The sequence below is a fragment of the Mauremys mutica genome, chromosome 17 (genome assembly GCF_020497125.1).
Source record: "Mauremys mutica isolate MM-2020 ecotype Southern chromosome 17, ASM2049712v1, whole genome shotgun sequence".
Classification (NCBI taxonomy): Eukaryota; Metazoa; Chordata; order Testudines; family Geoemydidae; genus Mauremys; species Mauremys mutica.
The window spans coordinates 16,156,579-16,217,526 of NC_059088.1; the positions used below are offsets into that span (position 1 = coordinate 16,156,579).

Sequence of the window (60,948 nt, forward strand, 5' to 3'; positions counted from 1 at the left end):
TCCGCCCTCCGTTCCCTCCGAGTCTTCCTGGGCTTCCCCGGCGGGGAGAACAAATCCTGGCTAAACTCATGGAAGGCTGGGGAAGGGTCATCTATCTGGACCACGCCTTGGGTCCCAGGGTCATTATTTTCTTCTACCTCGTCCCCGGGGAGTAGGCCATCAAACCCCGGGAAATCTCGTCCGATAAGGACAGGGTACGGGAGTTTCGGAACTACTCCCACTGTCAACTTAGTGGGGTTTCCGAGAACTTCTATGCTTACGGGGATGGTTGGATAATAGTTGACATCCCCATGCACACAGGATATTCCCGAGCGTTTGGCCCGGGATAGTTGGTCCTGCCTGACCAGCTTCCCCGAGACTAATGTGACTGCACTTCCCGAGTCAATTAATGCCGTGGTCTCTATACCGTTCATCTTAACAGGCCTAGTGTATCTATGCGGGACCATCGCAACCCCAACCAGACTTATTAGATCACATAGTCCCCTTATATCTCCCAGTTCACACTGCATAGGCTCTCCTAGATTTGGGCATTGGGCAGCAATATGCCCCAATTCGCCACAGGCATAGCATCGGTACCCCGCTTGGGGCAGCCCCCTATTTTTCGGGCTGCTGGGATTTATCCCCCGAGTCTTTCTCCCCCAGTCCTCCAGCCTCTCCGGGACTGCCGGCTGCTCTCCCGCCTCCTTCCTCCTCTCCATTGTCCGGCCTGGCGTTAGGGCAAACCGGGGCCTCGGCGCAGAGACTGGTCTCCGATTCTGGCGCCTCCCTTCCTCGGTGGTCCGAGAAAGTTCTTGGGCTGCCAAGTGTCACTCTACGAGAGCAACTAGTTCATCACAAGAGGAGGGATCATTTTGGCAGACCCACCCTCGTATGTCTGGCGGCAACCCCCTCATGTACCTGTCCAATACCAGGATTTCCACTACCTTCTCTGGCCCATGGGTCTCAGGGCGGAGCCACTTCCGGGCGAGGTGTATCAGGTCAAATAGCTGGGACCTTGGTGCTTTGTCGTCCCGGTATTTCCACTCATGGAAGCGCTGGGCCCTCATGGCCAGCGTCACGCCTGTCCTCGCCAGGATTTCCGCCTTCAGCTGGGGGTAATCCATAGCTGCGTCTGCGGTCAAGTCAAAGTAGGCCTTCTGGGCCTCCCCACACAGGAATGGGGCCAGGAGGCCTGCCCACTGGTCTTGGGGCCAGGCCTCCCGCAGTGCCGTCCTCTCGAATGCGAGGAGATATGCCTCTATATCGTCATCTGTAGTCATCTTCTGTAAATAGTTGCTAGCCCGTAGCAGCCGGGTCCCCTGGGCCCCGTGTGTCAGCGTGGCCAGGGCTTTCAGCTGGTCCACTACTTCATTCAGGGTGGCTCGATCTTGGGCCGCCTGGTTCATCAGCAGCTGGTTGGTCTCCTGTTGGACACGTACTGCCTCTTGCTGGGCCGCCACCTGTACCCTGGTAGCCTCTTGCTGGGCTGCAGTGGCCTGTAACAGCGCCTTCACAACGTCCTCCTTTTTTTTTTTTTAATTTATTATTATTATTATTATTATTTTTTGTGATTTACCTTGCCCTGAGGTGACTTGCCACAGAGCCACACTCACTAACACATCCCACTTCTGACACCACGTGTGGCAAAGTACCTGCTTCTCCCCAGCTGGCTCAGTCCCTTTTTGCCTTGGGGACACAGGCTTGGGCAAAGTAAAAACCTTCCCAGTCACGCAGGGTCTGGCTGATCCTCCTCTCAGTCAGCCCCTTGCTGTTTTTCTCCCCTTCTGGGGACAGAGTGCAGTCTTCCTTGCTGGAAGAGGGCAAAGCCTTGCTGCACCTATTTGCTGGCAGCTTCTCTGCTTCTCTCACTCCCCCCCTGTTTCCCTGCCAGGGAGGGTTTAAAAAGGTCACCAGCTATTGGGGCCAGCTGAACCAAATTAGTTCCCTGGTAACCCTTGTTCCAGCTGAACCTAATGTCTCACAGCTGCCTCTCCTCAATGGATAGGGAGAAGCCTTTTAACCCCCCTGGGACTAATTCCTACCCCCCCCCCCCTTTGTAGCCATTTGGCCTGGGTTTGCCACACAGACTAATCTCCTTTTAGCCTAGGTCCAGCTATCACTCACAACCCCTGAACAGTGTCCTTTGTTCCAGTTTCTTTTCAGTATCGAGGGGGAGACTCTCTCTCTTGAGCCAGCTGAAGACAAAATGGAGGGGTCTCCCAGGGGTTTAAATAGACTTTGTCTTGTGGGTGGAGACCCCCCTCCTCACTCCTATGCAAAGTCCAGCTCCAAGGGAGTTCTGGAGTCACTTGGGCAAGTCACATGTCCATGCATGACTCTCAGTCTTTGCAGACAGAAGCCATTGTGCACATGGTATCTTGTATGTCTCCAGGAAGACTTCTTAAGTGGATAGGAAGATCATTCCAAGATGCATTGTTCCCCAAGTGCTTCCTGATCAGGTACTTAACCTTGCAAATTCCTTCCTAAAGAAGCTGACCAAATGCCTCACAAAGCTTACTTAGAAATCAAGCAAGTATACAGCCAATATTCTTAACCTCAAGTACAAAATGATATATGTGTACAACTAGGATGACTAGATATAGTAGACCATAACTTTTACAGAGATATGTTACATGGCACAGACAGCACAAAACATATTCCAACTATGTCATATTCCCATAAAGTATTATGGGGTACAGCATCACACTGTCACCCCCACATTTGCCTGTCCCCTGTGCAGTAATTAATCCTGTCCCCCATAGCCCCTTCTGTTCTGTCTGCGCCCATTCCCCACCCCATCAGTTCAGCCACCTCAGTAACCCCCCCATTGCCTACCCTCCATCGATACAGCCCCCCTGCCCCACCCCAACCCACATCCCCATCAGTCCAACACCCCCAGCCCACACCCCCATCAATCAATCCCCCCTCTGTTCAGTCCCAGCCCCTGCCCCCACCCCATCAGTTCAGGCCCAGCCTCGGCCCCCACCCCAGCAATCCCAGACTCCCACCTGCTCAACTCAGCCCCCCACAGCCTCTCCTCTGCGCCTCCTAAGATTCTTCAACCCCCCTCCAGTCCCAGAGAGGCCTGCAATGAATTGGGGGCATCTGCTGGGGCTCCTCACCCCCATTTGCCCCTTCCCAGGGTGGGTGCTGGGGGGGAGGGAGGCAGGAGCATAGGAGCTGTCCCGTCCCGTTGCTCATGGGACAGGGGAAGGGAGGGAGCAGAACCTCCCTGGGCAGCTGGGCTCTTTGCTCCCCCGAATCAGAGCGGTGAGCGGAGAGGAGCGACTTTGCTGGCTCCCAGCGGGGCTGGACTTCGCCAGGGGGCTGGAGCGTCTTGCGCCATCACCAGACGAGCCCCAGCCCCCGGCCAAACCCCGGCACTTGTGAAAAAACCACAAGACTGGCAATGCTGGGCCTGTGTCAGCTAGAGCCATTAGGGAGCGGCTCCTGAGCGGGAGGGGGCTGCGTTGGTTGGAGCCGTTAGAGAGCAGCTGCTGTGGGGGAGGGGGCTGCGTCAGTTGGAGCCCTTAGGGAGCAGCTCCTGTGGGGGAGGGGGCTGCGTTGGCTGGAGCCCTTAGGGAGCAGCCAGGGCCATCCTTAGGATTTATGGTGCCCTAGGCGAGATTATTAAACTGGTGCCCCTGAGCCTAATCTGCTCTTAGCAACACAAATATAAGCATACAGTATTGGAAAATTTGCCACATTCACGTTATTAAAACCAGTTTAACTTAATGAAGCACACTGTAATGCTGATGCACTAGCACTAAAGAAGTAGCCCTATAGAAAAAATTCTGATTTGACAGAATGATGCAAATAATATAATTTTTTTAATTTGTCAAAATTTTATTGGAAATTTATATGAAGAGGTATTGAAACAAAGATTTGTTTTTAATTAAAAGCAATCTTTCTGGCTTTTTTGGCTGCAAAATCAGTTTAATAAGCTGGGTTTCCAAACAGTGGGAAAATATAACCCTAGTTTTACTGCTAGGTAAAGCACAAAGTGACCAAAATGAAGTCAGCACAGAATCATCTCATCTAGATTAAGGTAGCACAGAAATGTTACAGAAGTCCTATTGTGCCTTATTTTTGTTTGGAAAGACATTGGCACTAGCAGCACATTCACATGATAAAATACATGATAAATCACTGTCTCTAAAGTTCCATCAAAAACTGACATTTTCACAGCTCTAGCATGATCTGCTGTACAGATTCTTCACAAGGAAGTGTCCCTGGCCTTTTTAACTCATTAACTATGTATTTACTTTATGAAAGTTGGAGAAAACATTGTGAAAATGTAAAACATTGGCTGCCCAACTTCTGGGCTGGCAAAAGCTATACTGACTCACAGGAAAAAAAAAAAAAAAGCAGGAGAATCTTAGTACAACATATGGTCAGTCTATACCAGGGGTCAGCAACCTTTCAGATGTGGTGTGCCAAGTTCACTGTAATTTAAGGTTTCTCGTGCCAGTAATACATTTTAATGTTTGTAGAAGGTCTCTCTCTATGTCTATATTATATAAATAAACTATTGTTATTATCTGAGGTCCTGCTCAGGCCACTACCAGCTGAGTAAATGAAACCCCAGACCGGCAGCGGGCTGAGCGGGACTGGTGACTGGAACCCTAGACAAGGATCCCAGGCCCTGCTCAGCCCGCTGCTGGTCTGGGGTTCTGACTACCAACTCCTGCCACCCAGGATCCCGGCCACCAACCCCCCTCAGCCTGCTACCAGCCTGGGATTCTGCTCACCCAGGCTGGCAGGAGGCAGAGTGGGGCCGGCGGCTGGGCTCCTGATTGGCATGGGGCCGGCAGCCAGAACCCCAGAGTAGCAGTAGGCTGAGTGCTGCCGGCACCCCAGACTGGCAGCAGACTGAGCCACTCAACCCCCCAGCCCGCTGCCGGTTGAATGAATGGAACCCCAGGCTGACAGCAGGTTGAGTGGTTCAGCTGGCCTGCTCAGCCCTCTGCCAGTCTGGGGTTCCTTGGGGGTCCCCAGGCCAGCAGCAGGTGCTCAGTGGGGCCGGCGGCTGGTATCCCAGCTGGCAATAGGGCAGCAGCCGGAACCCCAGAGCAGTGATGGGCTGAGCCGCTCAGCCTGCCGCTGCGTACCATCAAAAATCAGCTCACCTGCCACCTTTGGCACGTGTGCCGTAGGTTGCCGACCCCTGCTTTATACACTAGTAAGGAGATGAGCATATTACAGTTGTTGGAGGGCTCTTATCAGGAGTAACAGGCTATAGGAAAGTCAGTCAACATTTTTTGTTTCTCTGATGAAAACTGGCCCACTCCCTGCCTCAAACCAAACCTGTCACTAATAATTGTCAACAACTTAATTTTCTGTTTTTGGCTAAGATATTAATTTAAAAAAAAATATTGAAATTGGATTCAGGATTGTTAGCAAGAATTTTTGGCAAACAAAGTTGTTAAATGACAATCTAAATGGCACCACAGCACTGCTTTCATGCTTGGCTCACCCCCCAGCCTGCTGGTCCAACAGCTGCAGTAGACCCCAAAATCCACCTCTTGGGGTGCAGAGTGGCAACAGCAGCAGCAAACCCTCAGGTCCAATCACACGCCAATGGGCACCACCACCAGCCTTACGAACCATGGTGAAGTTAGCACAGCATCTGATCTCAGGGACAGGTCACCCATGGAGCCACAGAAGCTAATCCTGCCCAGTGCAGCTCCCCCCGGATGAGATGGATCGCTGGCAGCTGCCAGCCCAGGGGAGAGGCGCTCCCCAGCTAGGGTGACCAGATCCAGATGTCCTGATTTTATCGGGCCAGTCCCGATATTTGGTGCTTTGTCTTATATAGGCACCAATTACCCCCACCTAGAGTGACCAGACAGCAAGTGTGAAAAATCAGGACAGGGGGTGGGGGGTAAAAGGAGCCTATATAAGAAAAAGACCCCAAAATTGGGACTGGCCCTATAAAATAGGGATATCTGCTCACCCTACCCCAATCCCCTGTCCTGATTTTTCACACATCTGGCTAACCCCAGCCCAGCCCTGTGTGACATTCCAATCCTGGCCAAGGAAGTGAGTTACTTTCACTTTCATTCCTCAGCAGGCAGCCAGCCTCCCCCCCACCTACCCCCCAGCACCTCACCCAACCCAGCCCTGATGGAGGGGAGGGAGGAGAGAGAGAGGGAGGCTCCTGGGGAGGAGGGAGAAAGGAGGGGGTGCTCCATGGGGCAGAAGAATGGATGTTATGGGGGACAAGGATACTGGTTCCAGAGCCGCAGAGCCTGCCTCACCTCACTTCAGCCAGGGGGAAAGAGTCACACTCACAGGTGAGCTCCTTCCCCAACCCCTACCTCCTCCCCTTCCCAGAGACCCCAGCAGCCCATCCCCTCCCTCAGACTGTGCTGCATTTGGCTCTCTCTAGGACCCAGCAGCCTGCTCTTACATGCTCTCCCGGCAGAGTGGTGCCCCCAGACCTAGTGGTGCCCTAGGCGGCTGCCTATTCTGCCTATGCCTAAGGACGGCCCTGGGAGCAGCTCCTGTGGGGGAGGGGGCTGCGTCAGTTGGAGCCGTTAGGGAGCGGCTCCTGCGGAGGAGGGGGCTGCGTCAGTTGGAGCTGTTAGAGAGAGGCTCCTGTGGGGAGGGGGCTGCATCAGTTAGAGTCATCGGGGTGCAACTCCTGTGGGGGGGGGGCTGCATCAGTTGGAGCCGTTAGGGAGCAGCTCCTGTGGGGGAGGGGGCTGTGTCAGTTGGAGCCGTTAGGGAGCAGCTCCTGTGGGGGAGGGGGCTGCGTCAGTTGGAGCCGTTAGGGAGTGGCTCCTGTCAGGGAGGGGGCTGCGTCAGTTAGATCCATTGGGGAACAGCTCCTGTGGGGGAGGGAGAACGGACGGGGCTGCCTCCCACATTTATTGCAGCAGAAAGCACCATGGGATATGCCCCCAGAAGTCCCAGTGGCACGCACGGTGGAGCTCAGCACCAGGGGGGACAGAGTAAATTGGGTAGGGTTTTGCAGTGTGGCTGCTCACACCTGGTCTAGGCTACCCCAGAGAAAGAAAGATCTCCCAAGATAATTCTGCAGTAAAGACATACCTTTTGGGGCAGGGACTGTCTCTCACTATTCATATGTACAGCACCCAGTGCAATGGGACCCTGACCTTGGCAGGCTACTGTAATTTAAATAATCACAGGGAGCTCTGAGTTGATCCCATCTTGGGACTTTTCTCATAGAACAGAATCATAGACTATCAGGGTTGGAAGGGACCTCAGGAGGTATCTAGTTCAACCCCCTGCTCAAAGCAGGACCAATCCCCAACTAAATCATCCCAGCCAGGGCTTTGTCAAGCCTGACCTTAAAAACCTCTAAGGAAGAAGATTCCACCACCTCCCTAGGGAACCCATTCCAGTGCTTCACCACCCTCCTAGGGAAATACTGTTTCCTAATATCCAACCTAAACCTCCCCCACTGCAACTTGAGACCATTGCTTCTTGTTCTGTCATCTGCCACCACTGAGAACAGCCGAGCTCCATCCTCTTTGGAACCCCCCCTTCAGTTAGTTGAAGGCTGCTCTCAAATCCCCCCACACTCTTCTCTTCTGCAGACTAAATAACCCCCATTCCCTCAGCCTCTCCTTGTAAGTCATGTGCCCCAGCTCCCTAATCATTTTCGTTGCCCTCCGTTGGACTCTCTCCACTTTGTCCACATCTTTTCCGTATTGGGGGGACCGAAACTGGACATAGTACTCCAGATGTGGCCTCACCAGTGCCGAATAGAGGGGAATAATCACGTCCCTCGATCTGCTGGCAATGCTCCTACTAACACAGCCCAATATGCCATTGGCCTTCTTGGCAACAAGGGCACACTGCTGACTCATATCCAGCTTCTCGTCCACTGTAATCCTCAGGCCCTTTTCTGCAGAACTCATGCTGCTTTCCTGTAACAAAGTCATTTGGGAATTTCCCTGCAGTATCTCCAGTGCTTGCTCTGAGAAGTGCACCTGCCAGGCCTCAGGCGGGCTTGTCTGTGAGCCACACAGCAGCCCCAACAAAGAGATCTGTGCACTCCAGGATGGGGTGTGTGGCTGCGTGAAGGAAGGCTGGTGCACACTGCTCCCTGGAGTCAAGCTTACCTCCTTGAATGGCGCCTTTGGAGGAGTTCTCCACAGTGGAGCTTATGAGCTGGCTTCTCTCTGCAATGACAGCACCCCCTCCTGGTTCAGGGTGGTGGTGGATGTCAGGGCATGTGGTGACAGGGCAGCGATGGGTGGGACGACCGCCTACATTTTCTTCCAAGATGCTTTCATAGCTGTGAAAAGGAACAAGGAGACCTGGGTAAGAGGGGGGCACGTTATAACAGCCGGAGGCAAAGGGTCAGGAAGCTCATTCAGCTGCCACCGAAATGATGAAAAGGCTAGAAATTACAGTGATGTTGCTCCATAACTGAGGCTGATGTGAGCATCTCAAAGATCAATTCATTCAGCTTCATGAACCCACTGTGCTGACAGGACATGGTGTACAGCCTGTGGGGGATGACATGAGTTATAGATGAACAATTATTCAGTAGCAAAGACTGAATTAGAACCCAGGAGTCCTGACTTCCCCCTGTTCTAACCCACTAGAGCCCACTCCCCTCCCAGAGCTGGGGATCAATCCAGAGTCCTGACTCCCAGTCCCCCTCACCCCTGCTGTGTCCCACCTCTGATATTGGAGGAGAGGTAGTGTGACAGATTTATGTTACCAGCTTGTTTGGGGTGTCAGGTGATTAGGCTGATGCCACAGGATCATTAAGGGAGGAGATGACAAAACACATAAAATGTTTACATTTTAAAACTTTATTAATAAAATAACAGCAGAGAGTGCTGGGAACTCTCCCATGTTACATGCGGGAAGAAAGAAAGCATTAGCGCCCCAAGCTCTAACCCACTTTTGTACTTACACATGCACTACCCAAGACTGGCCAGGCCTGGGTGTAACGTCAGAAGAAGTGGGGCAGGGCGGGGAAGGATGGACGAGAATGCTGTTCTGGGCCCAGGCCGACCAGGTCTGCTGTTGCTCTTTGCCTTGCTTCCACTCTCAGGAGGGTTTTAAGTCCTGGCTCCGTGTGTGTTAGGGTGACCAGATGACAAAACTAAAATATCGGGACGTGGGGCGGGGGCGGCGGAGAAAAAAAAAGCTGGCAGCGGAGCAAAAAAAAAAAAAAAGCCGGTGGCAGAGCAAAAAAAAAAGCTGCCGGAGCAACCCCCACCCCGCACCAGCTCGCCTCATCTCCACCTCCCCCCGTAGGGGAAGGTGCCCAGCTGCTGCAATCCAGCGGGTGGCCCTGGAGTGGGGGCAGCAGGCCTCAGCCCCCTCATCCCTCTTGGGTCCCGCAGGGGAACGAAAGGGGCTGCCTCTGCCCCGGGGCGGGGTTTCCCTACAGCCCACCCTGCGGGGCAGCACGCACGTGGCGGGAGGTGAAGCCCCGACGGAGTCCCCGCGCGGGCAGCTGCTGCCCCGCCCACCCATGGGCACGTACAGGGAGCCGGTTCTCGGGGCTGCCCCTGCAGGTACCGCCCCGCCCTCCTGCCTGCCCTCTGGGCCAAGCCGGACTCACTCACCCCGCCCTCCCCTGCATCCCCCGGGCCTCCCTCCAGCGCTTGCGCCGCCATACAACTGATCGGCGCAAGCCTGGGAGGGAGGAGGAATGCAGCGTGCTTGGGGAAGAGGTGGGGATTTGGGGAGGGATCCAATGGGGGAAGGAGGGGGCGGAGTCGGGGGGGGGCGTGAGCCCCTCCGGGCTCTGCCTGTGCACGGGAGTGGAGGGCAGAATTCCTTGTTTGTCCCGCGTCCCGACCGAACATTGGTCGGGACGCGGGACAAACAAGCAAAATCAGGACAGTCCCGATAAAATCGGGACATCTGGTCACCCTAGTGTGTGTCTCTGTGTGTGTGTGTGCGCATATGTGTGTGTGCGCTTCGTTCGGGGACCTTTGCTTCTGGTGCCCTTTGTGTCAGTCCATACTGGCTTTCTGTGATTTTTTTTTAGCTTTTTTAAAACACCCCGGCTCCCAGGATGCAAAACTCAGCCCCTTCGCTTGTTGTTTTGTCTGTGTTTTTAATTTCCGCAACTTTTTTTTTTTTTTGCTGGCCTTGCTGTCTTGCAGGTCTGTATAGTTGGATTTTTTTTTTTTTTTGGCTACGGCTGCTCGGGCACATTTAAGCCCCCGTCTTTTTTGGCTCTCTGCCAAATTTTGGCTGTGAGCAGTGTTCTTGGGTGGCTGAGACCAATGTCTTATCTTCCGACTGCGCTGAAATGTTGAGTTAACCCGTTTTGTGCTTTCTCTCTGCCCCCCCCCGCTGCCCCCGCCTCTTGTACGTGCAAAGGAAACTTCCACTCCCCACTCACACACCTTTGATCCTCCCCAAAATACTTTGTGAGGCTTGCAACAGCGTTAGCAATATACAATGCAATGCTGACCTGCCTTCCCAGGGGACTCCCCGAGAGGGGGAGTCCTTGGGCCTGTGACAGCAGGGAACTGTTTTAGGAAGGGTCTCTGTGACCCAGTAGGGTCGCTGGGAGAGATTCCTCCTTTCACCTCATCCACCTTGTCTTTCTCTTAATTGGCTGCGATCATTTATTCAAATACGCGAATTCACCAAATATTCAAATGAGGGAATTACATCATTTGCATAAAGTCTCCAGAGTTTTTGTCTTTTCCCACTAAGAGAGATGATTGCTCACAGGTAAATAACACTGAAGGCAGGAGGGATATTTGCCAATCAAGTTGCCTATGCAAATTACTGCATCTTCATTGGGTATTGAGAGAAATGGAACAATTTGCTCTCCAGAGCACTGTTTATTGATTGGCTCCTCCATCAGTCATAGTGTTTTCTGCACCTCTCAGTCTTAGTCTATTGCCTTATAATGTGGCTCAAAGACTCTAGTCCCCATTGCCAGTTACTGTGGCCCCGAGACTCTAGATCTTGTTGCCATGTGATGGGGCCTGTGGACTGTAGCTCAGTCCCTGCCATTCATCCCCACATTTCCCAGTTCTCCTCTGATCTAAGTCTGTGTGTTCCAGGTGAACGGGCGCCCAGTGCCGCTCCCGGTGAAGATCTCTGATGCTGTGTCTGTGCGTGAGTCTCAGGGCGGCGTGGCCGTGGTCCAGGCCTTGGGGATGCAGGTTCTGTTCAGCCCCAGTAGGGAGGTGACAGTGAGGGTCAGCGAGAGCCTGGCTAACAAGCTGTGCTCATCCTGCAGGAACTTCAATGGTGACGTCTCCGACGACCTGCGGCTGCCCAGCGGGGGGGGTCACAGGGAACATCACTGAGGTTATCGATGCCTGGAAGGCCAGAGACTTCTCCAGGTGGTGTGTGGCTCTGCAGATGCTGCCCTTTCCTCTGATCTTTCTATGATGGCCTATAGGTACCTCCATGGGGAGGAGATTTCGGATAGCAGAGGTAGATTTTCCATCATTTGCTAGTCTTTTTATCTCAACAGACTAGCCATTTAAAAGATACACTGCAGTCCAGCCACAAGCTACTGATCATGAAAGCATCCCCTTACATTGCAGGCTAGTGTAGTTCTTTCCACACTGCAGGAAATTCCCTGGCCTGTACTGACTTGATGACCTAATGGTCCCTTCTGGCCTTAAAATCTTTGAATTAATTGCAAAGGAATCTTACTGGGACATCTTCCCAGTCCTGAAGGAGGCTGACTAATTCCTCTCCTGTTTTTGTCTTCTAGTGATGTCTAAACAAAATCCTGGCTGCTGAAGCATCTTCCCACCCTGGAGTGAACCCAACTGCCGTCTTAGCTAGGAATTGCTCATAGGGCCATAACTGTAGCCCTCATGACTTTCTGTGTCCTCTAGGGTATTTAATGAGAAAAAGACTTTGTTCTGTTTGTCAATAAAAACAAATAAACCTGCAGATATGATTGTGAAGCAATGAACTCATTTTTGCAAACTTCATCCAGTGATTTTATTATCACCCCGTTTCTTTCTATTTTAATGTAATGTCCTGACTCAGTGGAAGAGAACAAGACAGACTTTTTATTCCATGTCTGTACAGTGCCTAGCACAATGGAGTTGCAGTCCATGATAGGGACTCCCAGATGCAACCACAACACAAAGAGGTAATAATAAATAATAATAATAATTAATAATGCATTCTGCTAGTGACACTCATGAGTACTGATGAAGTTCAGCCCAAGAGGTAGAAAAGTCTGTTTCTCAAATGGAATGTCTTCATTTGTATTCCCCATGGTAGCTGTTATGTCTGTGTAAATCAATAAACTTGGGTGTTCCATTGGCCTTGGAAGGGAAAAAGATAACAGGTGGGCGGGAGTTAACACGCCGGCTACATCGTCAGGGGCAGAGTTGGAGAGGCTTCAGCAAAGAGCTACAAGGATGCCTGAAGAACAGAGCCAATAGAGCAAGACTTAAGGAGCTCAATCTTCATCAAAGAGAAGGTTAAGAGATTGTTTTACCTCTTTATTTGGCACTGATGGAACCACAGCTGGAATCCTGTCTCTGGTTCTGGTGTCTACAGTTCAGGAAAGATGTGGATAAATTGGAGAGACATTCAGAAGAGACATTCAAGAATGAAAGGAATAGAAAACACGCTTTTATAATGGGAGACTCCAGCAGCTGTCTATTTAGTAGAATAAAGAGAAGATTAAAGGGTGACTTGATCCCAGTCTGTAAGTACCTACATGGGGAACAAATGTTAAATAATGGGCTCTTCGATCTAGCAGAGAAAGGTCCAACACAATCCAATACCAGGAAGTTGAAGCTAGACAATTTTATACTGGAAATAGGGTGTAAAGTTTTAACAGTCAGAGTAATTAGCCATTTGAACAATTTATCAAGGGTTACAGTGAATTTTCCATCACTGGCAATTTTAAAATCAAGATTGGATGTTTTTCTAACAGATCTGCTCCAGGAATTATTTTGGGGAAGATCTCTGGGCTGTGTTGTAGAAGAGGTCAGACTACATGGTCACAATGATGTCTTCTGTCCTTGGAAGCTATGAATCTAAAAGGTATCTGGACTAGTGCCTGTAAACTAGAGCAGAGTGAATAATGAATGTTTCAGTTTGCTGCAATTCGGAGAAATAAATCATTTTGATTTTGAGCATTTCTTTCCATTTCTGATTTTTTTAAAATATCTGTGTTTGAAGAATGTTTTGAAACAAAAAGTCATTTTAACCTCAAAAATAAAAACTGTTTCATTTAGAAATTGTCATGGACTCACAGGTCGTGCCCACTCTTGGCCCCGTGCGGTCCCTCGGGGGAACCCCCTTCAGTGAGACATCCCTTCTCGGGGGGCCACACTCTCTCAGGGGTTAAGCCCCTCCATCTCCTGGAACCGCACTTCTCTGAGCCATAGCACACCTGTTTCTTGCCTTGGGCCCCCTCAGGGAGTCCACTCGCTCTGGACCCCTGGAGCCTCCACTTTCAGAGGGAATAATGCCACCCTGTTCTCTAGACCAGAGCGATTCTCAGCCAGTGTAATCCAGAAGGGTAAATTGAGCATCTGAACACAGCATAGGAAACTCTCAGGGCCTCAGGCCTGGCTTCCCTCAGCACAACATATCCAAGTCTGCCCTACATCTAGGTGGGCTCTGCCTGCACACTCTTCAGTCCTGAGCCACTCTGCATGCAAACCATTCGAAAAAAAAAAATATCAAGGAAAAACCAATACCCCCCCCCCCCACACACAGAAATTGTCAGCACAAAATGTTGAGACTTGTTCTGAATGTTGTTGGGTTTTCCCCCCAACACAAACAATTCAGTGAAACCACACAAATTTGCAAAACATTGCAATGTTGCCAAAACTGAATTTTTCACTGAAAAAAGCTTTGTCTGAAAAGTTTCACGCAGCTCTATTGTAAGCAGCGCTACAGGGTGTTACGCCTGGTGGAATTCTACGCTACTGCCTGCATAATTACATTTCATTTTTTTGCCAAAATGTTGCTGCAGTTCTACCTTTTGCCCCCCAGAGGGTGCTGTGGTGATGGCACACAGCAGCTCCCAGCGGCCAGCCAGGGAGGTGGAAGAAGCTGCCTTCACAGTGCCTGTTAGGCCAGGCCAGAAGACAGGGGCAATGGGGAGACAGACAGACAGCATGGGGTGCTGGGGCGGGGGGTCAGACAGGGCTCACAAGGGCTAGTCAGGGAGGACAGACTGGGGCAGGAGCTCAACGGGAGTGGAGGCACAGGGCCTCGGGGGAGGGAGGTGCAGGGCCACATGGTGATGGGGGAGAGGGTTCAGAGCTACATAGGGACGGGAGTGGCTGGGTGGGGGCACAGAGACACATGGGGACAGGGGGAGGGGTGCAGAGCCACATGGGGTTGGGGGAAGTGGGTGGGGTGGAGGGACACGTGGATAGAGGGTGCAAAGACACAGAGGGGTGCAGGGACACATGGAGACAGGGGCAGCTGTGCCTGACTGAATGGGAGAGGCTCGAGGGTCAGCCAGCGTCTGCATGGGGGAATCTTCCTAACAATCCCTCCCCATCCCACCAAAAACCTGTTCCATATTTTTCCCACCCATCCCCAACAATCTTCCAAGTTCACACGCAGGCTCCTGCCCAGCAATTTATTTCCTTCTCCCTCAGCTCTGTTACCCCTGACTCCCCCAAGCTTTTTCACTGCTTCTGAGGGGTACAGGAAATACAGTTCTGTATTGAAGTTTAAATGAATTATTACTCAGAGTATTAATTAATTAATGTATTATTATGCCTAGTAAGGAATCTATTTTGTCAAAAAATGTTTTCCTGGATCTTTTTTGTTGTCTGTATTGTTACAGACATACTTGCTGATAGGTATTTTGAAATAAATGACACAAAATAATTGAAACTAGTGTGATTATATTGTATTATTTTGACAAATAAAATTTGCAGAGTTTTGCAGAATTTTAAAATATTTTGTGCAGAATATTTAATTTTTTGGTGCAGAATTCTCCCAGGAATAGGGTGTGGAGAATAGAGGGCTTTCGGATCTAGCAGAATAAGTCAGAAGGGTCTCTAATGGCTGGAATTTAAAAGCCACAAAGCTTAAATTAACTAGTACTGGCTGCTTTTTGGAGCATCTAGGCTTGGAACCCACAAGGCAATTCTTGATTTAGTCCTGGCGCACAGGATCTGGTCCAACTGGTGAATATAGCTGAACTGCTCAATAATAGCAACCATAATATATCAGAGGGGTAGCCGTGTTAGTCTGATGAAGTGGGTATTCACCCACAAAAGCTTATCTGTTAGTCTATACGGTGCCACAGGACTCTTTGTAACCATAATAAAATTAAATTTAACATCCTTGTGGGGAAAAATACCAAAGAATCCCACCACAGTAGCATTTAACTTAAAAAAGGGGAACTACCCAAAAATGAGGAAGCTAGATAAACAGAAATTAAAAGGAGGAGTTACAAGAGTGAAATGCCAGCAAGCTGCATGGAAACTTTTTTAAAACACCATAACGGAGGCTCAAAGTAAATGTATACCCCAAATAATAATAAAAAAAAAAACAATAAGAAAACCAAAAAAATGCCACCATGGCTAAACAACAGAGTGCTAGAGGCAAAAAGACACCCTACTGAGGAAAATAGAAAGGCGAATAATCTCTGGCAAGTCAAGTGTAAAAGTATATTTAGCCAGACCAAAAAAGAATTTGAAGAACAACTAGCAAAAGACACATAAACTAACAGCAAACAAATGTTTAAGTACATCAGATGCAGGAGGCCTGACTAATAATCTGGATGATCGAGGTGCTAAAGAAGCACTAAATGAAGACAAGCCTATTGTGAAGAAGCAAAATGAATTCTCTGCATCTATCTTAATTGCAGAGCATATGAGGGAGATTTCCACACCTGAGCCATTCTTTTTAGGTGAGAAATCTGAGGAAAGGTCCCACATTGAGGTATCACTAGAGGAAGTTTTGGAACAAATTGATAAATTAAACAGTGATCTGTCACACACACCACATGGTATCACCCAAGAGTTGTGAAGGAACTCAAATAAGAAATTGCAGAACTAATAATGTGGTATGTAACCTATTGCTCAAATCAGCCTCTGCACCAGATGGCTGGAGGTTAGCTAATGTAATGCTGATTTTTAAAAAAGGCTCCAGAGGCAATCCTGGCAATTACAAGATGGTAAGCCTAATTTCAGTAGCAGGCAAATTGGTTGAGACTATAGTAAAGAACAGAATTATCAGACACATAGATTAATACAGTATGTTGGGAAAGAGTCAACATGGTTCTTGTAAAGGGAAATCATGCCTCACCAATCTATTAGAATTATTTGAGGGGGTAAAAAAACACGTGGACAAGGGTGATGATTGGCTATAGTGTACTTGGACTTTCAGAAAGCCTTTGTCAAGATCCTTCACCAAAGGCTATTAAGCAAAGTAACCAGTCCTGGGATAAGAGGGGAGATCCTCTCATGGATCAGCAGCTGGCTAAAAGACAGGAAACAAAGGGTAGGAATTAAAGGTCAGTTTTCAGGATGGTGAGAGGTATATAGCAGGGTCCCCCAAGGATCTGTACTGGGACCAGTGCTGTTCAACATATTCATAAATGAGCTGGAAAAAGGGGTAAACTGTGTAGATGATACAACATTACTCAAGATAATTAAGATCCACAAGCTACTAGGGCTTGATTATACCACCTCTCTTGTATGAAAGACTAATTCCCTGTCCTGGAGGAATTCCTGAGCAAGATTCTCTGAAGCACAACCATGTCGTTTAAAATCTGTGCAAATGCATCTGTTGCAGGGTGCTGGTGCCAAAGCACCTAATTAGCCCCTGCCCAGTCAGCTCCAATCAGGGGAAACAGATTAGGGCTGCTGGAAAAGGCCTGATGCCGGCCTGAGGATTGGTAACACCTACTGGACTGACAAGCCAAGAGCTATAAAGGCTGGGAGGGAGCCAGAAGGCCGGGGGCAGCCAGGGAGAAGTGAGTGAGTGAGCGAGCAAATGAACTGGAGGCCTCCTAGCTGAAGGCTGCCTCTGCCTGTAAAGGTGACTAATCCTGCAAGACTTGTCTATAGATAGACTCTGGGTGTGGGAGAACCTTATATAAATAAAAGACATGGATGTTTCACAACCCTGAACCCTCTCTGAGCTTATTGGGGGCAGCAAGCGGGCCCCAGGGAGAGGGGCAGGACGTGAACCCTGTTACAGTGTCCTTCCACACTCCTGCGTGTGTTGGCGCAATTCGGCTCTGCCTCCTTCCAAGAAGCAGTCAGAGCGGCTGATGCACTGTGCTTCCCCTATCCCTCCAGGATAGGAGCAGAGAGGGCAGACGGCACAAATCAGTAGCTGTAGTTGCCTGATGTGGGCAGAGCTCACAAGGTGTTCTGGTTCTCTAGCCAGGGGAAGCAGAGCTCAGGGCCCAGCAGCAGTTCCAGTCCCAACAGCAGAGTAAGAGTAGCTGCAGGCACTACTGCGGGTGCTGAGGAATTCCCAGCAACCGTCTACATTAGCCTGGCATCTCTGGTAAGGCCTCCCTGTGCTAGCTGCTGAAATCACTGTAGCAGGACAGGTGGTGGAGCCCCAGAGCAGAAACAGGGACCCTGATTCTCCTGGAGCCCCAAACGGTGAGTGTGGAAGTTGGGGACCCACAAACTGAAAGTGGGAGGCAGAACAAACTGCATCAGCCATTCCATTTGCTCATGCCTGTGACTTAGGCACCCAGAGGAAAATGGTGGTGGAACATGTTAAATTGTAAATATTGGTCCAACTTCAGCCTGGTCTTTCCCTTTTCTCCACTCCCTCCCTGCAGTAAAGTTCATTTGTTTAAACCTCTGTGCTTGGTGCGTGGGTAGAGGTTTGCCTAGCAAAGGCACCCAGCGTACTTATAAATTCCCAGATTACTGGGTGGAGTCTTGTGACAAAATTGAGGAGAATCCCCTACAAAAAGGACCCAGCCCTTGTTACTCCCGGTGCATTGGCAGACGGGTGACATGTGTTGTGACAAAGTGAGAATTTGCTGAAATACTTTTATGAAGCCTACGTGTACCTCAGTTTCCCCTATAATTTGTGTGGCTACCCAGTGCTGGGGAAAAGGTTGAAGTTTGGGTTCAGAGCAGGCTACCTGCCTAGCTGTCTGAGGGCTTGTCTACACTTGCAATTCTACAGCTGTTCTGCTGTAGCACGTCAGTGTAGACACTACCTATGCCAACGGGAGGAGGTCTCCCATCTGCATAGGTAATCCATGTCCTCCAGAGGGGGTAGTGAGGTCAACGGAAGAATTCTTTTGTTGACCTACCCAGGGGCACCGGAACCTTTGTAAAAGTGTGTGAGGGAAGCCCAAGTAGCGGAGGAATTAAAATAATACTTAAATATCCTGCAGAGAACAACTGTAACATAAATAACCAGAATATAAAATATAGCCACATGATATTTCAGGTATTGTTACTCGGGGTTCTTTCAACCCAAAGCTCTGGGTAACTTTTACTCTGTGCGAGGAGGTGTCAGGAAATAAATCAGGGGAGACACGGCTGTCCGACCGATAGATGGCTGGCACAAACAGGACAACACAAGAATGCTTTCACTTAAAGCTAAACGTTACTAGTCTCGAGCACTTACACACGTCTGCAACACATTAGTAACACACCCTCAACCCTCGATAATTACCAAAGCTGAGTGTGGCTCTCGAGTGGCAAAGTGGCAGCCCATCTGCCGGTGGGGAACACAAGATGCATCCAAAGAGAGAGACCAGTCCCGAAACAAGTCCCCCCCATCTCAAGCTTTTCCCCCTTATTTATACATTAGTAATAGAATGACATGTCCCTTAAAGAAACCTTGTTAATAAGCAGTTTCAATCATCAAGCAAGAGGTTCCTTCTGATTATTGATTAACCAGGTGTGGGTTTTTCCAGAGTTTGCAGCCTTGAGACCCCAATAGACATTCCTGGGGTATAGCCTACTCTTTTAAAATGCATGTATCAGCAATTTCAACACAATTCTTATCAGGAAGGACATGGGGTCAAGCTGCCCTTTCTGTGGCAGCCAAAACTCCCTCTCCTCCTGCCTTGGTCAAGCTGCGATTGCTGAATGGCCAATTTACAGCTTGCTGACTAGGCCACCTTTAACAATAAGCCATAGTGGTTTCAAGCACTTTACTGGTTTGCCAAAGTCTCCCCGTACAGTTTCCCCTCCTTAAAGGCCACCTGTTACACAAGGGGGCCTTTACATGATTGCTGTCACACCTTTTCTGGATGCACCTGCGTTGAGATCCAATGAAAGCTCAAGGCTCTCAGCAGAGATGGAACAAATGATCTCCCTGTTGGCATCCCATACATAGCACACCAGCACAGCAATTGACAAGCGATCACCTTAGCCTCCTTTCCCATTTGAGGGAGGGGTGACAAGTTCGATATGTTCCTTTTCCAGGGGTCTGAGTGCCGGTGGCAGTAACCATTGACTCATCTGTCAGGGGACTTGCCATTGCTGGATTTTGGGCCAGGTCCAGCATGTCATTAGGCTGGTAACAAAAACCACTACTAATGGCACCCAAAGATTACTATGATGGGGTGTAGGGCCAAACTCAGGATGCCTGTACCAGTGGGGGACCATCCCAATAACACTTCCCACCAGTGGTCTGACAGGTCTTGGCCAATTCTTGTAAATACCCATTTAATTTCATTGGCATTATGATGCACGGTAACCATGACTCTGCGCCCTTCCTGTTTTGCAGTATCTAGCTGGTTCTGTAAATCAGGGTGTACAAGCAATGTTTGTAAAGCAGTTAAATGCATTCCAAGGGGAACAGGTGTTACAATAGAATACAAAGTATAAGACACTTTTAACTGACTATATTTTAATTTGGGGACATGAAATTCAAAGTCAAATTGCTATGACAGAAACATTTATAACATAACTTCATTTGTGTAGCATAGACGCGATAAAGTCGATCCCCGATCGCTCTGCTGTTGACTCCGGAACTCCACTGCACACGTAGTGGCGTATTATCGCCTAGGCCAACAAGGCCTAGGGCTAGGGCGGCAAATTTGCTCATGCCTCCTCCCCAATTCCTCCCCTTCCCCAAATCCCCGGCCTGCCTCCTCCCCCAGGCGCACCATGCTTCCCTCCTTCCACCTCCCTCCCAGGCTTACCACGCGAAAGTGCTGGGAGGGAGGGAGAAGCGAGTAGCAGCGCTCAGAGGAGGCGGAGCAGAGATGAGCTGGGGCCCGTGGGTGTGGGGAGTAACCCGGGGGGGCAGGGGCCGGGAACCGCTCCCCGCCCCAGCTCAGCTCCGCTCCACTGCTGCCATCCCCTGAGCGTGCCGCAACTCCCCTTCTCCCCGCTCCCTCCCAGGCTTGCCGCGGGGGAGCGGAGGTGAGTTGGCACGGGGGGGGGGCAATTTTTTGAGGGCCTAGGGGTGTCTCATGCATATTTTGCTTTTAAATGTGCCTTTACCACCTAAGGATGTTTCCCTGTTAATAGGCTGGCATTTCTTGACCTTCGCCCTTCTGCAACATTGTTTTTTGTAAATACAGTTAAAATGCTTGCTCATCCTTTTCTGCCTAATGCAGTATTTTCTTGTTTTGTAACACAATACACAGCAATGCTAACAACAAGACAAAACATAAAACACAAAACACAATCTTTGTTGTGACAGTAGATCCATGGTATTCTGGGTTGCTCTTCAGCTAGTACCAGCTTTTCCTGATTTTCTGAAAGACAAAAAGAACATGTTTCTACCCCTTTCGGGGTGACAGATTATTGGTTAAAATGTCCATTTTTAAAAAACAAATATCCCTGCTGATTACAGGCAAAACAGAGGAATTACCCCCCCAGCCTTTCCTATATTTTTGTTTTATAGGCAGGCCAGGTTTCAATGGCTCCTACCTTTTAAGGGTTATGGGGAAATTATCCCACTGTTCAGTTATGAAACTTATGAGGTGGTGTACCTCAGTTTTCCTTCTTATACAACAGACCAAGTTTGTAATGTTTTTCCTGCTGTGCTAAGCTTTAAGTTTATTCACAGGTTATAGCTGAGAAACATCATTACCATATGACCTTAAAGGCTTTTCCGAAAATCATGCACACTATACATTGTTACAGGGGTACTTATTAATATTAAATTTATCCCAGTGTTTAATATTAACATCAAATCTATTAAAAGCTTCAGATGTTAGCACTGCATACACACACGAAAAGAATATTTTTCCTACTTAGGGTTAATCTGTCCCTCTCTTATTTTTAGGTTTGACTCCTTTTTCCACCTTCCTCTATCAGTAAGGTAATTTGTATTTTCACAGATGCTTTCTGGCTTGCTTTTGGATCCAAAGCCATCAGCAGCTCAGAGACACTGTTAAAAGGGACACAATCAACTTTCACCCGAGTTTTGCTTTCTCCTGCTTCCAAAACACACAGTGATCTGAAAAAGAAAACACAAGCCGTTGTGGCTCCCCTGAGAGCCCTAACAGGATTTTAGTTAAGTAGCATGCTTTGTTTGCATTTCTTTTACCCCTTCTACCAAATCCGCTGCACATGTCCTGGGAAACATGCATATTCCTTTCACAGTTTAACTTCTGTAACCTTATATTAGCCATATCAATTTGTACATAAGGTGTAACAGTTTCTTTTGTGCTCAAAAAGTGACAGTCTGATTACTCAGAGACACCTTAAGGCTCAGTGTTTCTAATGTTGCTTCTCTTTTGTGCACCTCATCCCTGCTGTTGCACCAGAGGGGCACTGTCTTTTTTTAATCTTTTATTCTTTTACTACAGCTCTTATATGCTATTTTGTTACCACAAAAAAAAAATCCAGAATTTCTCCCCATTCTCCTGGGTCTGACTGCCCTTCTGTAGCCAGGACTTTGGTCTTTATAAAGCATCGGGGTACCTTAAGAGTTAAATGCTAAATAACAAAGCCAAACAACACTTGTTACCTGTGTCTGGCAAAAAAATGTTTCTCAGTTTTGCTCCTTTGAATGAAAGACTCAGGTGGCTTTTTAGTGGTGTTATTTAAAACCAAACCAAACCAAAACCAATTTATCTTAAGCCTCCAAAACAGACTTTCACATGTCAGGAGTGTCAGCCTAGGTCCCAAGCACTCCACACACTTACACAATATATCTACACACACACACACACAGATACAAGCATGCTCTTCTGCTTAACATCCCTTTCACTGTTTTAATTTTTACACAGCTGTACATAGATTACATTTGCTATACATTTGGGGTCAGGTAAGTTCCGATAGAAACCCCTTATGTTCTTTTAGTGAATTTGACTAACTTGTTCAGTCAAATGATTCAAAGCAGATTGTCTTTCTGCCTGGCTTATTTACAAACATTCCTTTGGAAAAGGGCCCATTTTGCCTTCAGAATGGCTGCAAAGAAACCAAGAATTCTTTTTCCATAACACTTTTCTTGTTAACATTTTTACAAGTTTCAACTGCTTAATTCCCTCCTGCCTCTGAAGAGTTAACTTCTCACTCTCTTCCTTAACTCACTTTCTTATTTCCCAAAATGACACTTTCCTCAACTCAGATTTCACCATTCCAAGTATTGTCCCAGCATCTGAATTCCCCATACTTTGTACTTACTCTTTTCCTTACTCCTGCCACTATGCCCCTCAGGGCTCCCAGCCTGTTTCCCAATCTCTTTATCTGTTGCCTGCCTACTTGTCTGGGCCTGATCCTGCTTTCCTCACTGAACTGCCCCTTCTCATGGGCCCAGGCTTTGTCCCACTAGCCATTTAGCAAGGAGGGTGGGCTCCTCAACTAGCCCCCCCCCCCGGTCCCTTTTCTTTGTTCCCTTTGTCTCTTGTTGCTCTGGGGTGGTCATTCTGCCAGATAGGTAGCGACCCTTTCGGACAGAAGGCCCAGGTTCTTTGCAATTGTTTACTATGTTAGACTCTTATCAGTTCAGCTCTGTTACCTGCACAAGATAGGGCACCCACCTTTTCCCAGTTGCTAGGGCTCCAGGCAAAAAGCACCTACCTTTACCCCTCCATGGGCTCCAGGCTCTACTCCTCCATGGGCTCCGGGCTCTACCCTTTCCCTGTGGACTCAGAGCAAACGCTCCTTTCCCTCTGGACTCAGGGCTTAATCTTTAGCAGGTTTATGGGATCTTTTACCAGTGACAGAGCCTTACTCAGTAATACCCTACATAACCTCTATTTCTTAACAATCACCAAAAACAGACTGCACACGCTACACACACAGTGCTCACCACTCCCAGTAAGACAGATGAACTTTTCCTGATGGCCAGTCAGAATCAGTTCCATCTGGGGGACTCCAGTTTCTGCACACTGTCATTGGCAAAGTATTAAGGTCTGGCAGCTCTGATATTTGGGGCTGTGTCCTGGAGTTGGTTCCCTGTCTCTGTATATAATTTCTCCACTCGAGCAGGCAATCAGCCTGAGTTCTGAGTCCCAGTAATGGAATGTATCCGTAACTTAACTCGCAAACTGCGACATGGAAACTTGTAGGGAGCGACCCCACCCTGCCATTGTTTGCCTCCTATTGCAATGGACAAACTACAAACTGTTTGTACCATCCGTCTCCTTCTTCTCCACCACTCCTCGCTGGGGCCTCCATATTCTGTTACCCGGGGTTCTTTCAACCCAAAGCTCCTCGTAACTTTTATTCTGTGTGAGGAGGTGTCAGGAAATAAATCGGGAGAGACAGCTGTCTGATCGATGGCTGGCACAAACAGGACAACACAAGAGTGCTTTCACTTAAAGCTAAACTTTACTAGTCTCAAGCACTTACACACGTCTGCAACACGTTAGTAACACACCCTCAACCCTCGATAATTACCAAAGCTGAGTGTGGCTCTCGAGTGGCACAGCGGCAGCCCGTCTGCCGGTGGGGAACACAAGATGCATCCAAAGAGAGAGACCAGTCCCAAAGAGTCCCCAAAGAAGTCCCCCGCATCTCAAGCTTTTCCCCCTTATTTATACATTAGTAATAGAATGACATGTCCCTTAAAGAAACCTTGTTAATAAGCAGTTTCAATCATCAAGCGAGAGGTTCCTTCTGATTATTGATTAACCAGGTGTGGGTTTTTCCAGAGTTTGCAGCCTTGAGACCCCAATAGACATTCCCGGGGTATATCCTACTCTTTTAAAATGCATGTATCAGCATTTTCAACACAATTCTCATCAGGAAGGATGCGGGGTCAAGCTGCCCTTTTTGTGGCAGCCAAAAATCCCTCTCCTCCTGCCTTGGTCAAGCTGCGATTGCTGAATGGCCAATTTACAGCTTGCTGACTAGGCCACCTTTAACAATAAGCCATAGTGGTTTCAAGCACTTTACTGGTTTGCCAACGTCTCCCTGTACAGTATAATTATAGTATGAACAAATGAAAAAAGTAAGCTTTAGTTCTAAACATCGAGACTACATTTTATTTTTGCACTTCATGTATTGTTCTTCACTTTTATTTATCGTTTTCTCCATATACTCAGGATACAGATGCCAAAATTAAAACTCTCAGGCTTAGAGTGAAGTAAGATCAAAGCCAAAGGCTACTAGCATCAAGACTGACACTCCTCCCCGTAAGTGGCCAAGATTCATGCTCTCAGTACAGTTGGATGCACCCAACAGGGCTATAATCACAGGATTCCATTAGAGAGATGAGGTGGGTGATTTTGACCAGGTCCCCGGGGTGTAACCTGGACTGTGGGACCGCTGAGCCCTCCAAACCCACCAGCCTGAGCTGCCTCTCACACTGTGATGCTATGACAAGCTACAAGCCTCTGGCAGGCACTGCACTTACAGCCATCCCCAGGCAGGGACACACCCAGCTGGGTTACATGAATGATCTCCCAGCCACTCCTGAATCATCAATAGGGAGGCTGCAGCCAATTCCCCCCAGCTCCCCAGTCTTTCATCCCAGGACTGTACTGTCTTGCACTGGTCGAAAGCCGGGCCAGTGTAATCTCATTACCCAGTTTGCCACTTCTTCAGAGGAAAGGGGACATGCACCAGTCTTTGTAATCTAAGCTGTGATCCCCCAAGCACTTCCAAGTAAAACACGCTGTTTTCGGCAAAATATAAAACAGATTCTTAGATTTTAAGTGATTATAAGTAACAGGTGTAGAGATCAGAGTTTGTTACTTAAGGTACTGGTTAAAAGATAGGAAACAAAGGGTAGGAATAAATGGTCAGTTTTCAGAATGGAGAGAGGTAAATAGTGGCGTTCCCTAGGGGTCTGTAATGGGATCAATACTATTCAACATGTTCATAAATTATCTGAAAAAAGGGGTTAAACTGTGAGGTGGCAAAGCTTGCAGATGATATAAAACTACTCGGAATAGTTAAGTCGAGAACAGACTGTGAAGAGTTACAAAGGAATCTCTCAAAACTGGGTGACTGGGCAACAAACTGGTAGGTGAAATTCAGTGTTGATAAATGCAAAGTAACGCACATTGGAAAACATAATCCCAACCTTACATATAAACTAATGGGGTCTAAAGTAACAGTTATTACTCAACAAAAGAGATCTTGGAGTTATTGTGGATAGTTCTCTGAAAAAGTCCACTCAATGTGCAGCAGCAGTCAAAAAAGCTAAAAGAATGTTGGGAATCATTAGGAAAGGGATAGATAAGACAGAAAATATCATATTGCCTCTATATAAATCCACGATATGCCCACATCTTGAATACTGCATGCAGTTCTGGTCGCCCCATCTCAAAAAAGATATATTTGAATTGGAAAAGGTACAGAAAAGGGCAAAAAAATGATTAGGGGTATGGAACATATCCCATATGAAGAGAGATTTATAAGACTGGGACTGTTCAGCTTAGAAAAGAGATGCCGGGGGGGGGGGGGGATAATCAAAGTGTATAAAATCATGACTGGTGTGGAGAAAGTAAATAAAAAAATGTTACTGACTCCTTCTCATAACACAAGAACTAGGGTTACCTGATTAAATTAATAGGTAGCAGATTTAAAACAAACAAAAGGAAGTATTTCTTCACACAATGCACAGTCAACCTGTGGAAGTGGTTGCCAGGGGATGGTGTGAAGGCCAAAACTATAACGGCATTCAAAAAAGTATTAGGTAAGTTCATGCAGGATAGGGCCATCCATGGCTATTAGCCAAGAGGGTCAGCATCCCAATGCCATGCTCCAGGTGTCGCTAAACTGTACCCCCTCCTGCACCCCAATTCCCTGCCTCAAACCACAGCCCCCTCCTGCACTCCGAATCCCTCAGCCCCACCCCCCAGCTTGGAGTGCCCTCCTGTACCCCAAACCCCTCATTCCCAGCCCCACCCCAGAACCTGGACCCCTAGCTGGAGCCCTCACCCCCTCCCACACCCCAACTCCTTACCCCAGCCCAGAGCTACCTCGCACACCCTGAACCCTTCATTTCTGGCCCCACCCCAGAGCCCACTCTCCTAGTTAAAGCCGTCATCCCCTCCCACACCCCAATCCTCTGCCCCAGCCCAGTGAAAGTGAGTGAGGATGGGGGAGAGCGAGCCACTGAGGGAGGGGGAATGTAGTGAGTGGGGGCGGGGCCTCGGGGAAGGGGCAGGGGTAGGGTGTTCGGTTTTGTGCAATTAGAAAGTTGGCAACCCTCTGGCCAGTGCAGCTTCCCTCCCCAGCTCAGCTCAGCTCCAGCTCCAGCTCTCTCCTTACCTTGCCCTGCTCTGGCCCCCAGCGCGGCTTCACTCCCCAGCTCAGCTCCAGCTCCTGCTCCAGCTCTCTCCTTACCTCGCCCTGCTCTGGCCCCTGGCAGCTCCAGCTCACAGGGAGGACAGGACCCTGCACTCCTGACTCCCTCATTGGCCTGCCTGCCCTGTCAATCAGGCTGACATGGAGCATTGGCCTCTCCCCCTTGCCCCTAGAGACTGTCAGTCTCAGGGTCCTGATTTCTCATTGACTCTTCGCCTTTCTTTGGTACTGGGAGAGGGCCAACCACAACCCCCTAGGGGTCAGTGAGGGGCCAGCAGTCCCCTGACACTAGCAACCAAGGCCCCACCAGGAGGTGGATTTCGCCCCCTCTCGGCAGGGAAGCTGAGTGCTGACCCCAGCGGGAGACCAAGGGGTTGGGAGGTGTGGGGAGAGAGGATTGGGGAAGTAACTGGGGGCTCTCTCATGTGGGGAATGACCCAGGAGGTCAGCCGGAGACAGAACCAGAACGGTCCGTGCTTTAACCTTCATTCCCCGCTGCTTCCCTAAGGCCGTTCAGCTTCTGTAGCCAGGTGGCTAATCAAGGGTGACCTTGTTTTGCAAAAGCTGCTGGGGCCACTGTAAATGCTCCCTGAGAGCCGTGCTCCATGAAGGGCCATACGCGGTTGCCGCAGGTGTCTGGCGTGGCTGGGTTCGCTGCAGGGGCCATGGAGAGAGACATGGGTCGCTGGTGCCAAAGGTCCAGAGTCAGAGCCAGGGAGGCCATGGACCTGTCCTTATGGAGCTGTCGGGTCCTTGGGGTGCGGCCTACTCAAGGGGTCACTCCATGGACATTGATTCCAGTGTGGGGCACAGACCAGACTCTGTGAGTCCATGACACGTGCGCTGCCTTTTGCATGAATTGTCTGTCTAGTCTAGTTAGAAAGTAACCTTTATAGGGCACTGACCATCTCCAACTGTGTCTGGGCAGCACCTGGTGCAACAGGGCCCTGATCTCAGCTGGGGCAGGGATTGTCTGTCACCATGGGTCCATGAAGCGCCCAGTGCAACGGGGCCCTGATTGCAGCTGGGGCAGGGATCGTCTCTCGCCGGGGGTCCATGCAGCGCCCAGTGCAATGGGGCCCTGGTCTCAGCTGGGGCAGGGATCGTCTGTCGCCATGGGTCCATGCAATGCCCAGTGCAACGGGCCCGTGATCTCAGCTGGGGCAGGGCCTGTCTCTCGCCGTGGGTCCATGCAGCGCCCAGTGCAACGTGGTCCTGATCTCAGCTGGGGCAGGGTCTGTCTCTCCCTGTGTGTCTGGGCAGCGCCTGGTGCTGTTACCTCAGAGGGATGTGGTGTGAGAAATAAAGACTGACTATAGGTACAGTTAAAAACAACAAGTAAGTGTATTGAGGGAATAAGTACAATAAAGGGAAGGGGTTAAGCATGAATAAAACAGCGGCTATGGAAAACTAACACAAAACAGTGAAACAGCAGCTTTAAAACAGGAGTATGAAGCTCAGACCCAAAATCACCCTGGGGCAATCAACCGTATAAAACCCCGATTAAGAGATCCCTAATTATCTCGCTATCAGCACGCCTGCAGTGGCAGTGAAATCCAGGACCAGCACTCGTTGGGTAATCGAAACCCGCAGAGGAGGAGCACTGGAGATTCCCACGATGTCACTCGGGAAGGAAGAAGAGGATTGAGAACCCTCCGGTGGTATCGTCCCCAGGAACAGGAACAAGTAAGGTGCTGTACGGCTTCTTTCTTCTCTTCACTTCAGGAACAATGGTCTCCTCCGACCACGCACTGATGCTGCGAAGACCTGAACCGCGCACGCAGTCACTAGGGTGGCCTGTGCCACTTGTCTGTGGTCACAGTTCTTTTATGCAGTTTGTGGTGGGAAAACGTGGTACAGTCCCAGCAAAGGCGGGAAACAGTGTGAGGTAAAATTGTTCTTGAGATCGCTCAGTGGTGGGAAAAACCAGTTTGATCAAGTTATAACTAGGCCAGGAGGACAGGGCACAAAGGGGGTGACAAGATGGAGTTCACAAAATGGTGGGTCAGACTCCATTTTGAATTGCTGCTGTATCCTTACCAATTACATATTGGGTTTAACATACACATATTTTAATAAGCTATAACAGTATAACAAATCACACCCAACAGCGCAACGGGGCCCTGATCTCAGCTGGGGCAAGGATTGTCTGTCGTCGTGGGTCCATGCAGCACCCAGCGCAACGGGGCCCTGATCTCAGCTGGGGCAAGGATTGTCTGTCGTCGTGGGTCCATGCAGCACCCAGCGCAGCAGGGCCCTGATCTCAGCTGGGGCAGGGACTGACTGTCTCCTGTTGTGTGTCTGGATAGTGCTTGGCACTGCTAGGTGCTGCACAATCTCAGCTGGGGTTGCCAACTTTCTAATTTCTGAAAACTGGACCACCCTGCCCCACCTCTTCCCCCTGCATCCCCCCCTCCGCTTCCCCTGAGTCCCTGCCCCCTCTTCCCTCAAAGCCCTGCCTCTTACCTGCTCCTCTCCCCCCGTTGCTTGTGGCTCTCCCTGCTACTGTGCTGCTTTAATGTGTATCCCTCCGCACTTGAACTGTGACATAAGAGTCACAGAGAAATAAATTCAGGCCTGGTGTAAGCAAGGGACCCGTCCCTAGGAGTTAACAGCCTCGGATCTGAATTTGGCCTCTTTGCTTTAAGAGGAGGCCTAACAAGCAGCTTCCCCTCCCAGCGGCACCTCTCTAAACCTGGGGCAACTGCAACGTGAGCAGCCCCAAGGGACTTGCAAACCCCAGACCCAGCAGGCTGCCTGGGAGAGCAGGTCAGAAGAGCGTCGCGGCCACACGGGAGCAGCCAAGCAGCCCCGCTGATGAGCTAAGACATGGCCCCCCTGCCCAGCAGCCTCCCGCCTCCCTCTGCGCTGCCTGCCCAGCAGCCTCCTTCCCTCCTCACCCCGGAGCTGCCTGAGAGCATGGCCGGCGGAAGTGCTGGCTGGCCAGGCAGTTTGCATTCCTTCCCTCCCAGGGAATGTCCCATACCCTGCTCGGCATGGGCCCCCCCACTCTGTCCTCTGTCACAGCCCCGCGGGACCAGCGGACCCTCCGCAGGCAAGCCGCCGAAGGCAGTCGCCTGCCATGCTTGGGGCGGCAAAATGCCTAGAGCCGCCCCTGGTCCTGCAAACCAGGCTCCCCAAAGGGGCCGCCTGAGCTGGTGCATGTGTGCTGCTGCAGGAGCCGCCTCTTCTGGGCTGGGCAACAGGCTGCCACTCCCGCAGCCCCTGCACTTGGGAACTGGACTTTTAGTGGCTCGTCAGTACATCTGACCGGACACTGCCAGGTCCCCTTTTTGACTGGACTTTTTGGCCGAAAACTGGACACCTGGCAACCCTAGCTGGGACAGGGCCTTTCTCTCGCTGTGCGTCTGGACAGTGCCCGGCCATCATCTCAGTGGGGTCTGTAGGTGCTGCCATAACAGTATAGGCTGTTTAAAACCAGTACAAGTCGCCTAACCGCAGAGATTAACTTCTATGGGATGGTTGAGAAAAGGGGCCATACGTCCTTGTTTGTATTACAGGGGAACATTAGCTCCTGTGATTACAGGGCCATTCTGCTAAGTGTTGTGCATAGCAAGAGACAGGTCATGAGGATTTTAACAATCTAAAGAGACTAAGGGTGGTGGGAGGAAAGTGAGGGGAAGGCCACACAGCAGCAGTGCCAGAAGTAGAAGCTAGGAGTCCTAGTCGAGCGTGTATCCACTGGTTCACACTGCCTTCCAGACACAGGGGGACTAATATTCCCACTGGCCAGCCAGGGAAACTGAGTCACATAGAGATTTAAATCTGTGGCAGATCTGGAATTAAACCCAGAGCCTCTCGGCACTAGTCTATATGCACAAAGCCATGATTCCTCTTGACAGTCCCACAGGGCTGCAAGAAGGGGGGCATTATCTGTTATCTTGCATCATATAATTATTTCACTTTTTGCTACTTCTACATTTTTTCTTTTCCATTCCCTATTTTTTCTTTCTTTTCACTTTTTCCACTTTGTCATTTATTTTTCTGCTGTTTTAAAATCTATTACTATTGTTTCTATGACTCGGCTTTTCCCTGGGGGTAGCATCTGTTTCCATTCCCTCCTGGCAAACAACCACCAGACGTCTTGACTCTGGGCCATCCTGAGGATAAACCACACCCAGCTTTCCCTGCAGCTGCAAGGGGAATCCCGCTTGTCCCCTTTGCAGATTCCTGAATGTATGGCTGGCTCCTTAGCAAACTTGTTGCTCAATTCCCTGGCCACTAAACTCCTAATTTGTTTTGGATCTAAGAAACTGAGCAGCTCCGTAGGTGCATCTGAAATTCACAAGTTCAGCCAGCGCTGGGCTAGTTAATTCTGTCTGTGTCCTGGTACACAATAAATGAGAAAGACAACGTGGGTGAGGTAATATCTTTTATTGGACCAACTTCTGCTGGTGAAAGAGACGAGCTTTCCCAGACTTGAAGAAGAGCTCTGTGTAAGCTCAAAAGCGTGTCTCTTTCACTGACAGACATTGGTACAATAATAGATATTCCCTTGCCCATCTTGTCTCTCTAATGTCCTGCTACAAGAACACTACGAACCCAATAAATAACTCATCCTCAGCTCGCTATTAACGATCAAATAACTGGCATGGCTTACGTTGTGGGAGTGGTTTTTTGGAACATCAGAAGAAAGTCAGTAAACCCACTTCTCTCCCCCTGGTTAATTACAGCTGGCCTCCTGATGGCCAGACATGAGTCACTCAAAGCCTTCATGAAGCAAGAGGCCAGGCTGCTACTCGCTTCCTATTTGGGTCCAGCAGGTGATGGCGAAAGTCCAGTCCCAGTGGAGCCGAGGGAACAGTTAGCTCATCATCACAAGGATTTGGCATTTGGTCCCTATATAAAGGGAAGAATCAGAAGCAGAGCTACAGGCAGAGGGAGAGGGACAAAGTGGACAGCTGCCTCTTCTCCTCCACCTTTGATGCGATAAGTCAGAGGGGCTGGAGGTAAGTGCGCCGGCAGTGTCTTGTTCTGGCTCAGCAGCTGCTGCTGTTTGTTGAGAGGCTGATTGTAACTAATCCATCCAGACCAGGATCCTGCTGCTGATCTTGAGCTGGGCAGCTCCAGGAGAAGGGACCTGAACCCTCCCAAACAGACCTGCCTAGAGAAGACATTTCCCCCTGGTGCCGGCTCATGAGCGGTTGGCTTGTGTCCTAGATTGTGAGGCCCCCAGTCCTACCTGGCATGACCATGGCGGGGTTTGTTATCAACAGACATGTCTAAGCCTTTGGCAAGTCCTGCCGAGTGCTTTGCTTTGATTAGGTCATGTGGCAGTGTGTTCCACAGGCTGACTGTGCCTTAAGGAAAAACTGGTTTTTTGCCCCTTGAATCGCTCTTCAGTTTGTCCGCTGGCTCGGAGAAAGGCAGTGGGCTAGACTCCTGGCCTGGGACTCTGGACTCCTGGGTTCTCGTCCTGGCTGCACTGCTAGTTGACTTTAGGGAAAGTCACTTCCTCTGTCTGTGTCTCAGTTTCCCTGTGTAGAAAATAGAGATAATGCTCACAGCTGCCTTTGTAAAGTGCTTTGAGTGCCACAGGTGAAGAACTAGGTATGATGCTTCCTAAAGGGGCGCTAGTGGTTAGGGCACTAACCTATCTCTTAGGTGCAATGGCATCAAGTCCTTACTAAGCTACAGACTTCCTGGGTGTCCTTCAGCAACTCACGCAGCCTCCCTGTGTACTGGGGACACCTGCACTTCCCTGTACCCCCAGGGTAAGCACCATGATCACTGGGAGGTGCTTTGCTAATGGAAGGCCACATAAGTATCTAAGCTACAGAATAACATCTAGTGCTGTTCACCAGTAGATCGCAAACCATTTCACAAAGGAGGGCAGTATCATTATCCCTCTTGTACAGATGGGAAACTGAGGCACGGGGCGGGGCATGACTTACCCAAAGTCACCTGACCAGTGGCAGGAATAGAACCTAGGACTCACACCCTGTAGCCCAGCTTCCTACTCATCAGCCAACATTGCCTCTGCAAGAGCAGCTAAGTCTGCGATAAAAACCAGACCATGGGTGGACATTTCTTCCCAGCCTCAGGGGCTGCAGCAGGGAATCTCGGCCCTGGGCTGTTTCTGTGCAGCGCGCTGTGTGCTCTCCATTAATTCGAGATGTGTCTTCCAGCTGCTGAACAATGCGCTCGGACATGGGGCTCGGAAAGGCCAAGCTGCTCCTGTGGGCCAGGATGGTCGTGCTCTGGGGTGAGTGATCCAGGGCTCACAAAGGCGCCTCTGTCTCTTTCTTCGCAGCATGACAAGCTGATCACCTAACTGTGGGTGACGCCCAGGAGTTTGGGGCCATGTAGATAGAACCCAGGAGTCCTGACAGGGCTCGCCATGCTGCAGGAAGCAGGGTGGGAGCTCCGTAGGGGGCGCTGTGCTGCAGGGAGCAGGGTGGGAGCTCCGTAGGGGGCGTTGTGCTGCAGGGAGCAGGGTGGGAGCTCCGTAGGGGGCGCTGTGCTGCAGGGAGCAGGGTGGGGGCTCCGTAGGGGGCGCTGTGCTGCAGGGAGCAGGGTGGGGGCTCCGTAGGGGGCGCTGTGCTGCAGGGAGCAGGGTGGGGGCTCCGTAGGGGGCGCTTTGCTGCAGGGAGCAGGGTGGGGGCTCCATAGGGGGCGCTGTGCTGCAGGGAGCAGGGTGGGAGCTCCGTAGGGGGCGTGGTGCTGCAGGGAGTTGGGTGGGAGGCTAAGCAGTGGTTTCTGTGCTCCAGGGATTGCGAAGGGGGCACTGTGCTGTGGAGAGTGAGGGGTGCTCTGTAGAGGGCATTGTGCTGTGGGGAGCAGGGTGGGAGGGCTTATTTGAGGTTGCGCTTCCCCTGCAGTCAGTGCTGATCCAAGTAGAGATGGAGATTAAACCCAGGTTGCCTGAGCCCCATCTAGGGCCTTGACCAGAAGACCTTGTTCCTCGTTTTCCGATCTCTCCAAACGCTTGGCAATAACAGACAGCACGAGCCAGCAGGTCCTTGTGGACTGGTCTTAGTGCTTTAATTCACGGCAATGGCCATGACTGTCTTTATAAACCATTCAGCCTCCCCCGGCTCTATTCACTGCATGCTGAGTTGTAATGGAGCTGGAACCAAATGACAATAACCCCTTTCATCACAGCGTGTGATGGGCTCCTGTACCAATTTCCAAACAAGCCCCTTTGTGATTTCCCCCACGCTGCCCTGTATGGTTGGCAGGAGGACCCCACAAAGCTTCACAAAGCCAGCACATGCTCCACCTTCAAATCCTGCCACAAGGACTACAAAAATCTTGACAATGGTTACGCCGCTGGTCATCTGATAACCCACCATGCTGAGCGATGTCTCATTGGCTGTTCCCTGGTGCTCCACATCTGTCTGTATCCATCTGGGGTTGCTTTTCTTATGCTTAGTTCACACACTCATCTTTTTGTTCTGTGGTCCATGATCAGTAATGCGACCCCTATAACAACAGCTGTCTTCTCCTTCCACTTGTGTCTCCAGGCATGCCTAACCTTCCTCTCAGTGTGGTATCTGGGGAAATTCTGGGGCCTTCCCCTCCGCGCCTTCTTGGAAGAGAATTCATCACAGCCTTCATGCAGAACGGCTTACAACAAACACTCAACAGCGACTTCCGGCTATTCATCACAGGCTACGCCCCGGCCACATTGATCACCATCTCCATGAAGAAGCCGGCGCTCAGGGTGCCCATCCAGGTGAATGCTGGCCAGACCGCAACGGTGTTAATCCCAGCCCATGCTGAAATGGTAGGGGCCAAAATCTTCGACAACACAGTCGTTGTCCGTGCTGACAATGATGTCTCTGTCCTCTCACTCAACTCCAAACCCAACTCAGCCGACACCACCCCCGTCTACCCAGTGCAGAGCTTGGGAACAGAGTATTACATTGTCACACCGATCATGGGCACGGATCGCTTTGGAGAGTTTGCCATCGTGGCCTGGGAGGGCCCCACTACAGTTGATGTGCACCTGAAAGGGGCTGTCATTTTTCAAGGAAAGACGCACTTCGGAGGGAGCAGGCTTACCATCAAGCTGGAGGCAAACCAGGCTGTCCAGCTGCAGAGCCCAGTGGACATATCTGGCACCAAAATCATTTCCCAGAAGCCTGTGGCTGTCTACGTTGGACACACCTGCGTGACAAGATCCAACCAGTGTGACCACGTGTCTGAGCAGCTCCTGCCTGTCTCCAGCTGGGGGACCACCTTCATCGTGCCCCCGTTGTCCTTTGAGATGCAGGGTGATATCGTCTACGTCTCCACCTCCCAAGCAACTGAGGTGGAAGTTCAAGTTGGGATGAGCAAGAGCAGCATGAGGCTGCTAGCTGAGAATGCTGTGCAGTACAGAACCCCTAGCTCCAATGCCTTGTACTTCTCCGCTAGTGCTGGGATCCAAGTCATCTTCTTCTGTGATGGTGGCACCAAAGGAAACATCAGATACGACCCCTTCTTCATGGCCATCCCAGCCATCTCGAGCTATTGCCAGTCCTATCACATCTACGGGCACAACGAGTTTGAGAACTACGCGCTGATCATCGTCAAGACATTGGAGTCCGCTGGGGTCACCGTTGATAAGAGACCACTGCGTAATGTCCTGTGGAAGCCAGTTCCAGGCACAGAATATTCTTGGGCTGAATACAGCCTTGGCAAAGGGTTCCAGGTCCGTAACGTGGAGCACGCCAGCTCCCCCTTTGGCCTCCTGAGCATTGGGATCGGAAACCAGAAGGCGTACGGCTCCCCAGCCATTTGTGCCAGCGGTGAGTATGGTGTCATGGATTCTGTCCACCTCTCCCTAGCACCCTCCTTCTCTCCCTTGATTCAGCCTCAGGATAGTTCTCTATAAATACGTCAAAGAGATAAACACCAGGGTGGGAGAGGAGTCATTTAAGGGTCAATGCTGGCAGAAGAACAAATGCAAGTTTAGGCTTGAAATTAAATGAAGGTTTCTAACCACCAGAGGAGTGAAGTTCTGGAACAGCTTCCCAAGGGGAGCAGTGGGGACAAAAAGCCGAACTTGTTTTGAGACTGAGCTTGATACGTTTATGGAGGGGATGGTATGATGAGACTGCCCACAATGACATGTGGCCCATCAGTGACTGCTGATAGCAAATGTCTCCAACGGCCGGTGATGGGAGACTAGATGAGGAGGGCTCTAAGTTATGACACAGAATTATTTTCCAGGTGTCTGGCTAGTGTGTCTTGCCCACACACAGGATCTAACTGATCACCATATTTGGGGTTGGGAAGGAATTTTCCCCTGGGTCAGATTGGCAGAGACTGTGGGGGGTTTTCACCTTTCCCTGCAGCATGGGGCACAGGTTACTTGCTGGTATGAACTAGAGTAAAAGGCAGATTCTCTGTCCCTTGAAGTCTTTAAATCAAGATTTGAGGCTGTCAGTAACTCAGACACAGGTTAGGAGTTGGTTACACAAGTGGGTAGGTGAGGTTCTGTGGCCTGTGATGTGCAGGAGTTTGGACTAGATGATCATAGAAGATTAGAGTTGGAAGGGACCTCGGGAGGTATCTAGTCCAACACCCTGCTCAAAGCAGGGCCAATCCCCAGACACATTTTTACCCCAGTTCCCTAAACAGCCCTCTCAAGGATTGAATTTACAACCCTGGGTTTAGCAGGCCAATGCGCAAACCACTGAGCTATCCCTCCCAACGATCTCTTTTGGCCTTGAAGTCTATGAGTTAGTGGGAGCTACAGTTACTCAGTTCCATCTGGATCAGCCCTTTGGTTCTGTTGGCCATCCCATGCCTGGCACCCCAGCTGGTTCTGTTGAACACAGGGGCCATGTCAGGCCTCACTCCCCAGCAAAATACATTGGAGATTATGTTTTTTCAGATCCTTGCAGAACACTGAATTGCCGGGAAAAGGAAACATGCAGGATTAAGAATGGCCAGGCAATATGCTTCCATGACTACATGGGAACCTGCCAGGGGTCCCTGACCTCCCAGTACTACACCTTTGATGGTCTGACCATGGATATCCAGGACACCTGCACCTATACCATCGCCAAGTACTGTGGCCATGACCTCACCCTGGAGCCCTTCACCATCGAGGAGAAAAACAGCAACATGGGGAAACAGGACAGTTCCAACCTTGGGTTGACCACCATCCACGTCTATGGCTACAATATCTCCATCTACAAGGGAGAGAGTGGAGAAGTCAGGGTGAGTTGTCTGGCTCGGTTCACTTTTTCACATATAATTAGAACTGGGCATATTTTTTCAGATAAATACTTTATTGAACAAAAGAGGCAGTTTCAGTCAATCAAAAACTAGTCATGAATTTGACACAGGTGGTTTTAGCTAGTTATAAAATGGCTGAAGGAGTTGCTGCATGGCCAGTTTTTAGCCCACTCTTTAGGGTTCTTAGTTGGGAAACAAAAGACCTGTGTTCAAATCCTACCTCTGGAACAGGCCCCAAATGCTCCTTAGCAATTCCGCAAAAATTCAGATTCGGTTCAATCCGAACCACTTTTTCTTTTTTGCAGCCGGTACCAAACTGAAAAATCAGCTACTCATCCCATTCTATAATACAGTGTTGTTTTGTAAGTAGCCCTCCACCCAAACTGTAGGGAAGTGAAAAACTGCGGAGGTGGAGACAGCTTAGCAAAAATCAGCATTTCAGTCCCCTCATGGAAAGTCTGCATGTTTTAATGTTTGCTGCCATTGCAAATCGAGATGAAGTTGAAATATCAAAATTTTCATGCAACGAAAGTTCCCAAACATTTTGATTCGGAAATGTCACATTTCTAATGTTTCAAAGTTCTCTAGAATCCACATGCAAGCGCACATTGTCTAGAAACTTAATATGTTTGTTCGAGGCCGGGGGTAGGGACAGTGGCGTGAATTTGTAGTTTGCCCATAAGAACAGCCATACTGGGTCAGACTAATGGGCCACCTAGACAGGTATCCTGTTTCTGACAGTAACCAGTGCCAGATACTTCTGGCAGTTTGAGGTTTAGGGACACTGGAGCACAGGGCTGCGTCCCTGACCCTCATGGCTAATAGCCACTGATGGCCCTATCCTTCATGAACTTAGCAGATTCTTTGTTGAACCCAGTTATACTTTTGAACTTCACAACATCCCCTGGCAACAAGTTCCACACATTAACTGTGTGTTGTGTGAAGAGGTACTTCCTCTTATTTGCATTAAACCTGCTGCCTGTTAATTTCATCAGGTGACCCTCGGTTTTTGTGTTATCTGACGGGGTAAATAACACTTCTTTGCTCACTTTCTCCGCACCAGTCAGGATTTTATAGACCTCTACCATAGCCCTCCTTAGTCTTCTCTTTTCCAAGCTGAATAGCCCCAGTCTTTTAATCTCTCCTCCAGTAGAAGCTGTTCCACATCCCTAATCATTTTTGTTTCCCTGCTCTGCACCTTTCCCAAGTCCAATATACCTTTATTGAGATGGGGCGACCAGATCTGTGCAGAGGGATTCCAGAACCAAAGGGCTGGTCTCTCTGTTATGCCTCTCCTTGTGTCATGTTTCGTGCACACCCGCGGCTCAAACTATGGTACTGAATTGCCCTAAATTGAGCTTACCTGGTTGAATCTGACCTCAGGTGGGGTCCAGCTCCCAGTTTCAGGCTGAGCAGAGCAGTGTGGCCTAGTGGCTAAAGCATTCAAAAGACCTGAGTGTTATTGTTGGCATTGCCTGCTGAGTGATGGTGAGTGAGTCACTTCTCTGCTATGTGATCCAGTTTTCCCTTCTGTAAAATGGGGATTATGACACAGGCCCCCTTAGAAATGCACTTGAAGATCTACTACTGAAAAAGCATGATGTAAGAACTAGTGACCATTACTTTAACTTTTTATGTCCTGGTTTTGAGACATTTAAATTTAGCCACAGTCTAGATTCTGGAAGGGCACAAGGAAGCGCTGGGTAATCTTAACTCTGCATTCACAAACTTTTTTGGTAATAATAATAGGAGATATACCAATCTCCTAGAACTGGAAGGGGCCTTGAAAGTCCAGCCCCCTGCCTTCACTAGCAGGACCAATTTTTGCCCCAGATTCCTAAGTGGCCCCCTCAAGGATTGAACTCACAACCCTGGATTTAGCAGGCCAATGCTCAAACCACTGAGCTATCCCTCCCCCCAGAAAAAAAATTAAGGATGTGAAAGGCTTCTTGAAAACTGTGCTTTACTCCAGGGTTCCTGCTCTCCTAATTCCCACAGAGACCCGACCATACCTTCTTCCAGGCTACGAAGCCCTTCCCAGCAGCAGCCCTTAAAGCTGTCCCCAAAGTGTAGCTGGAGAAGACTCCATCGCCCAGACCCTCAGCCACTAATTTGACAGTGAATTTCCCTTGTCTTTTGCCTTGGTTGGTTTTTTGGATATTTGTGGCAGTGAATCGTTACCCAGAGAGCTCACAGTGGCAGTAAGAGCAGGTGTCGTGGAAAGAGCAATAATGCCTCCGTTTCTTCCCCCTTCTCTTTCGTTAGTTAAATGACAAGAGCGTTCGCCTGCCGGTCACCCTGGAGGCTGGGAAAATCAAGCTCTCCCAGAGCGAGAGACGTCCCGTCCTGCAGACGGATTTTGGGCTCCAGGTGCGGTATGACAGCGACTGGGCTGTGATGGTGACTCTCGCCAGCAGCTATTTTGGGAGCACTTGCGGGCTGTGTGGGAACTTCAACGGTGACACTGATGATGAAGAGACGCTCTCCAACGGCACCAAAGCCTCTTCCGTCCTGGCCTGGCTTCATAGCTGGAGAGTGGAGGACTCAGACCCCTCCTGCAGGGATTCCTGCCAGGGGAAATGTCCGGTGTGTGAGGAGAGCAAGAGGCAGCTCTATGGGGGGGACAGGCACTGCGGGGGGATCAGCAAAGCGCCAGGAGGGCCCTTCAGAGAGTGTCACCCCAGAGTGAACCCCGACGAGTTCTTCCACAGCTGCGTCTACAACGTGTGTCTGAATGAGGGCGACAGGAGCATCCTGTGCCAGGCGCTGGAGGCCTACGCGGACGCCTGCCGGGAGCACGGAGTCACTGTCTACGACTGGAGGACGCCCTCCGGCTGTGGTGAGCGCAGCATCTTGTTTTCCTTATTGATATGGGAGGGAATAGGGCTAGTCTGTCGTTTTCCCCTGTTGATGGGGGGGATGGGGAGGGATGTGAGTGTCGGGAGGGAATGTGCAGGATCCTGGGGCATTGCGGTCACCACTGACATTGAGGGAAGAGCGCCTCCTGCTGAGCTTCTGCGCTGCCCCCTGCAGCACAGCGCCCCCTACTGAACCCCCTGCCCCACCCCCTGCAGCAGCACCCACGACTGATCCCCCTGCACCAACCCCTGCAGCACGGCTCCCCTGCGTCCCGCACCACAGCACCCCCTACTGAACCCCCTGCCCCATCCCCTGCAGCACGGCACCCACGACTGAACCCCCTGCACCAACCCCTGCAACATGGCTCCCCCGCCCCCTGCAGCACAGGGCCCCCTACTTAACCCACACCCCGATCTGTGTAGCACGGCGCGCCCTAGTGAGCCCATCACCACTATTTCCTGTGGCACCATGTCCCTCTCTGAGCCCCCTGCCCTGCTTCCTACAGTTATTTTTACACCCAATCTCTGCTTCTCCTTAGCTGCTGATATCTGCCTGGCTCATAGTGCCAGGAGCTTTGGCTGCAGACACGCAGAGAACAGTGAATATTGTGCATGACCTTTCATTGTCTGCATATGGGAATTAATTCCCTGGCCCATCCCTGTTGGCTCATACAGCATCCTGCAAGGTGGATAATGCACTGACCGCTGCTCACATGTACGAATCTGTCTGTAGCGCTTACTGTCTCTAGGTAGGTTATTTAGTTCACTGCAATCTCCCTCTCTCTGACCCCCTGACAGTCCTGCCCTGCCCTGAGAACAGCCACTACGAGGCCTGTGGGAACGCCTGCCCAGCCAGCTGCTCTGACCGAACTGCCCCCTCCTCCTGCCGGGAGCCCTGCGCGGAGACCTGCCAGTGTAACGATGGTTATGTCCTGAGTGCCGATCAGTGTGTCCCTGTGGAGAGCTGCGGATGCGACTATAACGGCCGATACTACAAACCCAGCGAGGAGTTCTGGGCTGATGAGAACTGCCGCTCTCGGTGCAGATGTTACCCCAGCCTGGGCACAGTAGTTTGCCAGGAAACCAGCTGCAAGAGCAATGAAAGATGCGTCATTGTGAACGGTGCCCACCGCTGTAAAGCAACTACCTACTCCACCTGCATAGGTACTGGAGACCCTCACTACACCACCTTTGATGGGAAGAAGTATGATTTCCAAGGCACCTGCATCTACCAGTTCGCAGCTCTCTGCTCCGAGGACGCCACACTCACCCCATTCAACGTCAAAGTGGAGAACAACAACCGAGGCAGCAAGGCCGTGTCCTTCACCAAAACAGTGACCTTAGAGGTCTACAACGTGACCATCAGCATGAGCCAGGATCATCCACGCAAGATGCAGGTAGGGATGCAGAGGGATTATTGGGATCCCTTGCAGGGCTGAAATCTTGCTGTCTAGTCTATATCCAGAAAACACAGCTCAGGTGGTTTCCATCTTCCCATACCAGAGTTTGAACTAGCTGAATATTTTCACATACAAATATTTGGTTGAAAAATGACCTATTTTCGGTGGGAAGAAATTCATGAAAATGATTACATTTAGGGTGGAATTATTTGGTTTTTGAAAAACTGTTTGACGAGCACTAGAAATGCAAACTGGATCCACTTTGTTTTTCATCTTCCTTTCTTTTTTATTATCACATTTGGTTCCCTTTGTTTCAGGTTGCTCATCCTCTCTGCCACTGTCATCATAGTCATTGAAATGTGGGGCTGTGTGGGACCTTGAGAGGTCCATCTGAGTCAACCTTTTGTTTCAAAGTGTCATTTTGAAATGATGTTCCAAATGTTTTGTTCAACCTGATCAAACGTGCCAGGGGTTCATTTATGTGAGAAAACCTGGACAATTCAGTTTCAGTTTAAAACCAACTGAATTTGGGGTGTATTTTTTTGGTTCAGCCTCCGAACACTGCTGTTAACACTCAGAGGAGAATCAACCCGAGTGTTTGATCCAAATGTCCAAGCTCCTGAGTTCTGCAGCCCTTGTGCCATCAGCAAAATTCTTTGTCTTCGCCCTGACACCCTGGAGTAGAGGAGAGGCTAGTCACATCCTTTCAGCAAACTCTGAGGTCCCAAATGGTGTCCTCAGTTGTTATACCCTATTTGAGGGTTCACGAGAGGAAGACAGCCCTATTATTTCTATTGGATTTCCCAAATGAGCTCCTGGGTTTCAGCTCTCTCCACTTCTCTGTTGTTTCTATCAGTCTCCAGTAGCTGGTGCCAAGCTGTCCTTCAGTGGCACAAGAACATGAGTACCAACGTCAGGCAGACTGCTAAGAACCAGGGCACAGACCACAAACTGGTTGTGAGTTCTGTACTTAGATTTCACCCACCAAGTGTAAACTCCAAACACACTACAACAGCCTAACCATGGAGTCACAGCCAGTCCCTGTGGGTACTCCAGTCTGTCTGCTACCTTGTGATAGATGGTCCCTTACACCAAAAATCACAACCACATTCAGGCTGCTGCCACTCTCAAAGGACCTGTCACTTATCCCAGGCAGCCAATCCTATAATAAACTATCTAAAGATTTATTATAAAGGAAACTAGGGAGTTATTGCTAAGGTTAAAACAGGTAAACATAGATACACAAACGAGTTACAATCTTAACTTTCAAAAAGTAATAGAAGCTGTCGTAATAAGTAAGTTCTATGTCCTCTAGGCTAAGCGAACCCAGGCTAAGCACTGGGGATCTCTTGCTTATACCTAGTAAACCTTGCCCCTCAGAGTCCAAGCAGCATAAAGATACAGGTCCTTCTTTTTAGGGGGTGTTATCCCCAACCTCCTTTACAGATTCAGCTGATGGGAAGAATCTATTTGCATGACTTACCTTCGGCGGGGGGGGGGGGGGGAGGAGGAGGGGAGCAGGGCAGGTGCCAAAGAGCAGCGCAACAAAGTCTTTTGTCCTCTTAATCATTACACAATAGTCGGTGTGGTATCGACAGGCCTTCCGTGTTGGCCAGCATCTTTTGTTGGAGACCAGCACTTCACACTAGTTAATGTCACGCTCATGTCTGGTGATTTACACAGTAACAGAGGCTCACACTGCAAATGCTCAAATATTGCCTTACCATATGGGATACAGATGCTATAGGTAGATTAACGCAGGCAGCAACTCACAAGAATTCAACAGTCTAAATACTAAACACTTTCTTACAATTCTATCACCTCTTTTACCAATACTAACACTCCGGTGAACCAGACTGATTCCAGCTACATATGTGTCAGTATTCAACTGAGGCTTGTGGACCTTGGCATGATCTGCCAGCATTGCACCTCCAGTGATGGGGGCTCCATGACCTCCCTTGGAAGCGTATTGCAGAGTTTAACACCCCTTCTTTTTCGTAATATCTAACCTCAATCTCCCTGCTGTAGATTAAGCCCATTGCTTTTTATCCATGCTTCTGTGGACATGGAGAACAATCCATCCCTGTCCTCTTTATAACAGTCCTTACCATATTTCAAGACTATCAGGTTCCCCCTCAGTCTTCTTTTCTCAAGACTCAACATGTCCAGTTTTTTACACAGGAGGATGGGAGCATGAAGCAGCCACACTACTAGTCCCAAGAGTCACCACCATAGCATTTTGGCATAGAAGTATTTCACATTTCGATTTTTCACAGACAACTTGAAATTTTCCCTGTGGAGTTAAAAAAAGAAAATGTGATTGGTTCTAGGCAGGTATCCCCCCTCTGGCTCCTAGATAAGCTTCTTGGAGCTCCCTGTGCAGAGTTTTATGAAACATTCAGTTCTTGAGGTAGGTGGTCCAGGCTGCTCCATCTAAGGATATGTGGAAGTATTGCAAGCTCTGTGCATGCAGGAATAGACCATTGACTGTCCATGCCATGTCTTTTCCAGGTGGATGGCGTTTTTGTGGACCTGCCCTTCTCCCACCAGCACAAGTTCAAGGCCTACATCAGTGGCGTTCATGGTTTCATCAAGACCGACTTCGATCTGAGAGTGAGCTTCGACTGGTACAGCTACGCCAGGGTCATCATACCCAATACGTACGCCAACGCTGTCTGCGGCCTCTGTGGCAATGCCAATCAGGACCCCAGCGACGATTTGACCATGAAGGATGGAACTCAGACATCTGATGAGATTCAGTTCGCCGACAGCTGGAAGGTTGGTGACGTCCCGGGGTGCTCGTCTCGCTGTACCGGGGACTGCTCAGTCTGCAGTGAGGCTCAGAAACAAACCTACAAGGGAGACCAGTATTGTGGGGTCCTCACCCGACAGAACGGGCCATTCAGACAGTGCCACGGGGCCATCGACCCAGCTCCCTTCTTTGATGATTGTGTCTTTGATACCTGCCACTACAAGGGTCATCGTGACACTCTGTGCAGCGCAATCAGTGCCTATGTGACAGCCTGCCAGGCCAGGGGCATCCGGATAGGGCAGTGGAGATCGGCCTCATTCTGCAGTAAGTGTCACTCCCTGAACATGTTGCTGTAAGTTTAATACAATCACAAACTGGCCAGCAAGCACATGCACCAGCACCCTCTGCTGGGTGGAATCAGAACAGCTCACCCATGTGTCATAGGCAGAACCTTTCAAAAAACAGGGGGAGTGGGAACATTTAATAAAATATTCCTAAATATTCAAGTTTGTTTGCATTTTGCAGTGCTCATAATGTAACAATTTTCCATTTTTTCCAATTTTTTTTGTGATTTTTTATTAGAATTTTGGTCATTTCAAAATTTCTAATTTTAGACATTTCAAATTTTCATTTTTCCTTCTTTCTTGATCTCCTTTTGTTCTCTGTTTTTAGTCACAATGCAATAAAATGAATTATATCCAGGTTGTTTTTCTCCACTTTTCTTGTTTTCTTCCCCCCCCCCCCTTTTATTACTCTGAAAATTTCAAAACTTCTCGAGTCAGAGTTTCATTTTTTCCTGTTTTTTTTTCAAAGTAGAGCAAGTTTTGAAAAGTGGAATAAGGAGAAATGGGGGGAAAAGACACTAAGTTAGACATTATTCCTTGTACTGCATTCACTGGCAAAACAGGGAAATCAAAGATCTGACTATTTGAATTGTCAACACTTTAAACATTTTTAATTTTAATGAAAAATTGGAGAATTTTAAAAAATTAAAAGCTTTTTGTGAAAGCATTTGGTTTTGAGAAAAACAACAACAACAACATTATTTCATCCAAAACAAGTTTTGAATGAACAATTTTAACCTAATACAAGTCCAATAAAAACAAAATCTCATGCCTGACAATCCTTCACCCCACAACATCAAGAGAAGGGGAAAATATAGAATTAGTCTGGAATTTTCCCCAAAAAATGTTTGTTTGTTGGGAAATGTCACTTTGCCAAAACCAAAACTATTTGAGAAAAAGAAAAGAAACAGTGCTGAAATTTTCAAAACATCTTGTTTCAACCTTTTTTGAAATCAAAACTTTTATTTTCTTGAGTCAAATGACTTTTTGTTCTTAAATCTTAGTTCACTTATACCAAAAATGTTTATTTTTTTAAAAGGTCAAAATCTAAATGAAACATTTTGAAATGGTCAAAGCAGCATCTTTCAAGTGACCAGATCACAACTGGTTTCAGATTATTGCACTGTGACAATGCTAAAGATTTCAGCTTTTTGCACTATTTCAAAAAGGGCCAAAATTCAGAATCTCAAACTCTTGCAGGAGGGAAAAATTGTTGTCTGCCCAGCGTTAGAGAAAACATGGACTGTGTCTTCAAAAATCAGATAAATCTAGTAGAGAACCACAGTCACACGACAATAACTTGCTAGGGATATGGTGATTTCATGGTGTCATGACGAGGGAGAGTTAAAGCACTTTGGTTGTCCTAATTGTTCATTTCCTTTGGGTTGCTTTTCAGTTTAACTTTAACTCTCAGTTTCCTGGGTTTACAATGCCTGGTGGTAGGATAATTGCAACACCCCTGCAATGCATTTTACCTTAATTACGGATATGTATTCTCAGCCTTAGAGCCATTTAACAAGTTCTGTCTAGTAACTGATATTATTATTGTTGTTGACTGCACTCTACTCTAACCATTAGACTCTGCTCCACTTCCAGAGCTAGGAAGAGAACTCAGTAGTCCTGGCTCCCAGTCCCCCTGCTCTAACCCACTAGACCCCACTGCCCTCCCAGAGCAGTAGGCACCATGTCTTTTCCCAGACTTCTTGGTGTTAACAGAGATCTGCATGCTCAATCCAATGTCTCCTGCAGGCCTCACCTGTCCCCGGAACTCTCACTACGAATTCTGTGGGAGCAGCTGTCCTGCCACCTGCCACAGGCCCTCGGCTCCGGACAGCTGTGAGGAGCCCTGTGTGGAAGGGTGTTTCTGCGACCCCGGATTCATCCTCAGTGGAGACCGGTGCGTCCCCATCACGCAGTGTGGCTGTGTGCACCAGGACAGGTACTACCAGAAGGGAGAAGAGTTCTATACCAGCGCCTCCTGCCAGGAGCGGTGCCAGTGCCAAGAGAACGGGGTCGTCGAGTGCCAGGAGGCCTCCTGCGGAGCCAATGAGGAGTGCAAGGTGGAGAATGGAGTCCTGGGCTGCCACCCGATGGAGTATGGAATCAGTGTAGTCTCCGGTGACCCTCACTACATCTCATTTGATGGACAGGCCTTCGACATCCAGGGCTCTTGCGCTTACACCTTAGCCAAGGTCTGCAGCAGTGACCACCGGCTGGTGGAATTTTCCGTGGTGGTTGAGAACGAGAGCATTGGTGGTGGCCGTGTGGCTCAGACGAGGGCAGTGGTGGTCTCTGTGCATGGTTACACCATCTCCCTGGAGAGGGGGAGGAAGTGGAAGGTGGAGGTAAGTCCCTGCTTGAGATTAGTCTCATTGAAGCCAACTGAGTGACTCACACCATTTGTGATCCTGACGTGTGTGTGTGTGTGTGTGTGTGTGTGTGTGTGTGTGTGTGTAACCAGGACACTGCTGCTAAGTCCCTGGTAGTGACTGGTGAATTTCCCTCTCATTGGCACAGGTTGGTGGAGAGCTCTACACTCTCCCACTGGCTATGGACGATGGGAAACTTCAGATCAACCAGGAAGGGAACAACATCATTGTCCAGTCTGCCTCTGGCCTCCAAGTCTTTTATGACACTGCCTCCTACCTCCTAGTGTCCATCCCCAGCACCTATAAGGGACACATGTGCGGTCTGGCTGGCAATTTCAATGGTGACAAAAATGATGACTTCCTGCTGCCCAATGGAAAGAGCACTCAAAGTCTGAGTGAGTTTGTCGCCTCCTGGAAGGTGCCTGTTGATGGTGCCATGTGCTCCGATGGCTGCGGTGAGAGATGCCCCATCTGTGATGGGGCCCAGACAGCACCATACCAGTCTGAGCGCTCCTGTGGGCTGATCAGAGCCACCTCAGGTCCCTTCAGAGATTGTCACTCGCTGGTCAGCCCTGCCGAGTACTTCAACCACTGTCTCCACGACATGTGTGCTACCAACGGGATGGGAGAGACCCTCTGCCAGAGCCTCCAGGCCTACGCGGCCGCATGCCAGACAACTGGAGCCAAGATCAGAGCCTGGAGAACAGCCTCCTTCTGCCGTGAGTTTATAGAGCAACCTACAGCCCTGGTCTTTCCATTGGCTTCATTTCAAGCCCATTAGCCCCCAGAGGATTTTTTTTCCCTGATGGCAACTTAGAGCTCAGGTTTATTATATCTTCAGGTGTTTGCAGACCCTCTGTAGCCACATCATCTGCAGCATGACTGATTGCAATTTACGCACCTGTGTTTTTGATTGGTTTTGTCCAGCCAGACCACCCTTGGGTCAGATCTCCATGGGTCTTTGGGTCAGGATTGGAAGAACATCGGTGACCCAATGGGGGACACACTGTCCTCTGGCTCTGACTCCAATGTCTGGTGCTCTGGGACACTGCAGTAAATGCTACGGTTAAGCCATATATGAGGTGATCCCACCACTGAGTCAACCCACCGCAGCACCCAGCTCTGAGCTAGGTGGCACTGTGCTAGACAGTGTAACTATGTCTCCAGTGGAAATTATTTTTAAACCTTCACTCCATCCTCTTTCTCTCTTGCTTCTCTCTCTCTCCAGCCCTTGCCTGCCCACTCAACAGCCACTATGAGCTGTGCACCAAGTCCTGCGATTTCACCTGTGCTGGCTTGTCTGCCCCTGCTCAGTGCACCCAGAATTGCTTTGAAGGCTGCCAGTGCAATACTGGCTACATGTTCGATGGGGAGGGGTGCGTGTCCATGGACAGGTGCGGCTGCATGCACGATGGACGCTACATCAAGGTGGGTCCTGGCTGTTCTGTGCAATTGGTGCCTTTAGAGCCTTAGAATAACAGGGCAGAATTGATAAAAAGTATATGAGTTTTCTAAGAGTTTCCAGTGGACTCCACCAATAGAGAACAGAGTCCATTAGTATGACAGACCTAGGTTTCATTTTTTCCATCTTCATTTCCTGAATTTTGATTTTTGTTTATGGTTCTCATTCTGTTCAGATGTCATTTTGGTGGCCCGTCATCATGATTTATCATTTTTGCCCTCCTTCTTGACTGTGGTTGGTCATCACCTTCTTCTGTTATCTTTTCCTTCTTTATTTGGTCATCATGCTTATTCCTTATACATTCCCCTTTACTGTGCCTGCCTTGTCTATTTAAATGTTAAGCCCTTCAGGGTGTGGGCTCTCTCACTGTATTTTTGTACAGTGTCTGGCACAATGAGGCCTCATTCTTGACTGGCCAATAGGCACTACCATAATAAATACAAAATAATTGTCCTTGTTTCTTGATTCATGTCCATTGTCTTTTGTCTTTTCCTTCTTACTTGGGTCGTCACTGACATCCTTTGTCTTTTCCTTCTTTCTGTGGGAGCCACTATCATCCTTTAATTGCTTGTTTCCTTGATCTTCACAGTCCATCCTTTGTCTTTTCCTCTTTCTTTGATTGGTATCCTCTTTGGTTGACATTATTATCATTTAAAGTTTCCGTGTTTCTTTGATCCTCACCACTGTCCTGTATCTTCTCCTTGTTTCTTGGGTCATTGCCTTTGTCTTTCTGTTCTTTATTTGGTCATTATCGTCATCCTTTGTCTTTCCCCATCTGGTCTTTTGTCTCCTCTTGGTGAGAGTTTCCCTAGGTATTCTAACACTGTTGCTGTTGATCTTTGGAGGCTAATATCTGACCTAACAGAAAGTTTTAGAAAGTTGTTTATTTTGGAATTTCCCTCAGTCCAGGGAGAATGTCATCTCCAGTGATTGCTCAGAGAAATGCACTTGCCACCCATCAGGTGGGCTCATCTGTGAGAAAAACAGCTGCCCCACTGGAGAGATCTGCGTGCTCAGGGATGGGATGCATGGATGCGTGAAACAGGAAGGCCGGTGCATGGTCTCTCCGGGTGCTTACCTCACCACCTTTGATGGTGCCAAGGGGAAACTCCTCTACAGTGGGATGTACAAAGTGGCCTCACTCTGTGACGAGAGCTCTCCTGCCTGGTTCAAGGTGGTGGTAGACATCAGCGAATGCACCAATGACGCAATACCAGCTGGTGCAGCCATCTTTGTTTTTTTCCGAGAAGCTCTTGTCACTGTGAACAATAACATGGAGACCTGGGTAAGAGGGGGTTGGGTTGAAACATGCTGAACCAAGGGGGCAAAAGCTTCCTACATCAGTTGGAGCCCAAGTGAAAAATCCTTCACTCTAATTTGGTGTCTCCAAGACCTTGATAAATATTAGTGAATTAATCCCCATAACCCCTACCTAGGACTAAAGTAAGGGGCAGGAGGGGGGAAATACCAGAACTTGTTGGGAATTTTCAGACAAAACTTTTTTTTCCATCAGGAAATATCGATTTGTGAAAACTTAATCTGTTTGGGAGATTCAAATACTGTTGAAAAATTCACAAAGAAATTGTTGAAACATCCCATTTTGACCTTTTCCAAATGACAAGTTTCAGTTTTCAGTTCAAAACAACTTCTCATTTAGAAATGTTACTTAATTTATAAAAACAAAAAACGTAAAAAAATTTAAAAATCCAAATAAAAATGAATCATTTCAAAGGATAAGTCTACAATATGGGATTATTCCGATGTCGTCAGTCAATCCTACTTCCTTGAAAGCAACGGCAGACAATCATTTTGCGCCCTTTTCCCTGGATTGCCCGGGCAGACGCCATGGCACGGCAACCATGGAGCCCGTTCAGCCTTTTTTCACTGTCACCGTATGTCTACTGGATGTTGCTAACAGACGCGGTACTGCAGTGCTACACAGCAGCATCTCCTTGCCTTTGCAAGTTAGCAAAGACGGTTACCAGCTCTACTGTACCGTCTGCTGCTTTGCAAGTTGATAATGACGGTTACCAGTCATACTGTACCGTCTGCTGCTGTCATGGGTGCTCCTGGCCGGCCTCGGTGAGGTCGGTCGGGGGCACCTGGGCAAAAATGGGAATGACTCACCAGGTCATTCTCTCCTTTAAGTTTTGTCTAATGGAGAGTCAGTCCTGCTTAGAATATCAGGCAAGCCTACTAAAGAACCAGAGAGGCAAACGGACGCTCCGGGTCAGAGCCCCAAACATCCCGCAGAAATGATGAGCTGCATGCCATTCTAGGGGGTGCCCCTGCAACAATGCCACCCATTGCTTCCCTCCTCCCTAACCCCTTCTGGGCTACCATGGCAGTTATCCCCCCATTTGTGTGATGAAGTAATAAAGAATGCATGAACAAGAAACAACACTGACTTTATTGCCTCTGCAAGCAGAGATCAAAGGGGGAAGGGGAGGGCAGCCTCCAGCTGCTATGATATTCCAGGTAGGAGTGAATCTCCATTAGACAAAACTTAAAGAAGAGAATGACCTGGAGTCATTCCCATCTTTGCCCAGTCACCCCTGGCCAACCTCACCAAGGCCAGCCAGAAGCACTCACGGGACGACGATGACGGATATTAGTCATACTGCACCATCTGCCGTCCGCAAGGGAAGGGAAAGGAAGGGGATGCTGCTGTGTAACACTGCAGCACCGTGTCTGCCAGCAGCATCCAGTAGACATCCGGTGACATTGAAAAAAGGCGAGAGAGGATTTTTTTCCCTTTGCTTTCACGGGGGGGGGGGGGCGGGGGCGACGACATATACCCTGAACCACCTGCAACAATGTTTTTGACCCTTCAGGCTTTGGGAGCTCAGCCAAGAATTCAAATGGTTTTCAGAGAGTGCAGGAACTGTGGGTAGCTATAGTCGTCAGTCGCCCCTCCCTCCGTGAGTGTCCATTTGATTCTTTGGCTTTCTGGTACGCTTGTCTCAGCTCCTTAAGTTTCACGCACCACTGTGTTGAGTCCCTGTTGTGGCCTCTGTCCATCATGGCCTTGGAGATTTTTTTCAAATGTTTTGGCATTTCGTCTATTGGAATGGAGTTCTGATAGAACAGATTCATCTCCCCATACAGAGATCAGATTCAGTAACTCCCGTACGGTCCATGCTGGAGCTCGTTTTTTATTCTGGAACTGCATGGTCACCTGTGCTGATCAGCTCTCCACGCTGGGCAAATAGGAAATGAAATTCAAAAGTTCGCGGGGCTTTTCCTGTCTACCTGGCCAGTGCATCTGAGTTCAGATTGCTGTCCAGAGTGGACACAATGGTGCACTGTGGGATAGCTCCCGGAGGCCAATACCGTCGAATTGCAGCCACACTAACTCTAATTCAAAATGGCAATACTGATTTGAGCGCTACTCTCCTCGTCGGGGAGGAGTACAGATATCGATATTAAGAGCCCTTTATATCGAAATAAAGGGCTTCGTTGTGTGGACAGGTGCAGGGTTAATTCGGTTTAATGCTGCTAAATTCGAGATAACCTCGTAGTGTAGACCAGGCCAAAGTTATGGAAACGAAACATTTCACTTGATCTGATCCAAAACAATTTGCAGATTATCAGCTTTTTTTCAACATTTTGACTTTTCCTCGCATTTTCGGATGGCAAAAAAATGTCAAAATCTCAATTATTGTCATGGGATAGGAAAACAATTTTCCCTCTCAGCTCTAGAAAATAGAGATCCCCATGTCTGCTGAAAGAAAAGGACAGGACCTTATATCTCTGTAGCTCTGGTAGAAAGTACCCTTTCCTATTGCTCTCGGTGACTGCAAGGAGATCTCCCACTATGGTTTCAACCTGCTTTGACCATTGAATGGGACAGGCCTTAGTATCCCCAGAAACTCAGGTATAAACTGATCAAATGTCTTGCCTAAGGTCAAATAGGGAGTTAGCTGAGCAGTTGGGAATAGAACCCAGGAGTCCTGACTACAAGCTCTCCTTGCTCTAACCACCAGACCCCTCCCAGAACCCAGGATAGAGCCCAGGAGTCCCCCAGCAGCTGCATCCACTAGATCTTATTCTAGACCCCATTGACTTGTAATGGGGCCCATGGACTCTAGCTCAGTCCCTGCTCCATCTCACTGACCCCCACATCCCCCTGCTCTCCCCCGACCTCTCCATCTGTGCTTTCCAGGTGAACGGGCGCTCAGGGCAGCTCCCGGCGAACGTCTCCGATGCCGTGTCTGTGAGCGAGTCTCAGGGCGGCGTGGCCGTGGTCCAGGCCTCGGGGATGCAAGTTCTGTTCAGCCCCAGTGGGGAGGTGACGCTGAGAGTGGGCGAGAGCCTGGCTAACAAGCTGTGCGCACCCTGCGGGAACTTCAATGGCGACGTCTCCGACGACCTGCAGCTGCCCAGCGGGCAAATCGTGGGGAACATCGCCGAGATCATCGACGCCTGGAAGGCCAGAGACTTTTTAGGATGGTGAGTGGCTCTGCAGATGTGGGTTGTTCAGTCAGTGCCTAGCAATGACTGATTGTAGTTGGGATACAGAGTTGGGCTGGTTGTATAAACCCTGGGTACTAGCAGAGTATAGGGACAATCCTGTCCTGGTACTAGCAGGCTGTAGTAGATGGGGATTCAATGGGGCTTCTCCGTCTTTTTTGATTCTGTCCACAGTGACTGACACACAAAGGCAAGATGCTTCTCTGGCTGGTAAGTGACCTGCTCTTTCTAATACATCACAGCATCAGCTCTGCATACATCTGATGGTTTAACTGGGCTGGTTTCATCAACTCTAATTGCTTTACAATAACGTTTTCTGTGATTTAATTTCCTAGGTTTTTATTAATGCTTAAGCATGGGGTCAGAGGCTGGGCAAAAGGTTGGAATTGATCTATGAAGGGAGTAAAAGGGAGAATAGAGCCAACCCATTTAATCGTAAATGTCTTTTTGACCAACTAGAAATTTCCATGGACAATTTTTGCTTTGGTCAAAACTGTTTGGGTAGTTTAGGAAAAATGTTTGAAACTAACCTGACTGAAAAATGTTTTAAAAGGTTATTTTGTTTGGAGGCCATTTTCCCCCCGTTTGGTTATTTCACCCCTTTCTTTTCCTTTCCTACTGGAAAAATGGGAAAAAAGGGAGGAGTAAAAAAACAAAAAGAAACACAATGTTTGCAATTTGAAATGAAATAAAAAAAATTGATTTTTTTCTTTGAAACAATTCCCAGAAATTTTTAAAAACAAAATGTGTTTCTTTTGTGATTTTTCATTTAAATTAAAATGTAATTTTAGTAGGAGAGCCCCTGATGACAGATTATTTTATTCATCAGCAATAGCACATCAACAAACCTCTTTCCCATTGTAGGGTAAAATCAGATGGAATAGCATAGACCCTGACAGAGAAATCTTATATGTTCACATAGTCCCTCAAGCTTATTTGCACATAGTCCATCGTATCTAGGGACATAGGACTGGACAGAACCTCCTGGGCCATTGTGTCCAGTCCCTGCTATCACAGGCCACCATGTCCTATAATTCCGGTCATAAATGTATTAAGCTCCATCTAATACTAGTTAGGTTGTTTGCTCTCATTTCTTCCAAAACGTCACTCCCCTAGAAATCTTCTGCTAATCTCCAGCCTAAATCTGTTCATGTCCATTTTATCCCCATTTGTTCCGGTGCCAACATTGTCCTTTAGCTTCAATAGCTCCTCTCCCTCCCTGATGTTTAGTCCTTGATGCGTCTACAGAGGCCAATCATATCCCCTCTCATCCCGTGTTTTAAGCTAAAGAAACCAAGGTCTTTCAGTCTCCACTCATAAGATAGGCTCCATTCCCCCTGATCATCCTTGCACCCATCTTCTGCACCTGTTCCAGTTTGAACTGATCTTTCCTGATCAGGGGTAACCAGAACTGGACACAGTATTCCAGATGAAGTCTTCCCAATTCCTTATACAATGGAGCTAATATTTCCCAGGTGCACACAGTCCATCAGGTTTATGTGCATGACCCATCAGTATCAATAGTGGAATGTCAAGTCGGAGATGGTATTATCTCAATGTAGGCCATTTATGAGCTCGTTTCTGGTATTGGGTCCAGTTCAGAGGTCCACACTTAAAAAAAGAGATGCTGACGAATTGAAAAGGTTCAGAAAAGAGCAAAACTTGTCAAGATTTCAAAAAATTTCCCATTCCTCATTGAGACATAACCAAGACCTTTCAAAGTGCTTCATGGAGAAAAAGCTTCTCCCTAGAATACCCAGAAGCCTGGGGGTTAAGACATTTACCTGCAAAATAGGTGACCCATGTTCAAGTCTCTGCTACTGTCATTCTCTAGCATCCCAGGTGACTGTCGTCCCCACCAGGCTCTTGGCTATTCTGGGGCAGATCTTTTTCTGGTTTTGCCCAGAAATTCCATCCTGGACCTGAGAAAACTATCTCAACAACAACAAAAAAAGTGTTACCTGTTCATTCCCATGAAAAGTTTTGGTTTTGACCAGTCGGCATTTTCTGAAGAAAACCTGTTTTGTCATAAAATCCCTGACCAGTTCTGCATGAGAATAATCCAGTCAGGAAATCCCACCCTAGAGTGAGAGACTTAAGGAGCTGTATCTATCTCACTTAGCCAACAAAGGCTAAGAGGTGACTTAATCATGGTTTGTATGGACCTCCTCTAGAAGGAGGAGATTTCTGACCAGAGAGGGCTCTTTGATCCAGTAGAAAAAGGCAGAATGAGATCCAGGGGTTAGAACCTGAAGCAAGACAAATTTAGGCTAGAAATAAGGCACAGATTTTAAGAGTGAGCAGAATTAGCTGTTGGAATAGCTGACCTAGGGATGGGACAGACTGTCCTTTACTTGCAGTCTGTGGGTCAAGACTGGAAGTCCTTTTAAAAGCTATGCTATAGCTCTAACAAGAAGTTATGGGATTGCTGGGAAAATTACTGGGTAAGATTCTCTGGCCAGTTCTAGGCAGGTCAGACTAGATAATGGTCCTAGAATCTATGAATCATGCTTATTTGTACACATGCTTATGCACACAGAGTGTATCTATTTTACAAGCATACACCCATTATGCTTTTGCACATATGGCCCATCAAGCTTATGCGTACAGCACGTAACTTTTAGATGCATGAGCATATAATTTATCTGTGCAGCACTTAACATATATCCACTGGTTCATAAAAGTTCAGTTACGATGAAAAATGGCAAAAAATGATCAGAAATCCCTCCCCCGCATCCAATTTATTTGTTACCACAAATCTATTCAAGATAAACTTCACTAGTAAATCTTGCCTGGATAGACAACTTGTTTAAAAGATGTGTCAACAAAGAAAGATTCCAAGGACTGCTTTTAGCAAGAGTACAATTTCAAAGGCTTTTGATTAGAAATGCACTGTACATAGAGAAACCAAACAAAAAAGTTACGGAAAATTCAAACTACACTAAAAGAACTTTGTTTCCACAATTAAATCCTCAAAAAGTTAGGAAATGCCAGCATTAAGGTTGCCTGTGTAATCTTAATTCAGTCCCCTTGTCTGATTTGAGACCTTGGGTCTGATTTGCAGAGGTGCTGCACACTCCCAGCCGTGACTGAGATCAAGGGCAGCTGGGCTTTGACCATAGACTGAGCTATGGAAATGATCAGCACTCTGGGAAACCATCGCAAATTGGGCATCCAGAATTAGTAGACACTTTCGGACAATTTTGGCCTTAAGGCCTGGTCTACACTTGGGAGGGGTATCGATCTAAGATACACAACTTCAGCTACGTGAATAGCGTAGCTGAAGTCGAAGTATCTTAGATCGATTTACCTCGGGTCCTCTCGGCACGGGATCGACGTCCGCGGCTCCCCTATCGACTCTGCTACCGCCGCTCGCTCCAGTGGAGTTCCAGAGTCGATGGGGAGTGCATTCGGGGATCGATATATCGCGTCTAGATGAGACGTGATATATCGATCCCCGAGAAATCGATCACTACCCGCCGATACGGCGGGTAGTCTGGATGTACCCAAAGTCTCTGGCCTTCAGTTCCTTATCTGTACAATTGGGATGGTAGTGCCACCTTTCCCCACAGGGATTGGATGCGGAAAAATCCATTTGTGACTGCGAAGCACTCGTATACGATTAGTCCAAGTGCCCTGGAAATGCCCAAGATGATGTAAAGAACTCTTGAATAACTCCCCATTCACTGACAGTGGTGGGGATCCTGTGGAGAAATAGTCAGTGATCATATCATTAAAATATCATTAAAGCAGCCATCCCCAAACTGTGGTGTGCGCCCCCCTTGGGTGGCGCAGAGACATTCGGGGGGGGGGGGGTGCGGCTGGGTCCCAGGCCAGCTCTGGAGGGTGGGGGGTGGGGAGAGGACACTGCCCAGCTCCACTCCTGGCCCCACTTCCAGGGCCCCTCTGCCACTTCCAGGGCCCCCCTGCCAATCCCCAGCTATGGCCCCGCTCCAGGCCCCAGGGTGGGGGCGGACAATGGTGGGGGGGGGGGCATGACCCTGAAAAGTTTGGAGACCACTGCATTTAAGGTTGTATCACAGGGGTAGGCAACCTATGGCACGTGCGCCGAAGGCGGCACACGAGCTGATTTTCAGTGGCACTCACACTACCCGGGTCCTGGCCACCGGTCCAGGGGGGCTCTGCATTTTAAGTTAATTTAAAATGAAGTTTCTTAAACATTTTAAAAACCTTATTTACTTTACATACAACAATAATTTAGTTATTTATTAGAGACTTATAGAAAGAGATCTTCTAAAAACATTAAAATGTATGACTGGCACGCGAAACCTTAAATTAGAGTGAATAAATGAAGACTTGGCACACCACTTCTGAAAGGTTGCCAGCCCTGTTGTATCATAATGCAAACTCACAAGGGGGCTGAATTAAGGTTGCCCCTGAGCCTGACCCATTCCCCACCCCTGAATCTCTTCTCCCTTCCTACTGTGCCCAGCTCTGCTCCCCTCTTGCTATGTCTTTCTCCTCCATGCTGAAAACCAGCAGGGGGACCACAGAAAGCACAGGAGACACAGTGTTCTCCATTTCGCACCTAGCTGCTGGGAGGAACAGTTGAAGGGAAAGTGCTGGTCAGCTCCAGCAGGCTTGGGCTGGACCATGCTCAGTCGCTCTGTGGGGTTGGTGCATGTGCAGTCTGGTCATATGTAGGGGGTGTGAGGAGAGGCTGGAGCATGCTCAGTGAGGATGGAATTTTTGGAGATTTTAGTTGTAAAACTCAAAGTCTCTACTGAGCATGTGCAAACTGAGATTTTTAAAATGCTTATAATTTGCTGAAGTTAAGTTTTTTTCACAGTGGTGGCAAAAGGCACCTCCCTGACCTCAGGGTGGCTGTCTCCCTAAGTTTAAGTCTTTGCTCCAAAACGTGGAGGTGCTAGAGCTTCTCAAAGAGACTGTGGAAAGATTTTTTTTAACATGGGCAAAACAAGGTATTGTTCCTTAATTAGTTGTTGTGCCTCAGGGTACCTTTCAAAAACAAAACAACCTGAGGCAGAGGCCCAGCATGGGAAATTTCAGCCTGAACAGTTGAAGTCTGGCAAAGTTATAAGCAACTGAAAATAGGGTCTTGTTGGGAAATCTTAACCATAGATGGCGCCACCAGCCTAGCATATAATGTAAATGCATCTATCTTCAGATTGCTGCAACAAGAAGGGTAAGTAGTATCATCCTAGTTTTACAGTGTGTGAAACTGAGGCACAGAAATGAAGTGGAACAGAACCCCAACCTCTCTCGTTCCAACTGCTACAGCCCACTTCTGTCCCAGAGCCAGGACTAGAACTCAGACATCCTGATTCCTAGCTCCCCCTGCTAAACACCATTCCTCCCACAGAGGTGGGAACCGGGAGTCCTGACTCCTAGCCTCCGCCACCACCACCCTACTTTAACCATTAGACACCACTGCTCCCACAGAGCCAGGGATAGAACCCACGAGCCTTGGCTCCCAGCTCCCCTGCTCTAACCCACCGGATGCCTCTCTGCCCGAGTGGAGAATAAAAGACTGTATCACAATAATGCATATGCAAAAGGGGGCTGAATTAAGTTTTTACAGGGCCACTTTAACTGTGGCATTTCCTAAGTTTTGACCAAGTGACTTAACAACCTTACAGCTCTTTTAGGGTAGCTTTTGTGTGTGATATAGGTAGATCTATAGCCAGTCACTCAGCCCACCCCCCTGTAATGTAAACATATACCACCAGAATGTGGCAGCGAGGAGGGTATTATCCCAGTTATACTAAGGGGGAAATGGAGGCACGGTCATACCCAGAGCAGCCAACCCGATGGCTTGTTCCCTGTTCACTCTGGGTTTCACACTCTTCTCCAGAGCGGTGGGAAAACCACGTGCCCCACCCCCATCTGACTGGCTGCCTTTTCCCCCCATGATTCTGCCTCGCTGGGGAAGGGCAGCCAATCAGAGCCTGGTCTCTCAGCAAATGTCACAAACAGCACTCTCCTCCCCCATCCTGCAGGAAGTGAAAAGGCTCAGCTTTGGAGGGGGGGGGGTCATCTGATAGGGGCTGCTGCCCCTTCAGCCCTATAGCCCCTCACACACACACAACCTAGCAGGGCCTGGCCCTGTCCACAAACTGAGCCCTGCTCCCTTGTGGGTGGAGTTTCCCTTCCCATTCCAAGCCAGGCCCCTCCCACAAGGGGTGGAGCTACCCCATCTATGTGTCAGTGGGGCTGGGCTGCGGGATTTGAGTGGTGGAGGGAGTGGCCACTCTCAGCAGCTCCCCACATGAAACGGGAGACTGGGGGCGAGGGAGGAGGGGTGGCTGTGAAGCAAGATGGCACCAGTGCTAAGGGGGCAGCTGGTCACGGGGATTGGGTGTGCGGTTACTGGGGGCAGAAGAACATGGCACCTGGGAGTTCAGAAACGGGGAGAGGGCAGGGCCAGGCCAGCCAGCACCATCTATTCAGAGAACTGGGATCGTCTGCCTCCCAAACTGGACAAAACTGGTGCCGAGTCCTGGGGATGGGAGGGGAAGCAGTGCCAGAATCTTTGCCTCCCCTTCCTGGGGCGAGCTGGGTAGGAAGAGCCAGCTCAGGGGTGTGGGGAGAAGCAGAGCGGTCTAGGCGGCCAAGAGAGTCCCAGGAGGACGTACACATGAGCTCTGTTACAAGGAGACAGCCAGGGCATCCGTCCCAGCTCATGCCCGGCCGTGTTTTCTCTTCTAGCCACGCTTCTAACATCGTGTGAGCTGACCTGGGAGCTCTGTTGGTCCCTGCACATTAGACGGCGCCAGCATGGGTTTGGCCCAGGAATTCCCACTACACAGAGTGCTGGAGGCAGCTGGGACTCACCAGGCCATGCGTGTGGCTGAAACCCTGGGCTGATGTGTACAGAGCTGTGTGAGGGAACTGGGTGTGCCACTTTTCCAGCTTTGGATATCTCAGCCTAGACACACACACACACACGCACGCACACACTCACGCAAACATGCATTGTATAGAGCTAGCTATAAGGTTAGAATCACAGAATATCAGGGTTGGAAGGGACCTCAGGAGGTATCTAGTCCAACCCCCTGCTCAAAGCAGGACCAATTCCCAACTAAATCATCCCAGCCGGGGCTTTATCAAGCCGCACCTTAAAAAATATTGAATTATCAAAAGTATCCAAAGGAATTAGGCACTAGAGCTGGTTGAAATTTTTTGGCCAAAACTGCAGAATTGATAACACCAAAATGTTCCACAAATTTGGGTTGATTTTTGACAAATTGCACATTAAGAAAAAAATGTAAGGGGGAAAAAAGGAGGCTTTGTCTTGATGTTTTCGAAATAAAAGGTTTCAATTTTAAAATTTCCTTTTATTTTATTTTTTAAAAATCCCAAAACATTTTGAAGTGGTCAAAATTTAAATGAAATGGTTCATTTGAACCCCAAATAATTTTTGTTCAACTTTTCAATGAGCCAAAAATGATGAAAAGTTGCATTTTTGGTCCAGCCTGGAACAGTTCCCCCCCCCAACTTTTCAAAATTGTAAATGAACCAAAAAAATCAAATTATTTGCCCATCTCTATTAGGCTCACAGACTTTAAGGCCAGAAGGAACCATCATGATCATCTAGTCTGATCTGCACCTCACAAGCCACAGAATCTCATCCACCAACTCCTGCAACAGACCTATAACCTCTGGCTGAGTTACTGATGTCCTCAAATAATGATTTAAAAACTTCCAGTTACAAAGAATCTATCATTTACTCTATTTAATTCAAACCAGCAAGTGACCTGTGCCCCATGCTGCAGAGGAAGGCCAAAAAAACCCAGGGTCTCTGCCAATCTGACCGGGGGACAAATTCCTTCCTGACTCTAAATATGATGATCAGTTAGACTGTGGCCCACCAGCCAGATCCAACCCACCAGCCATTTTAATCTGGCCCTTAAGCTCCCGCTGGGAAGCAGGATCTGGGGCTTGCCCCACTCTGGCACTCCAGCCGGGGAGCAGGGTCAGGGACTACTCCATGCGACTCCCAGAAGCAGTGGCATGGCCCCATCTCTGGCTCCTATGTGTAGGGGCAGCCAGGATGCTCTGCTCTGCACACTGCCCCCGCCCCAAGCACTGCCCTTGCATCTCCCATTGGCCGAGAACTGCAACCAATGGGAGCTGCAGGGGCGGTGCCTGCAGATGGGACAGCGTGCACAGCCACCTGGCTGCACCTCAGTGTAGAAGCCAGAGAAGGGACATGCCGCTGCTTCCGGGAGCTGCCTGAGGTAAGCTCCGCCCTGAGTCTGCAACCCTGAGCCTCTCCTCATGCCCGAACCCTAACCCCCAGCCCTGATCCGCCCTCTGAACCCCTCGGGCCCAGCCCGGAGCACCCTCCTACACCCCAAACTCCTCATCCCCAGCACCCCACCCTCCACCCCGGCCTGGAGCCCCCTCCTACACCCCAAACTCCTCATCCCCAGCACTCCCCAGAGACCATCCCCTGCACCCCACCCTCCACTCCAGCCTGGAGCCCCCTCCCGCACCCTGAACTCCTCATTTCTAGTCCCACCCCAGATCCCGCACCCCCAACCAGAGCCCTCACCC

General features: G+C 49.1%; 2 protein-coding genes and 1 long non-coding RNA gene across 4 annotated transcripts; all 3 read left to right on the plus strand.

Annotated features, from left to right (window-relative positions):
- Positions 1-6,770: 6,770 nt before the first annotated feature.
- Positions 6,771-11,848, plus strand: LOC123351817. 2 transcript variants are annotated; one of them, XR_006574069.1, is made up of 3 exons: positions 6,771-6,944; positions 11,004-11,382; positions 11,669-11,848. It is a non-coding gene; the product is annotated as an uncharacterized LOC123351817 (long non-coding RNA). The 2 variants fall into 2 exon arrangements; XR_006574068.1 differs by having other exon boundaries at positions 11,004-11,288.
- A 16,578-nt stretch (positions 11,849-28,426) lies between these two features.
- LOC123351477 (IgGFc-binding protein-like) lies at positions 28,427-49,199 on the plus strand. The gene is made up of 13 exons (XM_044990863.1): positions 28,427-28,443; positions 31,340-31,525; positions 32,705-32,781; positions 34,043-35,311; positions 36,403-36,731; positions 39,015-39,588; positions 40,406-41,004; positions 43,519-44,083; positions 45,853-46,448; positions 46,621-47,191; positions 47,701-47,900; positions 48,839-49,141; positions 49,185-49,199. Exons 3-13 carry the CDS (start codon positions 32,715-32,717, stop codon positions 49,197-49,199), a joined length of 5,088 nt encoding a protein of 1,695 aa, XP_044846798.1. The 5' UTR covers positions 28,427-28,443; positions 31,340-31,525; positions 32,705-32,714.
- LOC123351814 (kielin/chordin-like protein) lies at positions 49,168-59,616 on the plus strand. Its single transcript, XM_044991467.1, has 3 exons — positions 49,168-49,219; positions 52,100-52,386; positions 59,098-59,616. The coding sequence occupies exons 1-3, from the start codon at positions 49,208-49,210 to the stop codon at positions 59,117-59,119; spliced, it is 321 nt and encodes a 106-aa protein (XP_044847402.1). The 5' UTR covers positions 49,168-49,207; the 3' UTR covers positions 59,120-59,616.
- The last annotated feature ends 1,332 nt before the right edge of the window (positions 59,617-60,948 follow it).

Bases quoted from the DNA above. Each gene is read 5' to 3' on its own strand.
- LOC123351477 (XM_044990863.1), top strand. From the start codon at position 32,715: ATGCGCTCGGACATGGGGCTCGGAAAGGCCAAGCTGCTCCTGTGGGCC. The intron at 32,782-34,042 runs GTGAGTGATCCA...TTGTGTCTCCAG, and splicing joins CAGGATGGTCGTGCTCTGGG to GCATGCCTAACCTTCCTCTC. The intron at 36,732-39,014 runs GTGAGTTGTCTG...CTCTTTCGTTAG, and splicing joins GAGAGAGTGGAGAAGTCAGG to TTAAATGACAAGAGCGTTCG.
- LOC123351814 (XM_044991467.1), top strand. The intron at 52,387-59,097 runs GTGAGTGGCTCT...TTTCTCTTCTAG, and splicing joins GCCAGAGACTTTTTAGGATG to CCACGCTTCTAACATCGTGT.